This window comes from Macrosteles quadrilineatus, unplaced genomic scaffold, assembly GCF_028750875.1.
Source record: "Macrosteles quadrilineatus isolate MER2022 unplaced genomic scaffold, UCM_ALF_1.0 Scaffold_5__1_contigs__length_97177068, whole genome shotgun sequence".
NCBI classification, from domain to species: domain Eukaryota; kingdom Metazoa; phylum Arthropoda; class Insecta; order Hemiptera; family Cicadellidae; genus Macrosteles; species Macrosteles quadrilineatus.
Genome location: NW_026542598.1, coordinates 37,650,016 through 37,710,963, shown reverse-complemented (window position 1 = coordinate 37,710,963; position 60,948 = coordinate 37,650,016). Strand labels below are relative to the sequence as shown.

The window sequence follows — 60,948 nt, the reverse complement described above, 5'->3', positions numbered from 1 at the left end:
AAAGGCCTAAGCAAGCATGTCAGCTATATTATTATAGATCCATTCAAAATTTTACAACTTAAACCATTATTATCTTTGAAACGGTTAGGTTTATGAAAATAATCACAAGAATAAAATCGTCTTAAAATTACATTTTCTACCAGAATACATCATAAAATACAGGGTGTTCCATAAGAAAAATCAAAGTTGGCGGCCATATTGGAAAAATGGCGGCTAAAATAATTTTTTTGACTTGACTACAATTTTTTAAATAAAAAATCCAAGGCACTTACCATTTAACTTTTTTTGATATCTCTTATGGTTTTCGAATAAAACGGCTGGCACACTTATATCAATCACCGTATTGTACACTTTCCTCAGGGACGTATTTAGGTATCTGCCGCCTCTAGGCAACAAAGTTTGCCGCCCCCCCTCCCCGCTCCAACACCCACTTTTCAGCGCACACCCCGACCTCCCCAATGGCCAATACATGCCCTGCCAGCTGATTTTGTAGAAAAATAATCGGTAATATTGCATGCTGCATCAACAAATTTAATAACTTTTTCACCACACTATGATGTTTTTAGCTGTTTTACATGCGTTAATTGGTGGCTGAAAGTTGCGTTTTGCCGGCCATGCCAGCTGTCATCGTCATTTGGGGACCGAGCAGGTTCTTACGCAAAATTAAGGAACGCGGCAGCGTTCCGCCCCGCCAAGTCCCCCAGCGGTACACAGCTGCTGCAGTGTATATATACATGACGTGACAAAGTGGCTTTTTCACTCGTCTATAGCTCTGAAGAAACAAAAGCTATTAAAATAATTGTCCATCTATTGGATAGGGGCACTCATTCTCAACAAAATAAAAAAAAGAATTTAAAAAACGGTTGTGTTTGAGCCAAGAAAAACTAGTTTGAAAATTCACAAATTTTCCGTGTTCTCCTTCTCCTCCTCCTTCTCCTTGAATGTTGACGGACCTACAGCCCAAACCACTGGCTCAATTTTAATGTTCTTTATGTTGTTTGAAAGCCCTTAACGTGTAGATGTGCCTTTTGAGGGTCTCAAGTCGGTGAGTTGACCCATAAACCCTTGGCAAGCCCCCAAAGTACGATTTTGGCCCATTTAAATAACATGGGATTAAAATCAAAACAAAAGAAGGACCAGCTGCGATTAAATCTCAGTTAATTTCAATGTTAGAGAAATTCATAGGAACAGCTGAAAAATTATTTGAAGGCCGAACTATATAAAACTACTTAGAGCAGTGATATTCCCCGATACTTTCCATTGAAAAATGCAGTGTACCGATGGTACACTGGTACAGCAGCTCGTCATTTTTAACAGTTTAATACTACTTATCAAAACATATGAAACCTAGGAACTTGAAACTTAGTACTAGGACTTAGGTTTGTTTTATGTTTTGATACACTAAAACAATCGGGAAATTCACTCTACGTATGTTAAACAAGCAATCCAAAAGTGATATGTAAATTTAGGATAAATGAGTTTTTCAATATTTGATTGTCTTGTGCTATTTCTAACAATCCTAATCTGTTGGCTTACATTTTTACTTATCTAATAAGGGCTCAATTTACACTAGTCTTTAGATATACCTACGGGTTTAATTATCAGAACACTTATGTAACACCAACGCATTTTATGTTGTTCAAGATGACCATTGATGAAATTTGAAACTGATATTTTAACTGTTAATTTTCTACAAAAATAAATAAAATCTAACAAAAAACCACAAAGTGGTATCACTTTCCCCGCCAAGTCAGCAATCCAAAAAAGATAATAAATCATTACTTTTTCCGCCAAGAAAAACAATGTAATGTATGTAAGTTTGGCAACTTGGCGGCAGACTTTTGCTCGATCACTTTAAAAAAATACCATAAAAATAGTTTCATTGAGCAAGTATCTCTCCCATTAGTACATTGCTAGGTGAGAGCTTATTTTACAAAATTTGACCTTATTTGTGCCACATTTCATAAAATCATAATAGTGATGGTTTTATTTACTGATTACCTCGAAATTATTATACTTAGTTGGACTAATTAATTAGAGAAATTGATTTATGAAATTATCCACGAACGTAACTTTAATGAAAAAAACCAAGCAAATGTCTGCTAGCCGCCAAGTTGCCAAACTTACATACATTACATTGTTTTTCTTGGCGGAAAAAGTAATGATTTATTATATTTTTTGGATTGCTGACTTGGCGAGGAAAGTGTTACCACTTTGTGGTTTTTTGTTAGATTTTATTAGGGCCGCAAAATCAGCTGACCGCTTACTTTCCTAAAACATGAATGCATATTAAATACACAATCAGTATCCATAGCATTGCAATAGAATTGTTTTATTTTCACCGCTGCCTAGCAACTATTTATTTTAATTTTTGCTGATTCCTCAAATTATTTCTTCACATAACCTTAAAGTTGTAGTTGTGTTGCCTATCAGTGTGCATCATTATTGTGGTGAATACTGCATAGTGCTAATAAGGTATAGTGTGGTGAAAAATAGCGTTTGTACCACGGACCGAAATGGTTTTGCAGCTCTTGGTCGTTTTAAGTCGACTTCGTCTCGAACTTAAAAACTATCTCGAGCCGGCGAAACCTCATTTTCGGCCCTAGGTACGAAATATACTATTTCATTTCGACCCCTTTTAACGGACGTTTTTGCGCCGTTTTTATGCAAAACATTCTGACTGGGATAGGCCTACACGGAATGCAACTTTTTTTATCAAAACAGCATTTTTACAATCCCATTTTGCGGCTTGAAACGGCACATAAATTGTCTGTATACAATGGTTCTTATAACGCATTTCATTGAACACTTTTAGTGAGATCCACTTGAGAGACGCGCTATTGGCTTTGATTTGAAATGAAAGAAATATGTTAACTTATATTATTTTTTAATTTACAAAAAACACATGAATCGCAAAGAAAAAATTACGTACTTTTACAGAAAGAATATACAGTTTTAAACTAGTTAAGTTTGGTACAGTAGTAAGTAATTTGTTCACACTTTCCTTCTTGATTTTAACCTAGCAAGAAACTTGTAGCTAGCGCTGTCGCTGCGTAGTGGTGTATGAAGTAAACAAAGGGGAGTGTTTTCTACGTTTGTCACTAGGCCTACATAGCGGCCGGCACGGCGACCCGCTCCCCCGGCGAACGTGTCCGCCAGACCAATAGGGCAGCACGGACAACTCTACACAGCTGTGTAATAAACTATTGACGTTTGTTTGACTTTAATGCGTTCTGAAATAGTTTTATACTTAATCAAAATATTTGAAATGGCTGTTTTGCCGTTCCCAGAATTTTTTGCTAAAATTTTTTTTAGATTAAAATCTCTTTAATTTTATTTTTTTACCCTCAAAATTTTGCCGCCCCTAAAATTTGCCGCCCTAGGCGGGCGCCTAGTCCGCCTATTCGGAAATATGTCCCTGACTTTCCTTTCCTTTTATATTTAATTTTTTTGTGTTCTTTAATGTTGTCTTTAGCAATGTAATGCTGACAAATGACAAAAGATTCAGATCATGGGGTTTAGAATAACATGTGGTATTGTTTCTACTCGATGCAACCCGACCCTCAGTTTTTGACGATCCTATTGTCAAAAAGACCTAGCAGGCTAGGAGACTGGCTAATAAATAATTCCAATTTACTGTTTAACATTACGTATCTGCAGACGAGACTTATCTACTTTAGGTCGGGTCAAAGATGTTGACCATCAATTTTCAATATTTTTATCTTTTCTATTCTATATAACACTTAACTGGTAGTAATAATAAAACAACTTTATAATACAATAATTTAATGAAAACCTCACATAAGTTTAAATCCTAATATAACGTATAACTGTAGAACAAATAATACAGAACTATTTTAAATAAAATAATGGAAATAATTAACATCTCTGAATGAGTTAGAAATTCACAAACAATCAATGCCGGAAAACTTAAATCACTCAACAATCTACTTTTAAGCAGAACACTTTGTATTATACAGGGCTTTGTACCTTCAAGAAAATAAATTTGCTTGCATTTGTGAAATTGCAAGGTCAAAACTATCCTGACTATTAGAAAATATACATTTTTGTAGAATAATAAGTAAATAAATGCAAGGAAAACAGAAAAAAACGTCATGCAAAACCCCATTTTGCTTGAAATTAAAGTAATGCTCATGGTGTCCTCACTGTTTTTAACTATTAAATCAACAACTTTTGAAGTGTAACCAAAAATTTCATAAAATGTTGCACTTGGTGCTTAACTTGTGATTCAAACCACAACAGATTTAGCTGTCGAGCAACTTTCTTACATAATACATTGTTTCTTATCAATAACATCTTAGATTATAACATAAAGGATATTTTATACAAGAGAGAGGTTAAGTTTTTATGCGTTATCAGAGCTAGTCTTGATTCCAGCCATTTCCTTAATATCCTTGATCAGTCTTCTGCAATGGTCTGTGACATCAGGCTTCTTAGCGGAAACCACAGACATTCTCAACCTTGTTTCGTCCTGCAAAATCAAATTTTGGTCAAGTTGTGAACAACGAATGTGAAATATGAACACAGCTGTCGCAGCAAACTTGTTCAACTGATTTACTGAGTGTGTATACAAAAAAGTGTATAAATGAAATGTACATTTAGATCAACGCCAAAACAATTATTTGTGATTGGTACTTAATGTTTGCTGCAAAAAAAGACACAATTGTTATTTTACTTAATTTTTTTAAAGTCTACGATGAAATTAATGAAATAGACAAGTTTTTCTAAAGCATGATTCTTTGTCGCGATAACTTGGCATTTGGCACTCCAACATCCCGAAAATTTAGCAGTGTTCCGAGTTGTTAAAACCCCTTCAACCCTAAAGATCCAAATCTTACCAAACCAAAATTATTATAAAGCGCATACAAATGAATACTAATTCTATGAATATTTGATTTTACAAGTTAAATGACATACGTTAGGTATATTGACAAATTCCAAAGATAATATTTTATTACCACCAAAGTATTTCTCATTTCTTTTACTTCATTCATGTGCCCACTGAATAATTATTTTCAATTCAAACCATTCTCTTGCGTAACATAAATAAATCGACTCACAGCTTTAAGCTTCATTTGAATTTTATTTTTCATTTCAAGATGGTAAAATACACTTCTGAACACACACTTTTATCGCTTAATTACTTGGCTCGATTCAAACCTTAACTATAATATTTAACAATTGTTACCTTTGTTAGAGAGGGGAACTGAACTTACATTATATGTCTCCATCTTGGCTCGGAGGCGGAACAGATACTCCCGGAACATTACGGTTGACAACACTTCGTTGAGATTTCCCTCGTCCTGATACTTGGGTGCCACTTCATCAGGAGTTACTCCTAACAGTTCGATGGCTTGGTCTTGGAAAACATTGACCCATTGAGACCCAGTCCAGTCAGCAATCTGAGCCTGTAATCAACACGACCTTGAAGAATTCCATTGACCTTTGGGTACTGCAGTGGTGATTCTATATGGACCAGCTGTAGCTTATTTTGTATTCAAAAACAACATAGGTGAATGAGCCTTTACAGATAGTGCTTGTTTTATTTTCTCTTCGTTTTTGTTAATTGTGATAATGGATGTGACAAAAGAGTAGGGATGGATTGGTCCCAAAATTTGGGGAAATTTTCATGGAAAAAAATATTCCCAAAAATATGGACGGGATTTAATCTGATCATCGGCGATTTTGTCGCTTCGTGATTGACGATTACGCTGCTATCGCGAGCAAGATGTTCACGATTGTTCCACCAACGCAGAAGGCGATGTCATTTCGACGATCACACCGAGACCGCAGGTCATTTCGACCATCGCGCCGTGGCCACGAGTCACAAGTTTCTATACCTGTAAATGTTTACCCATTTTTTGGTTTTCTAGATTAGTGCCACAAATAGCAAAAATTTATTTTGTTTGTCTATTTTAGTAACTGCAATACTCAAGACTTTTAAAACAAACCCTTTTTATGCACAGGAAAAATCCCGTCCTGTCCTGAAAATTGGGAAGGAAATAAAAATCTTGTCCTGTCCCAAAATAAAAATTCAATACCGTCTATGCCTACAAAGAGATGCTATGGCTCACAACAATTCGACCTATCAGCTTGACTAGAGTAAAAAAATTGGCGTGACAGAAATCTGTTATTTATATCAGCACACTTTGACGAAGGCTCAATTCACGGTTATTTTTATTCTAAAACTGGCTAAAAATTTCCCATGGGAATGGAATGTCTAGTTCTGTCGATAATTCATAGACGAGGTTTCCCTCTTTCTGCTACTGACACTAAAAAGAATAAGAGTAAGAATATTTATTTTTTTTCAGTAATACAAGTATTACAGTAATTAAATTACAAGATAATATACAATACAATACCCCCGCCGCAGCAAACCTGCAGACTTAGCGAATTTCCATTTGCCTGATTGGATTTAAACTAAAATGTCTCCTTAAAAATATCACATTTATTCCCTATTTAAACAGAATTAGTTTAATGAGTACTTAGGTTTGCTGCAACAGGGAGGGTAAAAAAGTTTTTTATGTAAAATATTAAAAGGTACTGCGGTTTAGTAAGAAATTAATGTATTTTCGAAATTTGATCAAAATATGTCCATAAACAAGCAAACTACAACAGTTGACTTATTCTCCATAAGAATAACATGGGAATTTTAAAATTACAATTTTTTTGAATTTTCTCCGTAACAATTAGGCGCATAATAACGCTTCAATATACTAAATTATTTGTTTTTTTAAGCTCTACAAAATGGTTTGAAAAGAAATTGTGAAATTTTGTGTTTTTAGGGTCAAAAATGGGAAAAACCTATTTTTACCCCATAAAACCCCCGTTCCCATAGTCCGATCATGCTGGTTCGCGAACTCATTCAAGTTTATCCCACCTTACACCTTCAAACCAAATTTTATCAAAATCGGACAAAAATTACTCAAGTTATCGTGCGGATGGACACACACATATATATATATATATATATCTCTATATATAGATATATAAAAATTTGAACGAATGGTGTTTTTGGCCTCTGGGGACATCAAAATGAAAAAGTAAATCGGTCCCGGGCTTAGGTCTTACCATGAGACCTACGGTAATAGCTACTTCCCTATAGGGAAATTCGCTAATACATGCAAAAAATACCCCCGCCGCAGCAAACCTGCCAACTAAGCGAATTTCCATTTGTCTAAATTGATTTTCAGTTAAATATATTTTAATAACATTAGGTTTAACGAGTACCTAGGTTTGCTGCTACAAGGAAACTAATAAAGTGTGTTTTTGAGTAAAATTTTGATAGCTTAGTACAAAATAAATAAATTTGTCAAGTTTGATCAAAATATATCCATAAACAAGCAAACTACAACATTTGACAATATTCTCCATAAGAATAACATGGGAATTTTAAATTTACAATTTTTTTAATTTTCTCCATTACTAATAATCGAACAAAAATACTTTTATATACTAAATTATTTGTTTTTTTAAGCTCTTTAAAAAGGTTTAAAGAGAAATCTGGAAATTTTGTGTTTTGAGGGTCAAAAGTGAGAAAAACCAATTTTTACCCCATAAAACCCCCCGTAAAGCCCCATTCCCATGGTCCGATCGTGATGGTTCGCGAACTCATTCAAGTTTATCCCGCTTTACACCTTTAAACCAAATTTCATCAAAATCGGACAAAAATTACTCAAGTTATCGCGTTCACGGACGTATATATATATATATATCTATATATATATATATATATATATATACATATATAAAAATTTGAACGAATGGTGTTTTTGGCCTCTGGGGACATCAAAATGAAAAAGTAAATCGGTCCCGGTTCTAGGTCTTACCGTGCCACCTACGGTAATAGCTACTTCCCTATAGGGAAATTCGCTAATAAATATATATGTAATATTCTTTTAAACTAGTGTCCCACATGTCAGACTGACTAAGAGGAATAAAAAACTGGCTTAGTCACAACAATATTAACATAGTAAAAAACCCTAAACATTATACCTAGATAAAAATTGTGTTTTTGTGCAAGTAATTGGGAGAAAATGTAGGGCCCCCGAGTCTAAGCCTGTTTGGGGGTTCCTTCATTATAAAAATACCCCCGCCGCAGCAAACCTGCCGACTAAGCGAATTTCCATTTGTCTGAATTGATTTTCAGTTAAATATATTTTAATAACATTAGGTTTAACAAGTACCTAGGTTTGCTGCTACAAGGAAACTAATAAAGTGTGTTTTTGAGTAAAATATTTATAGCTTAGTACAAAATAAATAAATTTGCCAAGTTTGATCAAAATATATTCATAAACAAGCAAACTACAACATTTGACAATATTCTCCATAAGAATAACATGGGAATTTTAAATTTACAATTTTTTTTAATTTTCTCCGTTACTAATAATCGAACAAAAATACTTTTATATACTAAATTATTTGTTTTTTTAAGCTCTTTAAAAAGGTCTAAAGAGAAATTGGGAAATTTTGTGTTTTGAGGGTCAAAAGTGAGAAAAACCAATTTTTACCCCATAAAACCCCCCGTAAAGCCCCGTTCCCATGGTCCGATCGTGCTGGTTCGCGAACTCATTCAAGTTTATCCCGCTTTACACCTTTAAACCAAATTTCATCCAAATCGGACAAAGATTACTCAAGTTATCGCGTTCACGGACGTATATATATATATATATACTTTTGTACCCACCCGGAGAGGCAGTCACCGCGCTGGTAATTTACTCGGTGTGGCAGTCACCCGCCCGAAAGCCAGTCAGCTCTCCCAAAAGCCAGTCAGGTATGGCTTCCCGTGCACTTTATACGTTTGAAAACAGCTAAACCGGTGCTGCTGCCTGTGTCAATAAGCGTAACTGCAATACCAATGCGAAGACTGTCTCATCGTGTGTTCTATCGTGGAGTAGTGTAGCCAGTACGGCACCCTCCTCGCCTACTTTGTAGTGGTAACACCCAGCGGTCAGTAACCTTCGTTTACTCCTTGTTACTATTTATGTTGGGATAGTGATTAACTACGTGTTAATGTTTAAACATGTTCATATTCCAAATAAAGATGATGCACCTCTAATAAGGAACTACGAATATTAATTAATTTTAATTATAAATGGTTGAATCTTAAAAACCTACCCGGTCATCACCCGGGGGGTCTGGGGGGCATGGAATACCCCCCAGGACCGAAGGGGGGGAAAATTTTTTGTATTTTATGGTGCTAAATTGCAGTTTACAACACCTCTGGAGGCTCCAAAGTAGAGAATAATATTGGTGTATTACTACTAAAAATTCGTTTTTTACTGTTCTGAAATCCAAACAAGTTGCCTAAACTACTATTAATCTGCGTGACGTAATTTTAATAAAATTAATCAAGCTAACAAAACTACACTCAAATTATAGAATAAAGCATACTAGTGGTCGTCCAGTGATCGAAAACTCGACCAAAAATATGTAATGTACACGCAATGACTATTGGATACTGAAGTAGACACTATATGTACCAGCTGCTGTCATTTTTTTAATTATAAAACATTGTACAGAAGACCCTATATTATAATCGGCACTGTACCACTCCGGCACTCCAGTAATCCGGCGTCTTTTGGCGGGAGGTCTACCGCGGTCGCGGCAAAATTTTGATTATCTCCCGCGGCCGTGTAGATATCATCATTCTCTCCCGCGGTCATGAAAACGTCATCGTCGTCTTGCGCGATCGCGGCAATATCATGAACATCTCCCGCGGTCATGTAGACATTATCGCTGTCTTCCGCGGTCGTGGCAAAATATTGTATCATCTCCCGCGGCCATGTAAACAGCATTGTCTACTCCCGCGGTCACGGAAACGCCATCGTCGTCTTGTGTGATCGTGGCAAAATCATGAACATCTCCTGCGGTCATGTAGACATTATCGTGGTCTTTCACGGTCGCGGCAAAGATTTTATCATTTCCCGCGGCCATGTAAACATCATTGTCTACTCCCGCAGTCACAGAAACGTCATCGTCGACTTGCGCGGTCGCGTCAAAATCACGAACATCTCCCGCGGACGTGTACACGTTATCATCGTCTCCCGCGGTCACACGTCATCGTCGTCATGAACGATCGTGGCAAAATAATGATCATCTTTCGTGGCCGTCCACATTATCATCGTTTCCCTCGATTACGGAAACGTCATCGTCGTCATGCCCGATCGCGGCAATAGCGGTTTCCGATCGCGCGATCTTCGGAGACGTGTTTTAATTGCATTTTTAAGTGTTTTTATTGATAACATTCCAGTAATCCGGCAAATTTATATAATAACAACACGTATTGTGTAGAGTGTTTACACACTCATTTGACTGTTTCTAGAACGCGCGTTGCAAACGCTCCCGTGTGCCGTGTGTACAGGGTAACTAAAACCGGCCCCCTTGGGCCCCCTCCCTGGATACGCCACTGATTGACGTACAATATTTACAGTGTGTCCACGGACCGGGAAGATCGGGAATTATACGGATTTTCTTTATCTCGGGAAATATACGTGAATCTTCTCCGAGATACGGAAACAGTTTTTTTACGTTATTGCGTAACGCGAAGGAGGAACTATTACATGTGGCAACGATATTATTCTATCTGATAAGAATAACTACAAAACTACACTCGATAGATAAAAGATGTTTATAATAATTTTAATTTTACAAACAAACCATTATAGGAATTCTATTTTGGGACGGATGAAAGATAAGGAAGCAACAAAAAGTGGTCACGAGTGCTAATACAGGGGGGAGGGGTACACCATGACAAACGCCAGAAACGATTATTTGTTTACTTATCAGATTCCTTATCAAATCTCTCTCTCTCTCTCTCTTTCTCTCCCTCCCTCTCTCTCACTCCCCCCCTCTCTCTCTCTCTCTCTAATGATGTACAGTTTGTGGACTTTACTATTTAAGTTTCCCTGAAATTATTTCAGTTCAATCCTATACCTATCCTTATGGTTTCCTTTCTATTTTTTTTTTTTTTTTTTTTTTTTTTTTTTTTTTTTATAAATAGTAAAGCTGGCTAAACTATATTTTATTTTGTTTTCTTGAAACCAAACACTCTTTACCATCCGGTATTCTGCAGAGTAAAATGTTTGACACTTTGTTTATAAAAATTGAACGGCCTCACAATTTCGTGTTTTATTTTTTTTAAGTAATAGTAACTTGGATATTTATAAATACCAATAAGTGCTGCAAGCTGTAATGAATGCTTCTGTTTAATATCAAAATAAGTTATGAATTGATTTTTGATAATACATCGGCCATTGAATACCAACTATAATGTGATGGGGTTTTCTATTTGTAGCTTAAACTTGCAAATATATTAGAACCTCGCTCAACTGGGATCGGATCAACATGATGCCTATATATTATTTAACCTCAGAAATCCCAAGAAAATGTTTTATGAATTGTGTTTTTCAGTCTAATATTTCGATATGAACTATATATCTATTTACGGAAATTTTTATCTGCAGTAGGTTCCCATTATTGAAACATTACAGTTCATTTGACAAAAATAAGATGGAAGCAAAACGGAGAAATATCGATCAGTCGCTTCAATGTCAAGCTATACGCTCGCACCTACAGACTGACAATCGTCTGCTCCTGTCTGCTGTCACAACACTACATTTTGTGGTTGGGTCTTTGGGTGATTAGTAACCATGACAACTTGTGGATGGAAAGAAACCAAAGAAAGAATAGAACAAAGAGAAATAATAAAAGGGGTTTTACATCATTGTTATCTTTATCTTATATTTATCACTGTTGTTATTACCAGAAAGACTTAAAGTACAGTACTATGATTTTATAGTGTTTTATGAGTTATTTAATATTTTTATCACCATACTTCTGTTCTGAAACATCATGTAGTCGTAGCCTATGATGACTACGGTATCAGTAGTCTACTAGTCTAGATTTCCTTTTGTTTTGTTCTTTACGTGTTTTATTGCCGTACAGTAAGCAAGTTTTGTTTTGTTTGAGTAAGCACACGGTGTAGTTTTTATTACTGAACCAAGGTTAATGACATAACATATCATGGTTGCACAATACCTATTGTATTTTGACTATGTAAAATGCAAATTTATAATCGCGTTAACGTCCATTTTTACAGAGTGTCCCGGAACGGCATTGTTCCTGAGTAAGCACATATATAAATATCATATTTAAATTTTCCAGAAGTCTGTAGTTACTTACACAGCTAAAGATTTTTGGGCCTAAATGATTTGAAACCTGTACATAACATATTTTTGGTCGAGTTTTCGACCACTAGTTAAATATAACAGTATTATAACAATCTTTATAGTAAGCAATATAAGCTTGAATCGGACTTATCTGCCTTCAGCTAATATAGTACGTTAGAGAGTATGCCCATGCTGAAGTTTTCTTATACTTGAAGAATGACTTAATTTAGTACTAAGAAATAAATCACACATCTTTCATACACTGTACTATGCTGTTTTAATGCTTTGTAGCGGACATATTTTGATCCAGTGGTGGGTGTTTGGTGTTTTGAATACGAATACTGAATGGCTCGTTTTAAGATCGTGTCATTACAAATCTTATCATTTTAAAATTTTCTTACACGAGAAATGCATTTTCCATTTTTAAATTTCTCAGGTACACATTTTATGAAATAACATTATTGCATTGTTTGACAATAATATTGTACTTAGGAACTGAAATAAAATTCAGGAGGTCAGTTATCAAACATACAATAGCCTTAAATAACGTTAAGTATTACTAATTAACGTTAATCAAAACCAGTAGTCAATATTTAGGTTTGTTGCACTAGATTTAGACACTTTACTTTATTTTGGTAAATTTTAATTACGTTACTGATCAAAAACGCAAACTGCGGACTTGCATTTGCTATTTTATATTCAGGTCGGATTTATTTAAAACTAAACAAATACAAACTCATTCGTGGTCCAAAAATCCCCCTCTTCCAAGTAAAGCTATAACGGCACATTACAAAACGAGAAAGTTGAAATTCTCAGAACTCATCTGAATGTTTGTCTACCTCTTGGCGCATCCCTTGCAGTGATTCAATGGTGTCAGATTCCAACCAGCTTGTCGTGTGTCGAGTGCTCGAAACTGTGCAAATTTGACTAGTAGAGTAGCAGTCATCTTTTATAGAAATAAAATTACAGTTTTGTCTGTCCATTGCGTAGAATCATGCAGTTTTTTGGTTATTTTTACGTTTCATAGCCTAAGAAAGCCGAAACGAGTATCATCTCAATTTCTGTCTGTCTGTCTTTCTGTCATTCTGTATGTACCGACAAAATGTAAATTTACGCTGCCTACTCTGAGAAAACTAGATTACGGTATGCTATAGTATGAACATCTACCATATCCATAATAATGTTCTACCGCTGCATCTAAACAGCAGAAAAAAGTAAATCACCAAAGATTCGCACAATACGACAAATTATTTATAAAAAAAAAAAAAAACATAAGCATAACTGTAAACAATCCTATTTTGTCACTTCCAATTGTGTATCAAAGGTTTTTGTTGCGGCTTGGTTCAAATTAGCTGTTGTCGTAAATGAAAAAAAATAATAGTGCTGTACTGTATTGGTAAACCCTATAAATCCTTAATGCTTTTGAATATCATAAAACCAACTTGTGTAATTGAAACAACAGGTAAAATTCTTTAATTGATTTCAAATATGAATACTGATAAGGTTAACATGGGAATTCCCAGGGCCACTAGGGTGGAGCCCGAAAGGATCTGAGCCCGAAAGGATCTTTGAGATAAGAGTATGTCTATATGTTAATCTGGAATGTGAGCTATCTTCATATCGAATTCCAGCTCAATCTGACCAGTAATTAATGCGTAATTGAACTTCAAACAAACAAACAAACTCACACAAACTTTCACATTTATAATATTAGTAAGGTTAGTAAGATAGGATGTATTAATTAAATGTTGATTACTAGCTGTGTGCCCGTTCTACGCACGGGGATCTTATAGTGGTCAGTTATATAAAGAACAGCAGATGGTTTGCGTATTTTCAGATATACTGGCCAGACTATTATATAGAAACAAATACAGTATCTGACAGTTTCAAGTAAAAAAAATGCGTAATAAGACTCTATGTGGGGTACACTTTTGTATCTGATGGCACAAACAACTAAATGATTATTCGATTGTTTAATTCGATATATCGTTTGGTTAGTTAGGCTAGGTTAACCTTACCTAACTAACCAAACGACATAAAGTTAAAATACTATACCTCAACCTCGCCATTTAACATTCAGGTTGGAAATTTCACTATCAAAGGTGCTCTTTTCCTGTCTGTACGGAACACTGAGTAATATGCGCTACCAACTTATAAATAATTGTTTAGGCCTACGAACCCAAGAGATGGGCAATTGGTCTATTGGCTGTATGGTCCAGCGAGCAGCACATAGCGTTGAGAAGACATATTGGAAAAGCGATTTGAGCATAATCCGTAAACCTCTGTTACAATCACCCACTGCAGTTGTCACTGTACATTTTACACAACCACCATTCAAGTGCCGTCAATGAGTTGAAACCTTTTGTGTAAGCTATTGGTAACGCTTATTTACAAAATATAAGTTTCCCAGCCATACAGAACACTGATTCAAGGTCTTTTCCCCGGTTATCAAAACTCAATAAAAATGTTATACACAAAGAAGCTCTTTTTTCATTTGCAGTTACCCTACACATTATTGCACTTGCGATTAATTAAATCCGTTATGTAAGGAAACACGGTTTTAATCCAACTTGGTTTGGATTTGCTTTTGAAACGTGATCGGAAATGATTGCGGTATTTGTAAACAACATTCAATGTAAACATATCAGTGACAGCTATAGAAAAATAATCTTGATCCGAACAGCTGTTCGCTATTTCATAGATGATTATGTGATAAACATTGTGAGAAAACTTGACAAAAATCACACAAAATTGGGTTTTTAAACGTCCGTAAGTTTTTTTACAAATTAGTAAGGCCATATTTTAATAGCTAAAGACACTTTTGCCAATCCAGTGAACACATTTAAATGATTTGGATTTTGATAGGTACTCTTGTTTTTCAGGAGAAGGCCGTGTAAAATGGCTTTTGGTCCGTGACAGACAGACAGAAATTGAGATGAGACTTGTTTCGGATTCTTGAATGTATAAAACGTATAAGTACAGACAAAACTCTAATTTTATTTATATAGATTTGTACCTCTGGTGATTTTTATTAAAAGTTTATTGAAGTAAATAAAGAACAATTTACAAACCATCCGACCAGTGTTTTTATTTAAAAACTACGTAGGCCTATTTGATTGGCTTTGTTTTCTGAACTAAAATATAAATTTTCTGATCTATTTTGTGTTCCTGGTTTCGAAACACAATTTGGCAAAACAATTATTTATTCATTAAACAACTTGATCGAAAAATAATTTCTTAACATTGGAGGACAATTTTAATCATAAAAAACTTTTGAATTCTAATAAACCTAGCTGCTGTACCCGTGTTTTGCATCGGAGAGGATTTTGAAGAGAAAAAGTTTGATACACGTCATATATATATCAAATCCCACTCCAAACACGTCATGTTAATACGTTTACTTCCTTAAATTAAGAAAGTCACAATCTCCAATTAACAGGCTCGTAGCAAAAATTAAAAGTTTCACAATTCGAATAGTTTCTACCTTTTGGACCGTAAAATCAAACCACTGCACTTACAGCTGACTTCGTTTAACATTCTGTTATCTATATTCTTCAAAAATGTAAACATTGTGAATCTTTGAAATCCCATTGGGCGTAACTCAAAGAAAACACGTTAAAAGTAATCGGTATATGTGTCAACCAGGTACAGGGCTACCTCTTGAATTTATATAGATAATAAATCGAAAAATAAAGAAAATATAAGTTGATTGATTATTGTCCGTTATAAGATAAACAATCACGAAACATGATTTGATTAAGTAACCACACATCACTGAGTCGATAAATTCATTCTCATGTAAAAATCGCTTCGATTGTGGCTATATATAATAGGGAAATAACATTTCACTGTACAACGAGCCCAGTAAGCTCGAGAACCAGCAATAAGTTGGAAATAACCGGCCGAACCTTTAACCATCCACTGGCTCGCTAGTCGCTACCCCAGGTCGGTCGGTAGCCCAACAATGGAACCCGTTAGGTTCGCCCCTGCCTCTCGCCACAAGAGAGACAAGAATTTTGCTTGTTCCCCCCGCCATCGATTGTTTGAGGCGGGAAAACTATCTATGTGCTACGGCCCACGCAACACAGGATATTGTTTCGTATTATAACTGTGAACGTTAGCTTTTATGCACTCCCTTGGAGAATAATTCAAAACTGCAAAGAACATTTTATAATCCCACAGTATACTAGATATTTAAACTATAAATACTTTGGTTGTTTGAAAAAATATTTTTGGACGATAAATTTTGCAAGAAATTAGAAATTATCCAATATGTCCGCTTGCCTCCAAGGACTCAACAATAGGCCTACTTGTGCGACTATAAAGCAATAACTCCCCCCCCCCCCCCCTTGCGCTTGCTAATTAGCTCGGTACATATTTGTATCCACAGTTGGCGGGACAATAGCCATTACGATGACCAAAGATTACATTGGCATTTAGGTATTTAACCTGTAGAATAGTAATTTTTAAGTAATCTGGAAGACAACTAATTGAAATGAAGTGCGAAAGATTGGTTATGAGAGTGCTCAATGCTTGAAGCATTATCCGTTTGTTTGAGGTGCGGATTTTCAAGCTTGTAGAACAAATAAATATTATACAAAGTAGAATGGCAGGGGTGAAATTGACTGAAGTGACAGGATACCCGGTGGATTTTCAGTGACTGGATTCCAGTGGTATGCGGTAAAATATATAGTGACTGGCTTAGCAGCACAAATTTTACGTGACTGGCTTTCCCGTGCAAATGCGGTGGTGACTGCATTAGCATAGCAGTTTTTACGTAATTTTATTTTAGTATTTTTAAGAAAAAAAGAGATATATACATTCAGAAATGTCTAGGCTTAAGATATTTACCAATATATATTATATATATATCATAGTTTTGAAATATATTGGGGGGTGCAACTGACTGACTTCCAGTGTATATTTCATGTGACTGACTTCCCGGGCGCGGCCGTGTATATATATATATACATATATAAAAATTTGAACGAATAGTGTTTTTGGCCTCTGGGGACATCAAAATTAAAAAGTAAATCGGTCCCGGGTCTAGGTCTTACCGTGCCACCTACGGTAATAGCTACTTCCCTATAGGGAAATTCGCTAAAACCAAAAAATTAAAGAAAGACAGAGAAATGACTTAATTTGAAAGCTTTTGTTTTAACTTCAAATTTTTGTAACACAATATTCTTATTGACTTTTAAGGGACACAAAAACAATAATGAATATAAAGAAGATTAAAACAAACCATAGTAAGAGTCACAACCATTATCTTAAGGATAACACAAAGTTTTAAATGCACAAACAAAAAATAATTTTGCTTTTCTACATGATGTGGAAATTTGTCAACCTATACCTCTTTTTATAAAATTTTATTGATAATTATTAATTAAATGTTTTTTTCTCACCGAAAACAAAAATCTCCATTTGTAGGTGTCAAACTCTTTGTTGCATTTCTCGCAGCGGTAGTAGCCATTGTTCTGGTCAATCACCTGCGGAAAAAGGTTAATCAGATGAAAAAACAATTAGGTTTTACAAGTAAGTGCAACTCCTACAGATTAGGTTGACACATTATTGGCCAAATGTCTGCCAAAACATGTCTGTAACTGTTTTTAGTAAAAAGCTCCATAAATGGCTTTTAAACAACCCTTTTTATAATGTTAGTGAATTTTTTTATACTTGCCCACATGAGACTGATTTTATGTAATTTAACTAAATGTTGTGTATGCATGGTATTGTAAATGTTTTTTCTATGTAGGCCTACATGTCAGATGTGTTTTTAAATTTTACATTTTCTTATTGTTAGACCGTGAGAAGTCTTGTAAATAAAATGTGAGGATGTCTATTGCTAATTTGTAATGTGCTGAATGACGGAATAAATGCCTTATTAATGCCTTATTGAAAGATTTAGGCCTACCACAAATGGATGCTGATTGTAAAAGTTAACTTAAGAGTCCTTGGAGCCTAGACTTTTTAATAAAACAATTAAAAAAACCATAAAGAAAATTTCTAATCTCACAGTTAACCAGATATATAAACTAAAATCACTCTGGTGTTTGAAAACATATTTTGAGATGGTAGATAACTCTTCAGCAGTAGTTTGAAATTAATGAAAGTAACATTGCTTTTATGGCAGGCAAATCCAAGAAGGCCGTCAGTTTCCATAGACTCCCTTGGAGAACAATTTAAAACTACAGAGAACATTTCTAATCCCACAGTTTACTAGATATTTAAATTATAATCAATGTGTTTGAAAAATATTTTTGGGCAATAAATAATTCTTCAGCAGCTGTTTGAAGTTATCCTAGATGGCCACTAGCCTCCAAGAACTCTTAAGATACTTATGAGCTCACTCTATTAACTATTGGTTAGAAATTAATAAAAAAAAACATTGGAGTAATATAATCACTGGAAAAGGCCATAATATGGCTCACTGAATATTAATTTGAGTGATCATGACGTTTTAGTTAAAGATGGCTTTAGGCCAGGGTTTGGAGTTTGTCATGGATAGGTTTAAGAGTAGGTTTTTACCTTTCTGACAAAAAATATATGAAAACGAACAATTAAACATAAAATTTTCTGTGCAATTGCACCTTCTTCAGTAGTTCTTTGTCTAGTAGGTTGTTCTAGCAAAGAAACAGCTTTGTTGAGTTCTTTGTTCAAAAACAAAGACAACAATGTGCAAGGGGTGGGGGGTTGTTATTCCACACTCACGACACTGGCTGAATTTGGTGGTCCCATTAAAAAATCACATCAATTCACAGACTTTTCTAAGTCAGCGAAATTCCCAAAACCCGGTTTCCCATATGAACATTCTGATTTAGGTTAGGTTTATGAATTTTAGGTTAAGTTGAATAGTTAGGTTAGGTTTATATATTTGTATTTTGACCTAAAAACAAATGGCTGAGAATATATCAGTAAACGAATGTAACATACCTTTTTCTGACAGTTCTCTGAAGGGCACGCCTTGTACATGCAGTTTTGTCCGCGTACATGTAAAACTGTGGCCAGTACAGTCAGGTAGTCAGGCTTGTCTCCTCCACCCAACTGAGCATCCTTGGCCTCCTTAAACAACATCCACTTGCCTGACGAACCTCCTGCAAACCACCATTCAACACAAACGATTCACTTCAGGTCGTAAAGTTGAGCACAAGGGCCTGGGTTTCAAAGTTTTTGCTAGAAGAGCAGGCAACCAGAATAGTTCACTTTGGCATTGAACCCCAACAAATTGTCAACTGTAACAAACGCTCGAGTATTTTCATCTACGGAACTTCCTGGCAACCATTGGACCTCGTCCTCTCTTCCTTCTTTGAAGATTATGTCAGTTACAGTGAAATATTCTTACTTCATTTATTTTATTTCAAAGACTAAGTCCAATTTCTACAAGTTTCCTTAGTAATCTAACTCCAGTGATACAGTATTAAGAATGATAATTTGTCAATAGCATCAAAAGTAGAGAATAACAATATTTATCAATAACAAAATACCAACATGAAAATATAAATCAATATATCAATAACAATAATATCACAACAACTAACAACAGTATAATATTTAGCTTATAGTTTTTTGTGTTTCATTTGACAAAATGGACTCTTGCCGATTCAGGTAATCCTGCTATTCTAATTAAAATCCTTGAAATTCCCAAACTTAATTTTACTTACGTAGTTTGTTAGCTGAGTGGCAATGGTACTTGAAAAAAAAGAGGAATGAGGGAAATGCTCCCAACATTGAGAGCTTTGGACCTTTCGTCACAAGTGATTTAATAGTTGTTTACGCAAAGCCAGGAAAGATAGTGTTAACGACACAAGTAGAAAATTTAAGGTACGAGCCTTGGCCTGTACCTTAAAATTCCTACGAGTGTCGTTAACAATTTACGCAATTTAAATATTTACGCGAGTTGTGTACACTACTTTACCTACGATCGGTTTTTAATTACTAATAATCACTACTCAAAACTTCTAAGAGAGGTTATGTTTTCGTTTATAAACTCTCATTCTCATTGAAAGTGATGCAACGAACCATTGTACCAAACACTAATTGCACCACTCAACAATTAAATTGGCCTGAACACCAAACACTAATTGCACCACTCAACAACTAAATTGGCCTGAACAGCTGATTAGCTGATGTTCGAAGTATTACAATTTTACTTCTTCTCTCTCAATCCTTGAACCTCATTGGTCTGTTACCCGTGTTGTTATGTAAAACAATGCTGTTATGAGAAACTTTTCAATTCTAAGAACTGAACTGAAACGGCTACATTTAAAAACAGTCGTAGGTAAAATAAACTAAAACAATTGATTGTTTACATGACTACACAAAATAAAAGCAACTCTGAGACAATTTTACACTAAGCATTTTTAAAAGAGGTTGGCGACCTCTTTTAACCTTGCATTTGCCCGTCCACAGACTACAGATCTGTGCATGGAATGTATCCAGCAAAGCAAGAGGTGAGCCGGTACAGTACGAAGGTGAACTGTACTGATAAATTTTAGTGGCAGTGACCAGGATCCGAACCCACGACATCGCTGCCTTGGGCCCGAAGTCCGTGACGCTACCAACTAAGCCACCGACTCACCCAAGAATGATATTTAAGATATTTAAACTCAAAGCTCGTCACTCAAGTAACCTACCATCGCCACCCTGTCGTCTTGATATGTTGGTGAAAGTTGCCTCTTTGTCTTGACAGAAGTTTTCGAACCAGTGCTGCAATTTATGGCTTTCGTCAATGTCCGGGTTGACTTGCATGTTTGACGAGCCGATCAGTGAAATGCTCTTGTTGCCCAAGTACTCGCTGACCCGTCCGCCCTTGATGGCGACCACGCGGTTGGTTGAGGCGTCAAACTCCTCGGCTTGTGTACCCCACAGTGTGACTGACACCTGTATGTGAAACCTGCGTTAGAAACACTGGACTGGCGTAATATCAAAAGATTAATTAGGTTAATTTAATTAGGTTAGTTTGTTAAAGAGGTTAGCAGCCTTTTCCTTGCATTTGCTTGTCCACATAAGGGTGAGCCAGTACAGTACAAGGGTTTCCGATAAAGTGGTGAGCACCAGGAACGTGAACCCATGACATCCAAAGATACGTGGCGTTACCAACTGAGCCACCAACTCACTAAGATTGTATTTAACTGTGAATTACTAGGCAGTTGACAAGAGTTTTTAATCATCAGTTTAAAATGGCCTAACAGTTTAACTTTTTTCTCAAGAGCAATCCTTATATATAATACGTGAAGGCGATTTCTACCAAACACTACTCCTTGTTTGAAGTTTATTGTTGGTGATGGTGAGTTAATGTTGTTCAAAGGTTTATTGCGGACATTTTCCATCACGAATATAAAAAACAATACACTTATGTATTGTTGGTGTATTGTTTTTTACATTCGTGATGGAACATGTCCGCAATAAACCTTTGAACAACACTACTCCTCTGTTAATAATGGACGGATTTTTACAAACGACGTGTCAAAATAAAGTATATTTTGTATAGACCCCTTTCACCAATTCCTGTAATAAAAGTCCTCGGGCTTTGCCCCACAGGCCATCAGAATTTAAATATTTAATTAGAAACTTTGTCCCCACTAATTTGAGAGAACGGCTGGGCGTAGAAACTTGGTAGAGGTGTCCAAAGAAAGGTCTTTGTCTGTAGATGAGTTATCAAAAGAAAAACTAAGCAAAATCCCTTAGGACTCTGCCCCAGAAGCCTTTAAAGATCCCTCCACAGAGTTGTTTACATTTTGGTCATGTGAATAATACTTTTTAATAAAACAGCTGTTCATTTTTAAATTGTTTTTCAAACAACACACATTTATTGGGAGTTACTGAATTCTACCAAATAAGTATTTGCAACGTTATTTTCTGATTTTAAAACTGATTTTCTCCTTTATCATGTCTTGCATGTCTTGTTTGTCTTGTTGTTGTTGTCATGTTTTGCATTAACGTTCCATTACGAAATCAGTGGAAAATCCTTTTATCACAGCAATTCTTAAGTTATTAAAATATTCTTATATCTATTTTGTACGGGTTGGTGTCTGCCTTTTTCACAACTTTTGCCTACATTTTATCATATTATTCTACACGTATATAAAATATTTGTGAAGAAATATCTGCTCTTATCGTGATTAATAAAATCCAAACATAGAAACCTTGCCTAAAATGGTACCCGTCTTGACTAATTATTTGCACCTGCCTATATTACGGACTTTGGCACACTGGGTTGGTAACATTATTGAAAATAACACGACATTTTGGCTGTAAAATATGGTACAAAGAGAAAATACTATTTAAGCAGCTACTGTCATGACTGTAGCATGACTGAGCAGCTACTGTCAGAAAGGTCATATTCCTTTTAAACTAGATCACATAATCCTTTATAAGATACGTTGATTAACAATACAATAGGCCTAACCTCAATATATACGTAACAGCCAATTTGCAGTATTTTTGCTTTTTTGAAATATCCCATTGCTATGTCATTTGCATTATTTGTTGCCAATGAAGCTGCAAGACCATATGAACTAGGAGGCCCCTAACAGTTCAAGAATAAAAGCAAACTTCACTTCAAGTATTCCACTACACCTAACTGTAGAGATTATATATATTGACAACTTTATGTTATTGATCAGGCTGAGACAACTAACTGACATCCCCCATGTCAAGGAATTCCAGCTTTAACAGAGACCCCACAATCAATTTCTCAAAACTATGCTAGAGGGTTATTCATTGGCACAGAAGTATGATATAAACTGAAGCGACGTGACGAAGGAAAAATCAAACTTACACTGTAACGGATATACCTCCCTTTGAAATTAGAATATGTCTTCCCAAAAAATATTTTCTTTTCAAATAAAATCATATTACACTGATGCAATCACGGAAGTGTTTAACTACAAAATATCCATCAATACGATTTTAATACTATTTAAAGGTCCTTCCAAAGGAAGAGATGCCATTTAACATACTAATAATAACTCCTATGACGTACGGTATGGGGAATATTTTATTCTTGTAAGACTAGATTACTTACGTCAATAGCTCATTGAATCGTGAATTTCACTTCATGTTTCAGTACATGTTTCGACACATTGTCATCATCAGCTGAGTACTAACTAGTGAAGTTTTTATTCACCATATGGTTTCGTCATTGTTCAATTAAATAAACACGTAACACAAATACGACACGACACGGAACATATACATTTACAACACGTAAAGCTAGACATGCAGGCCTGCTCGAACAAAACACACGGTCACGCGGCGGGTCGGGGACAGACTGACTATTTGTTTATCCAGGCTTATCATTGTTATCACGGAGGCAGTGGACAGCTGTTTCTTTGGTAGGAATGATAGAATTGAATTGCGGCGTGACCGTGTGTTTTGTTCGAGCAGGCCTGCATGTCTAGCTTTACGTGTTGTAAATGTATATGTTCCGTGTCGTGTCGTATTTGTGTTACGTGTTTATTTAATTGAACAATGACGAAACCATATGGTGAATAAAAACTTCACTAGTTAGTACTCAGCTGATGATGACAATGTGTCGAAACATATACTGAAACATGAAGTGAAATTCACGATTCAATGAGCTATTGACGTAAGTAATCTAGTCTTACAATAATATCTACAGCTCAGGGGCTTAACAATGAATTTAAATATTTTATTCATTGAATGATCAACCAAATTTGGCAACTAACGCAATTAATTAACATCATTATGCCTATTGTTTTTACATTTATTACACTTTAAACCATGCTAAATGCTCAAAATATGTATATCTCACCCAATTTATCGCAGTTAGATGAATTAACGTAAGCCTTGAAAGTAACCGTTGATTTTGACGGGTAAAATATATTCTTGGAATATACTTCTACACAAAAATTATATTTTTTGTCCTAGGACGCCAGGCATGAGCCTGGGATTGTTTTTCACATTGCTTCAGGCTAGATGTAGGGGTTGCGGCATTATCACTTAGATAAAATCCATTGGTGATTTGGCGAGATTTCAACCCGGGACCTCAGGGACTGAAGTTTCACGCTCTAACCACTAGACCAACTCGCTCCCAATGCAACAGTGATTGGAACAGACTAATTTTCCAGAAGCTTTGTTAGTGTATGTTCCACTACAAATATATTTAAATTTAGTGTTGTAAAAAAACAATGAAACGAGTACATCATAAACAGTGATAACCTATTTTTTAAGCATAGATGATTCATCCAGAAACCTTGTAGTTGTAACTGTTTCTAGCTCCAGATAGGACCATAACACTTTAAATCTAACTAAAAACAAACACAGTTCATCTCAACTTACAGCAGTAAAAGTGTGATCGACCAAAGTTATTTCTCGCTTCTTCAACTCCCTGTTTGTAGTTTTGGCGAACAAAGTTTGGACATCGTTGGCTGATTGGCACACTCCAACAATGTCTGAAAACATTCAATACTGACTAGTAAAATCTGTACGTACGATTCTATGTTCTGAAAACCTATGGACCTGATGAAACAAAATGTATGTACCTGCATTATCTTCCACTGCAACTTCTGTTAGGCATACTTTCTTTTTCTCTTCTACAAAATAATATGCTGCTGATTCCTAAGCTTTAACTATAGAGAATAATTCACTATGGGCAAGAATTTGTTAACCCAGAATTAGATAGGATTGAAAGATAACAAACGATAAGACTTATTCAATTGATTTAGGTAATGAAATGTCTGTTGTAAATTTTGCCTACTTCTGTTCTATAGCCTACATGAACTTAAAAGCTAAGCTAGATCCTCTTTAATCTAAAATTCAAAAGCCTGGCCTAGAGCCTTTCCTTGAACAAAACTTACCAACAATAGTGTCAACTGGCGTATCAGCCAACTTCTGGAGTGGGACAAAGTTGAACGTGACCTTGGGAATACTGTTGTCTTCGTCAACACATTCCACCACCTGGGTGTCGTGGGTGAAGGTCATCTCGTAGTCGTTGTTGATGTTCGTGAACTTCTTGTTGGCTGGTTTCAACTGACATCTACTAATCAAGTAGACTTTCCCGACCTAAAGATTTCAGTGGGGAAATTAGTTACAGCTGAATTAAATTTGGCTGATATTAGTAAACCTAATAATATTTTTAAAAGTTCATGCAAAACTATTGCTACTTTAACTAAAGTAGTTCTTACCTGATCTCTCTGACCAAATTTTGATCACAAATATCACAATGAAGTTTTCCAAAAGAGTAGGCATCATTTGATTTTTAGGTCAGGACATTTCTTTTATATTTATGGAATTTTGCATAAGTGTTAAACACATATACAAACTTCAAAAAATGTATCAAGGCAATGGTTATTTAAGATAAATCAAGCCTGTCTGGATGGTTGAAAGTAATACGTCTGGGCCTACATAAAAATACACCTTCCTAGAACCATAAAGACATTACAGTTTCCATAAACCATGGGTAGTCCTTAGTCAATGAATTGAATAGGCCTACCTGAATTTTTTCGTAGAAACTGTCACATTGGTCTTTGAACGCAGTGGCTCTGATTTCCCCCGATGAGTCTGCCAAATCCATGCTGAATAGTTTTCCTTCACCGCGAGCATTGGACCACTGTCTCACAGCTGACTTGGACGTTACTCTCGCCTTGATCACCCACTTGTTCTGGTAAGGAGTTAGACCTATGATCGGATGAGTTTTAACTCCATCACCGATAACAGGACTTGCAGGCACTTGAGATTGAGATCTGTTACCACCAATTCCTGTAAAAAAAATCATTTAGGCCTACTTTTGTTACAGAGATTTTAGCTATAGTTCGGCCGCTTAGAAAACGACCTGTGCGCTAATGCTAAACCAATGCTGGAGGAGTCGCTTTCTAAGCGGCCGAACTATAGTGAGTCATCAGCAATTTTTTTCATTCCGTTTTGGTTAGGTATTTGTTTAGTCGGTTGTCAGTTTTTTTGTTATTTTTCTTTTAAATTGATAGAATTACCCCCGACTTATAATATTTTAGCTTAAAACAGACTGATGATAATTTACTGTGTGTAGGATTAATGTGGGGGATAGTGGGTTTACATGCTATAACAGGTATTATTGCAGAACAACAAACTCTAAACAATAGAAATTACTTATTATTAATCTCTAACTAAACTAAAACATTCATTAAGTTACCAAGGTGTGTGACCTAGTCTATGTAGAGTTTAAACGTTTAGTGAGGTCGCCAGTAGAAAAGCAGTAATAACTTAAAGTTAGTTATTATGTATTTGGCTTATTGTGCATCATTATGACTATAATCTACGATTGTAGCACTTATGATCATCTCTGAAGTTGGCTACAACAACAACATTTTTTAAAACGTAAGCAATAGCGAGGACATCACTCCAACAATCGAGACAAATTCATTGAACATCGCCAGCAATTGCTCAGCCATCACCATCATACCACACAATCACATAAAATAATATTGATTTCTTATGTAATGTTGCATCTGTGTGAAAGTTATTAGGTAGAAAGTAGATTGAATGTGCTGGACTTACAAATCCAAATATTTGTTATCATTTTACAAACGAATATGTAGCCTGTAACAAATATTGTTATGTTAGGCTACTGTATAATGTTTATCAATATTCTATGTTGTAAAACTATGCAAGTCATTTCTTAAACATTCTTACCAAAAAAATGCATGCAACCATCAATTGTTGTTGGGTTGTCCATTTAGCCCAGTGGTCATAGTGCTAGACTTAAAATCAAAAGACCCCTGGTTCAATTCCAAACAAGATTGATTCTGAAGCTAGACTATTATAGCCTAACAATTATCAATCAATGATATAATATAACAAAAGGCAAACCTTAGGTAATGTCTAGAATATAAACTTTACTCTTGCAAAAAAATGTAACAAAATATGTCAATCACACACCATTGGCAGCAGGAGGCCTGTATTGAGGTGGTACCGGTTGAGTAGGCCGATCCTGTTCTTCCAAACGACCGTTCAACAGATCGTTTCTTGGGCCGTCACACGGCACAGGATTGCCGATCTTAAAACCAACCTCTTTGCCATCCTTCAAAACTGTTATGTCCAGCAGCACTATCACTCTCCTGAAAAATAAGAATCTTTAGCCACTTATATTTTCCTTACGTTACACTTGTACCCGTTAATCAAATCAGGATCCACAATCCTTTGATGTTTAACCTTACTTGGACGGGTTAATGCGATCTGGCATTCCTAGACGGAACTGTTTCATCCTGCGACATTGCTATTAGTTCGACATTAGGCCTATTCCAAGCCATTGCAAGACTAGTCAGTCAATAATTTGTTAAATGTCTATATCTGCAATTTTTATTGCATGGGGTTTCAGTTTTCTTGATTGCCTAATCTGCTTTGGATAACAATTGATAAACAAAAAGTGTGTTTTGAGGTTAAGTTTTGTGGTACCGGTAGGCCTAGATACCGTAAAATGCCACGACTGTTTCGTTTATCGAGTCAAATAGACCGGTATATAGATAATTGCAAATTGCCTCCCAACAGTCCCAACCTTCCGGAATTGAGGAAGATGAAGATAGTCATTTAAGACAACATAATAAGTAGGGATGGACGAGATTGGATTTTTAGCTCGAGACGAGACGAGACGAGATTTTTGATTTCTCATAAAATTTCAAGACGAGATCGAGATGGGATTTCCCTTCTCATACACAACGGGAAATGCACGTTCAACATTTTTACCTGATTTTGTAACATTGTTAGATGACTGTTTAAATACAAAAATAATGATATTAGGCAAGAATATTTACAATCTTTTATTAAAAAACATCAGCATAACATTTTTTTATTAATCACGCCTAACTTATGAAAAATGCCTACGATTAGGAAACATAGTGATATCAGTTAGGATAGAGTTCAACTTATCCTAAAATAAAATAAATCATAAAATAAAAGCAATATTAATTTTTATAAAATAGTTACTTGTTTTGACTTTTTATAGTAATAAAAAATTCCTCACACTGCTTACACTTAACAAAACTTCTCAAATGTTATTAAAGTAATATTTACATTTAAAGAATTAATTAAATAAGAACGCCTTCGCAAAGGAAACGCAACTACAACACGCTCCTGTATTGCGGGTATTGCATTGACTTTCTGCAGGCGTTTTTTTTTTTTTTTTTTTATTTTTTTTTTTTATTCTCGTCTTGATAAAAATCTCGGCCAAAAAGAAATCTCGTCTCGTGTAACGAGATTTAAAACTTCCCGAAAATTTCCCGAAATTTCGAGACTTGACTATCCCTAAAGTATAAGTAAGAAAGGTACATAATGAGGATGGTATGGTTGTTTTTGGAAAAGTAACTAAAAGAGCCCAAAGTAGGAATTCCTGTGTGTATCAGGTAGTGCAATTTCGGTACATGCCAATGGGTTAATAATTTGAAGTTTAATAAAAAGTAAGAAATGAAAAAAGGATTTGCATTTCTAGGAAGTTATTTATATCTTAGTAGGATTTGATACTTCTTTTGACTAGTACCGGTATTGATACAACTAGACATTCCATCCCCATGATAAAGTTGTCGCCAGTTTTTTAATCAAAATCGTCTTAGTTGATGTGAGCCACAGCTAGAATGCGCTAATCTGAAAAAAGCCTACTAATTTCTGTTAAATACAAGTAGGCCTAGGCTACTTTTTTACATGGTCAAACAACTTATTGTAAACTATAGCAACTGTTATGACCCATCAGCTATGTCAGCAACAAAATATAAGGTACGAAATAGGATTTTAGACACTAGCACATTCTGTGAATAAAAAATTGGAGACAGCTGGTCCTTAACCCTCCGAGTGTCCCTAGTTTTGGCCTTAATGTCTGCCTATTTTTTGCGCATTTGCAAGGTTTTATTAAAACGGATCTGAGAAGCTTAAAAACAACGTTAATTATACTGTTCTATATACCATTTTGTTTGGAAAATCATGGGCTTCAATATTATACATAAAACATAAGGAACATTTGTTTTAAAAAAATGTTTTAAAAAAAAAGTTTGCGCTCAATGAAATTGTATAAATTATAGGCCTATAAATATTTGATAATATAGCCACTTTGTTCTAAATTTTATGAGGATTACAAATATATAATAGTATAAGGAAGTAGATTTGCAAATAAATAAGTTATGGGCAAAAAACAGATTTCAGTACATAGCGTTTAGCTAAGAATGCATAGCCTAACCATAGCTAGGAATCTGGCTGATAATTTACATCAATATCACTACCTACTTCTTCAGGATCATCAACCAGCCCTTCAAAATCGCTTAAATCTTCTTATAATGCACCACGTATATCACTACTTTTGATTTTTTACACTAAAACAATGATAAACGTAATAAAACACATCAGTCATCGGTCCGAGGGTAACCTAGCTGTTTACAAATACGCACGTCAGCTGTCTGCTACAATTATGATCGACTCGAGAAAAAAAAACGCTTAGAGACAGACCTCCGGAGAAAGCTTAGAATCTGAGAAATAAAACGATACCTAACTCGATCCAGTTCAATCCGATTTTGTCAGTCATAGAGCCTTCGCCGTAAACAGTGTTAGTAAGTCGAAGCATCGACACAAAACACTACACAAAGTGTGTTATGTGTCGAAGCTTCGACAAGTAACACTCGGAGGGATATAGATGGGATGTTTACTTTAATAGGTGTATCCAAAAAGTTAGTCAATGATAAGACTTGGAGATTTGATTTAAAAGTAAGTAAGGCATAGGCTTACAATAAACATCTAGGCTTATTTTAATTTATTTGTGAATTAAAATGTTAAACAATTGACGAGAAACAAACAAAATTAATCAATAGAGAATATTCTAGTAAGTTTCAGGACATTACGATGAAACAAAGTCACTAAAAATCGTAACAAGAATCATCAAGAAACATGAAACCTAGACTGGAAATTAACGGGAACCAAGCCAATAAATTAAGCGATTCAAGTAGACAATCAATTTAAATAGTGGCTCGCACTTAATAAAATTTCAAACTGCGTAGCATAGTAAATATGTGTTACTCACTTCTGTCCTTGGTTCTTCTGGTTGCTAATCAGGCTGGTGAGATGACGGTTGAGTCTAACAATGGAGAACTCCACGAGCTCGTTGTTCTCCACCATGTGGTTGAGCTGTGTGGCCAGCATTGCGTAGCTGTTGAGGTAGACGCCGTCCGAGATAAGTATCCGGTAACGATCAGAATGACCAGCGCCAGTCAGTTTTCTATGACCCTTGAAAAGATAAGCAGTCTTGGTGTAAACGTACGACAATGGAAATATTTGTCTTGTATGCAAACATATACAATAAATATGACTTAAGATGTCTACATCAATATGTTATATTATAGGTTTGAAAAACGTTCTGGTGTGGACCATGATTAAGGGAAGCAGCCCAACCCCTCAAAATTTTGTGAATATACCACGGATCAAACTTATGTCCCTCGCACACAGATGAACCAGACACTAAACACAGACTAGCATTCAATTCAATTCAATTCAATTCAAAACCACTTTATTCATTTCCTGTACATAATACATTGAATAGTGTCAACAGTTGTTTAGGCCTAATAGTTATGAAATACATTTCTAACATAATAAAATAAAAACAAAATTTTACAAACTTAATTTTTTTTAAAGTCTAAACAAAAAATACATAAATTGAATTTGTTTTTGACTTCAAAGACTATTCAACTCTTCAAAAGAAAAAATAGCCTTGCTGATGAGAAATCTCTTTAATTTATTTTTAAATATTGTTTTGGAAGTCTCTGATTTAATTTCAATTGGGAGATTATTATAAAATTTTGATCCCGCATACATGGGTTTTTTCTCAAAAAGTTTTAGACTATGGTGGCCAATTGCAAGGTTTTCCCGATTTCTGGTGAAATAATTATGACTATCCCCAACTCGTTCCAAATCATGAAGTCTGTCCTTTACTGATAAAATTGTTTCATAAACGTACATTCCGTAAATTGTCATTATATTTTCCGATTTAAAATGTTCTTTATTAACAGAAGTTTCAAAATCTAAATTGCAGATAATTCTAATAGCTTTCATTTGCTTTTTTAGAATAGAATTCAAATTGTAATCACTAGTTGCACCATAAAGTGAAATCCCAAAAGATATACTTGAGTGGATATATGAAAAATATATAACTTTTAAAGTTTGTTTTTCACAAAAGGGTTTCAATCTAGATAAAGCAAATAATCCCGATGTGATTTTGGCAAGTAACTTTTCAACGTGACTGTTCCATTTCAGATTTTTATCAATTACCAATCCCAAGAATTTCATGTTGTCCATACTTAGAATTTCTGTGTTCTCGAGTCTGATGATTGGTTTATTTTGATCACCTAATTCTCGAGTTTGAAAACTAATGAAATTAGTCTTATCTGGATTAAGAAGCAAATTATTCGAATTAAAAAAATTATTTAAAACTGCTATATCGGAATTTGCCTTAAGTTCAATTTCATCATTTGATTTTGCAGTGATTTTCAAATTAGTATCATCGGCATATAGGCAAAGTTCACTCAATTCACTGAGTTGGGGAAAGTCTCTAAAGTAACAAATGAATAATAAAGGGCCTAAGATGGACCCCTGAGGCACTCCAAATTTCACATCTCTAATAGAGGATCGGTAATGAATTTTATAGTTTTTGTTGTTTTGGTGAATTAATTCTACAAACTGTTTTCTGTTGGAAAGGTAAGACTTCAGTAACTTTAATGCATTGTTCTTTATCCCTAATTTGCTTATCCCTTATTGCCCTTGATTGCTTATTTAATTAGCATCAACATTTTTGTGATGTAGTGTAAAACTTGTAGGCATTCTATGAAACAATTTTATGCTAACTTGTTCATCAGCATGTTTTAATTCATAAGCCGTTCCCTACCTACTATTAAAAATCGATCTACAGAATCAAAGACAAAGGTTTCAAGAAAAGTACACAAAAAAACACACATAAAATTAAGTTTAGCCATAGACTAGCCAACACAAGTAGACTTACCATCCCATTGTAAATTTTGAAACTCGTTTTTTGTGTCTAGTTCATGTCCGGTGACACTGGTGGCTAGTGTCGACAAAATTTTGTTTCTATTATTTCAGAATTAATTTAATGATTTGTGCTTTACTGTTTGGTTACAAACAGAGGATAAGTTGTTACAAACAGAGGATAAGTTATTAAATAGAGGATGAGTTATTGTTTAAGATTATATTGTTTTATTTGTTTAAACGGGGTTTAAAATAACTGAAATAGACTAACAAGAAATAAATTGTAAACAAAACTTGACCTTTACAGTGCACCGGACAGAACTAACAATGAAATTGGCTTCAGCTGTTCCATAAGGATAGGAAATCTAATAAGGGAGTATGTTTTATCTATGGTTTAGCCTAATTGACCAAACAAACCAGTTGCATGAAATAGAATAGGCCTAAGTTATTAATTTAAGGTTTCATTATTTTCTTGTTTCTGTTTATGTATAGGCCTAAGTTAGGCCTACTTACCAAGATCTGAAGAACTGGAGCGACAACTTCTCCTCCAGTGAGAATTGTCTGAAAAATAAAAAGAACCATTATGAAACCCATCTACAGCAATGCCTAGGCAGGGCAAAATAGACCACATAAACAAAATAGGCCAAGTTAATTCTTTAGGCTACCTACATATTTGTTTATCAATAAGCTATTTACTTACTATTTCCAGTATAAAATTAAAACTGGTGAAATGAGGTTCTTTTTACACATGAATTATTTGAGATGGGGACACCACCTAGGTAAGTTACGTATTTAAATATGAGTGAAGGATGAGTGGAGAATGTTGTAAGATGATCTGTGTATCTTTGTAAGGATCATTTATTTTAAGTCCAACGATCAGGAACAGCTGGGTCCTGTTTTGAACCATTAATACATAGGTACCGAGGTTTAAATTTCATCAATAGGGTGTAAAGTGACTCTTTTAGCTACGAGCTTGAGATCGGAAAATGAGCAAGGGTTGAAAAGACACTTTATACCTGTGTGATGAGAACAAAATATTTCAACGCAAGTTCCTGCAACATTACCGGTATTTAACAAACTAAGTTAGAACACAATAATCTTAATTTATTCTCTTAACGTAAAGTGAGCTAAGTTAATTAAAACATCGATAAACTTAACTACCATTGAGTTGGAAATCAGAGGTCTGCCGGTTAAACTTGCTTAACACAGTAAACTCCGGTAACTTTGGCCTACTGTTATTAATTACAATATGTTCATAGGCCCTAGTCCTAGGCCTAAATTAAGTTAGCCTATTTAAAAATCTTCTATACACTGTTTATATAGTTTGGTAAGTTAGGTATGGTTAACCTAACCTAACTAACCAAACGATATATCGAATTAAACAATCGAATATTCAATATTACTCATTATAGGTTGTTTGTGCCAACAGATATGGAAGTGTACGCACTTTAAATTCCTTTTAGAATCCTGGATGCAAGTTTTATGCAAAACCATTGGCCATCCCAGGAAACTAGGCTAGGACGTTAGGTAACCTCATGAGATCAAATTAGGGGCCTAACACCACTGACACCTGTTGTTTCGGGCATATTCCGTTACTTATTATCCCAATGGTCTCTTTTAACTTGATGAAATATGACAGATATAATTCTAATGATCGAACCTTAGGATATGATGGCAAACACCTAAGACCCTAACATAGGCCCCTTGATAGGTTAGGCCTATTATAATTCTATCTCATTAACAGTGTCATAGGCAAAAAATGAATAGAGATGTATTAGAATGTATAAGAAAAACGGCAAAACCACGTTAAACTACCTTATTCATTTATAACATAGCCTAGGCTAGACCTGCAGAAACTCACCATTATTGCTCCTTCACTAAGCTGTTCAGCCATTTTACTACCTATCTAAATTACAAATCTAATGGAGACTAACAAACCAGTTAACGACTAAGCTTAAAATACAGATGTCGATCATAAAATTGAAGTTGTCTTTCCTGAGATACAAAATTGCACAATAATTACACAACGAGGAAAACATAAAACATAAAACAGTTCTCTACTTTCTGCTATTCTATTCGCTCTGCTCTGCCGCCATCCGCACCAATTGGCAATTACTGTATAACAAAATGTAAGAAATCGGCGGGAATGGGGAATCATAGAGTAAACAGACAGGAACATGAACAACAGTTCGTGTAGGTATCACGGCCGCCTTAGGCGGCCGTGGTAGGTACTGTACGTAGAGAGAGAGAGAGAGAGAGAGATACTTTATTACATGAGCGTTAAGCTCAGCAATGGTGTCAAAATTACAATAAAACAATAAAACATTTATTTTTTACAAAAGTCAAAGTCTCTTCCACAGAGTGCAATGAACTCGTCGATGGTATAGACAGGGTTCTCGATCATCCAGTGTAGCATCCTCTTCTTAAGGGACATGGAGTTTCCATGAAAATAAACCCATAAAATCACGTTATCAATACTCTAATGAAGTAGTCATGAGTCTTTTCTTTGCATGTATATTATATTTGTATTAGATGTATGTGTATGTATATTTTTGCAGCATATTATCATAGATAAAACATACTATGTTTTATCTATGATATTATCCACTTTTGCGTGTCCATATCACGGCCGCATTTATAGCCCAGTCAATAAAGGGATTGTGTCGGAAGTAATTAGTGAAAGGCTAAGTTTTTGTCCATCGACTATTACCATTTTGAGAAGTGTTTAGCCAAATGTCCCCTCCCCTAACTCCCTTGCTCCCCCCCTGTGCCCCCCTAAACATATAAAATGTTTTCTCGATTGTTAAACGACATATTGAACTGCAATTAAATTTATTGTCTTTGATATAAAATTTCCTACAATACTGTTCAGTTAAATTTTGTCGTAGCTGTTATCGTTTGTTCGTTATTTGTATAAAAATATAAAGATTTATATATTTTTGAACATATAATTTTATTTTTGTCGCCTTTACTTTTTTCGCTGACGTTTCATGAGAATATGTTTGAAACAAAAGTTGTAGCTGCTTTCATTAGCTTTAAAATGATGTATAATAGTACTTACTTTAATGGAAATCCTGCGAGATTCAGCCGGTGTAATGCAGTATGCGTACTCAATCAGTGAGCTAAGTGGGGCTGGCGTGGCGTTGCAATATCATTGCTGTAATATGGAGAGTGTTTTTTTTTTTTACTTAAGGTACACTATTGCATTATCTCCATACCACCGCAGCAAACCTGCGTCTAAGCAAATTTTCATTTACCTGGCTGGATATTTACTAAAACATTACCTTAAAATCAACAAAATTATTTCCTGATCAGATTATTTTAATGAATACTTAGGTTTGAATGATAGCTTTTTATGAAATAAATAAATTCGATTAAAATATATCTATAAACAAGCAAACTAAAACAGCCTTTTTATTCTCCAAAACAATAAAATTGGAATTTTAAATTTTTATTTTTATTAATTATCTCCGTTACTGTTAGGCGTACAACGTTGCTCCAATATACACAATTATTTATTTTGAAGCTCTACAAAATGGTTTGGAATGAAATTGTAATGTTTTGTGGTTTTAGGGGGGAAATGGGAATAACCTACTTTTATCCCAGAAAACTCCCATAAACCCCTATTCCCATAGTCCGATCATGCTGGTTCGCAAACTCGTTAGAATAAACGTAAATTGATACGTTTGTATCAAATTTCATCAAAATCGGAGAATTTTTGCTTGATTTATCACGCTAACGGACTCATCATATATATGATATATATATGAGACTATATATATGATCTTACATTTTACATTTTATTTACGACTTTGAGCAGCGGAGGGTGTTTTCGGCCTCTGAGGGCCATAAAACGAAAAAGCAAATCGGGCCCGGGTTTAGGTCTTACCATGAGAGCTACGGTAATAGCTTATTCCCTATATGATAAATTGGCTAAAAAAATACAACCGAAAACAAATTCAACGTCCATAAACATTGCTACTACACAAAGCCAATCACTCCATTTTACACTCATCACTCATCCATCCATTATTTAGGTTTAAATACACAGTACGTGGTCCTGTCTCTATGTAAAGATTTAGTGATAAGAATAAACCAAAATAGATATAATAAAATAAAATCTATGAGTAGTTTTGGCTGGTTTTAAAATTTAAATTAAGATAAATAAAATCACTAGCAAAGACCTTTATCTCTTGGTTGTATCTTTTTGAAAAGCTTGAGTTTACTAAAAAATATTTGTGCAGCCTTTAAATAGCCTGGATTTCTATTTTTTTGTTAGTATTTTAAACAGAAAAATAGGGTACTTAGTGTTGATTACAGAATATTTAAATCATCTTACTTTTCTCTGATCAGAGCCAGTTCGGAGACTTCTCTTTTATCATTTTCCAGAAGGATGTAAAATTTAGATACAAAGTCTTTAAATGGACAAAAACATCTCCAAATTAATGCTAATTAAATTAAAATAAATATATTTGCAAACATTACGTTAAGTGATTGGCTATGTGTATTTAAAATGTAAAGAAGGTCAACAATGGAAAAATATTAATATTGAATAGGTATTTACAAATCTAATCTTAACTGGTATACAAACTATTGACGAAGGTTTCAAAATGATTCTAATTTAAAAACGAGAGCATTATTTGAAAATTCCTTCATAATACAACAGTTTCATTACTAATGCAAAACCTAAAAGTAAAATTTCATTTTGAACTACTATTAATTCAATTTTTGCCTGTTTTTTTAATAATATTTCAAGTTTTTCCTAAGAATTATTTGCACTTGTAAGAAATAGAAAAGCAAATACCTTACCTTGGCTAGATTAGTAATCAGTTCGGTCAAACGTTTTAGGAACTTTTGGTGGTATTGGTATCTTTGATACTGTTCAAGGGAAAGCTGACTTAAGTATTTTATGTTCGAGTCCTTAAATGGGAAATAAAAATGCATGATTAAAAATATTCAGCCTGAACCTTTCCTACACAGGGCAAAAAAGCCTTTGGTGGATTTAAGTTGATATTTTGGTCTACTAAATTAAAAAATTAACGCCAATGAATGGATGATAATGAATTTGCAACCAATGATTCATATTGGTTAGTTAAAAACCAGCATCTTAAGTAGCTGGGGTTTTTCATGGTTGTAAAAATTAAAAGTTAAAAACTGTTTAAAAAAACTTTGGAATAATTAATGAGCTTTGGAACTTTTTATTAATTGTTCTCTTCAGAGCAGAAAGTATAAAAGTGAAATTACCTTATTTTAAATAAATTGCAGAAAAACAACTACCGGTATAGACAATTTGAGTAGTCATCTTCCATCTAGGAGTTTTAAAACTGCACTAACTTAATTACAAAACAAGAAAGGAAAAAGTTAAGTTAAATGAAGTTAGTTAAGCTAACTTGTTAATTGTTTTAAGCTGGTAATAAATTAGTCAGAAAAAATTATCCTAGTAGAGTGATGTTTAGCCAATTAAACTCCTCAATAACTATCAAACTACTGAACAGACAAGAACCATGAATAATGAAGGATTAGGAAAATCCAACACTCAAAATAAAGCTTGGTATCTGAGTCGATGTAGCACTCCCCTGGTGATCAGAAGGTCACCAGTTCAATTCTGAGAAAAGCCAAAATGTTTCAATATGATTCAAAACTGAACCCATCTGTCCTTATTACTGGGGCTTTTAATAAACAATCTTGGCAAAAAAACAGCTGATCTTAGTCAGTAAAGCTGTATCCAACATTAACACTCATTGTTCAATCATCTTTGCATGAAAATACACATGGTGTGTTGGTACAATTTTAATCTACCATCTAAAAGCATTAGACTAACCTTGCTACTTATAGTTTGCCAAGACGAACATGTAGTTAGAGACCGAACATCAGATGGTTTGTTGAATTCCGAGCTACCAGAGGCAAGACTGTGTATCCCTTCGTCCTGCGATACCTCAGGACTACTATATATACAGTAGTAAACATTTAAATATAAATATCATCAAACTATAAAAAATATCAGTGGAAACCTTTGAGCGAAAATTTCATTTAATTGATGAAGTCTGTTGAAAAATTATATGATTCCAAAATAATTGGACCTATATTTTTTATAAATTTTCTCCAAATGGTAAGGGACTGGAATATAGTAGGCTACCTATATTTGTTAAAAATATTAGAAGATAAAAAAGTTTACTTATGTAAAAAATACAAAATGGCGGATATCTGGTTAACGAAAAAATGTTATTCTTGATTTTCTCTTTATTTTGACCTAAGGAAAGGTAAAATATGTCCCCACCTTTTTTGAACACCCTGTATATATTATAAGTCCGATTTCAATATTAAATTCATAGTAGTTTATTATTCTTAATATTAATTTGAATGTTGTCTGTAACTGTTTAAATATTTACTTACACAATAATTACTTTTTTAAACAACTCTATCAACATTCATACTCAGCAATGCTTACATCTTTCTTCTTTATTTGAAGTTTCTCATTTAAAAGTTTAGTATTACTGCTAAGAGGCAACATTTTTACAATAAACATTTAAGTATTGATTCATACAGCATAAATTTAACATTGTTTATAAATTAAAACAACACGTTTCAAAAGCTAGCCAGTGGGCTTATCTGTTAAAAGACAGCAAGAACAATTCAACGAAAATGTAATATCATTATTAACCTTTTATGGAAAAATTAATCAAAAAACAACAAAGACTTACATTTATGTAGCCCGGAGCAATCGTTGCGCTTTGGTTCGTGAAGAGACGGTTTGATGCTTAATATTGTTTCACTCTAAATGAAAGAATACACTTATTTATTTCAAGTTGTATCTCATACTGAATAATTTCTAATTGTAAAATAATTAAAACCCACTCAGGTGTGGAAGTTAATTTGGTTGTGTGCAGCATTTTAACATTTTAATAGCCAAAGTCGTAGCTAGGGGGTTAAAACCCCCTCCCCCGAAATCCCGAAATTTAGTAGTAAAAACTATTTCCGTGGCCTACAGTATTTTCGGAAATGTATAAATGCAATCGTCATAGTTTGGTTTTAAAAATGTTAACTTTTTCATGACAAATAGAAGGGGAAATGGGAGGATTTTGGACACAGTTTTAGACGTTAAACATGGATTTAGAAAGTCACCAAACTCCTTTTAGGAGGATATGGCCGTAGTTTTTAACATTATGTTTTCAAATTCATGAATGCAATTGTCATAGTTTGATTATTTAATTGTCTACTTGCTGACAATTAACATGATGACAAACAACAGGTGAAATGGGAGTTTTTGGAGAGTTGGACACAGGTTTTAGACGTTAAAAAATTCTTTAAGAAGTCAAAAACGGCTTTAAAAATATACAATTTTTGTCTGGAGGGAGAACATCCCCTTTGATACAACCGCCACTCACCAGAGCCCCTACGAAAGTTTGTCCTGGCTACAGCCTTGTAATAGATATACCACATTTAAGGGGGGTTTTGTTTCTTCAACAATGTCCGACTGTAAATATCATATCTTCGGTTAATGTAAGAACATAAAAGCCATACAACATTTTATGATTAGGATAACATATTTAATGCAATTCAACCGCCCTTAAAAGTACTTATATTTACAATTTTAGGTCCGCCCCCGTCACAAACATCGGGTCGAGCGAACATTTGTTAGTTATCCATTTATTAATTACTTAAATTATTTAAACCTGTTTCAATTGCTAGCCTATACAGTTATAGAACTATTTCAAGATTATATTATTTGAAATGCAAATTTTTAATTTAGTTTTATTACGTTTAACTTTCATTTCGACGTATCTAAATTTTGCATTAACACAAAACTTACCCGCTTTTTCACAAATCACATGTTTAGTTATTAGCTTATAGACACATTTGTGTGAAGAAAAGAAGAAAGTAGCCACTTTGTCAGGATGTAACTCATCGCTATTCATAGCACGATTTGTTAGTCTTTCCTGGCCGTGTTATATTTCTGCTTTATTTTCTCACAGTTTTATATATCATGTTAAGTATTACTTATAATTTCAAAGATTAATAAACATTGCACTATATAAATACCACAGCAATATCCCAAGTTAGGCCGAATGGTTACAGAATGAAATAACCTTACTTATCACAGATTAAATCATCATGTGTAGTTTTATATTTTGTCTATTTATAATTGAACAAGGTCATTAATTTTTTTTTTACAACTTCTTGAAGCATCGTACGTGATATTAAATTACACGAAAGTACAACAATACGTCAAACAACATTTGTAAGTTTACTCAAATTTAAAAGTGTTATTTTTCGTATTTTTGTACTGTCAGGAAAATTTTCTATACATGTTTGGAAAAGTCCTTCATTTATATAGGCCTACTCGAATAATTAAAAGTTAAACTTTTTCTTTACTGGACATTATAAAACATGATTCCAGCCACAATGAAAATTACTGAAAGACGCTCAAGGTGATAAATAAATCTCATGAAATAATTTAATTGTGTTTCTTTCTTGATTATTTTTCACAGCAAACTTTTATTGGTTGTACGAAAAGTTTCGCCCAGATGAAATTTATTGAATATTGCAAACTATTAAAAAGTAAATCAAATAATATTAAATATGTTACTATGTTGAAACTGAATCCAACGGTCTAAAATGCCAGGGGTAAAATAGATTTTTATTTTACAAATGATAGGTACGGTACAATAACTAATTTTTAACATTGTAAAATTGACTTATGGTTAAACTGGCTGGTTAACTGAGTGATTTAGTGCTCGACTAACAATCAAAAGGTCGCCGGTTCAATTCTGAGAAAAGTATGCAGCTTTTTGATGGTTCGAAACTGGACCCAGCTGTTCCTGATCATTGGGATTTAAATGAATGACCCTGGCTACTGAAACAGCTGATCTTAGTCACTAACAAAAGTACAATGACCATCTCACAACATTCTACACTCATCCTTCACTCATATTTGGGTTAAAATTAGGTGGTGCACCATCTCAATTAATTGGTAATTGATGGACACGAATCTTGCCTAACCTTTGAGGCCGTTCCTGAAACTATGCTTTGACAGGCTCAAGCAGCATGTGATTAAAGAGGTTTGTAGTCCTGGAGTCATTGACTGTATATTTATACCATAATAATATTCAATGTTATTAGCAAGTACCATTACGCATTTGTGAGTGATAAAACTCCCCTAAACGTGAAAGATTAACACAGATGTAACGAGTTATTTTTCCTAGGGGGGTATATTTTTGCTATTTGGCCGCGCACCGATTGTTGAGGTGAGCGAGCGGCGGCAGCGAGGCTAGCGAGCGCCCTTTGACCCGGCTTATCAGTGCCGATAAGCCTGGGATATCCTAGATCTTCAGGACAGTATAGGAAGGACATTCTAGTGGTGGATCTCGGACGGTCAAGAAGTGAGTGTTGGTGTCCTGTGCCTGTGGGGACAGCTGGCGTACGTTGGTGGTACAGAGAGGAGTGGTGTACGTGACAGTGGTGTCGGAGTATGCTGGTGGTGTGATCGCGCCGAGTGTTGGTGTAAGTTGGGTACTGACCCACTTGTGGTGAGTGGACGACTTGATATTATTCGTTTGATAATATTCATCTCTGATTTTATTGCGAGAGTTAGAGTTGTAACCGTGCTGGTCAAAGCCTGACGGTAGTTAGGATTTATATTAGTCAGGAATAATATTAAAGTGTATTCCTGACGGTTCTGGGCAGGTGCCAGAGCGCAAATAATATAATTTAATTGACTGTAGTAGATATTATTTTGCGTTGTACCTAGAGTTAGTTATATTACTAATAACTCTGAGGCCCGACAAACCTAGGCTGCACGATTTAGCGTGCGTAGTTGGAAACACGTGGCCAGTAGGCTAGTAGCTAATATTATTAGCCTATTAACAGAAGCCCAGCTAAGTAACATAAAGTTGGTAGTAGCAGTAGCAGTAGTAGGGTTGTTATTGTTTATTCATTTGATTATTTTAATTTAACCTAAACAGCTTGTTTGGTAGTCCAACACGTTATCTCGGTAGCTTGGGTAGCGGAGTACCGGCTATCAGATAATATATTTATCTAGTGTTTGGAACGTATTTAATATTTATTTATCTGCTACTAAGTAGCTCAATATTTTAATAGTGCAATTGCCATTTAATTTTGCTTGTTTGGCTTGGTATTTATTGAGACCAGCTACTAGTGGTGTAGTCACTCTACCTATAGTGTACTTGTATATTATTATGTGGTACGACTATTGAGTGAACTGTTTGATTCTTAGCTTGGGCATTAGAGTTGTGTATTGGATTATAGTGGCCTAGTAGACCCCGCCTGGTGATAACTCGCGTTGTGGTTTTTATTGGCAAGTCGTCGTGTAACTCACCGTGTTTTAGGCACTCTGGGCTTAACTATTGGATAGTTAGGACGAAGCCCGAGTTGCGTAGTCAGCAACGACCCCCCTAGGAGTGTGGAGAATCGGCGTAGGCCTGGTAGTGATTATTGCACGTTTGTTTTGGTGACTTGTTTTTGACTTGTTCACAGTGCCCGTGTATGAGCCAGTCCTATACCGGTTAGACCCGGCTTTTGGCCTGGTGGTTTCCCTGACCTTATCGCAGACCCTGGAATTTTACCCAGCCATTGTAGGCTGAGCTATCCCCGGCAAACGGTTGCGACTGGACTGCACCTGTAATATTTTTCCCAGTGCAGAAAATCGCGTCGCACATACATAGCTTGATAAATGTCATAACACATTATCTTTTGCATAGTTGGTAACACCAAATTGTACTTAGATAAAGACATAAATATTCCGCAGGTTAACCATTGAATAAGGAAAATTAAATCGAGTGTATTTTAGGGACTTTGTAATTGGGTAAAACGTCTCTCTTAGTGTTAAAATCGTTTGCATCTTTCCTTAGTGCATCTCTGATTTAAGACTTATTAAAAATGTCACGGCTCCAGCCTCGATAATTCAGGGGATTTAATCAGTGAGTGAATATAATGTGTTAAAAATACATACACTATGATCTGTATACAAACCCTGAGTTTATTTTACAGTATGCAGTCTTCAAAGAAGCACGAACGAAATATTTATGCTGAAGAAGACTTTACATTGTAATTCTCTGGACGAAACACTCAAGTGAAATTGCATTAGACAATGAGAACTTGTATTAGAGGAGCTGACGAATAGTGGCTAGAATAACAATGAGTTTGCAAAATAATACATGATCTTGTTTGCAAAGAGAGAGTGTGAATATATACTGCATTATTATTGTTGTTTTAGTACTGTTTGTAGTAAAAGTCAGTAGGCAACCACAATTAAAAAGTCAATCGCAATTCACAAAGTTTTAAATCACCTTTCAGTACGGATTAGGCTTACACGTTTTATATCAGCGAATTTTTCATATAGGGAATAAGCTATTACCGTAGGTCTCATGGTAAGACCTGGACCCGGGACTGATTTAATTTTTCGTTTTGAGGTCCCCAGGGGCCAAAAACACCATCCGTTAAAATTCATATGTATATATATATTTATATATGTGTCCGTTAGCACGATAACTCGAGCAAAAATTAATCCAATTTAGAATAAATTCGGTATAAACGTGTAAACCTACATTTATTCGAACGAGATCGCGAACCAGCATGATCGGACTATGGGAACAGGGGGGTTTTATGGGGGTAAAATGGGGTTTCTCATTTTCACGCTGAAAACATAAACTTTGCAATTTACTTCCAAACCATTTTGTAGAGCTCAGAAAAAATTACTTTAGTATATTGAAGCATTGTTGTATGCCTAACGGTTAAGGAAAAATTCCCAAAAAGTGTAAATTTCAAATAACCATGTTATTCTTATAGAGAATAAGTAAACTGCTATAGCTTGCTTGTCTTTGGACATATTTCAATGCAATTTTGAAATGTTGTTTACTTTATACTGAGCTATTAATATTTAAGAAAAAAAACCATATTTTCTTCCCTGTAGCAGCAAACCTAAGTGCTTATTAAAATTAATGATATTTAAATATGAGGGTATTTTACAATTTGTGGTAGGTGCAATTTCTGTTTATGCAATAGAACATATTTAAATTTGGTTTGTAGCTAAGTTTGTCACATTTGGTTTCCTTGATGAAATAGATGGGTAGCTGAGCTATTAGTACTCGCCTAAGAATAAGGATGTTCCCTGTTTGATCATTATAAATAAGTTGATGTTTGGTTGTTCAGAATTGACTCCAGACATCCTCCATCACTGTGGTTTTTATAACAAAGTCTAGGTAAATAACTGTATGAGTTACTAGTAACAAATTTAGATCTCACTCCTTTATACATTCAACCTTCGCTCATATTTAGGTAAAATCTTGCTCGATAATACAGTGAAATGAGAAATTCGGTGTACAAATACTTCTTAATAATCACTTTTACACCATAAAACCTCTTAATTGTTTATGCATAACGATTGTTTTCACTTTTCCATAAATCGGGTTCAAAAGAGATATACAACTTTTGACTGCTATTCGGTATTTGCAACCCCATTTAATTGGTTTTAAGTTTCGTAAATCTACTAAGAAAAAGCTAGTGTTTCATTGAAGAAAATGAGCAAATAAATAATACCTAAGAGACATTTATTAACTTGGTGGTCATTAGGAAACGAGAAAACATTTGATCATAAGTTTAGTAAAAAAAATACCCCCGCCGCAGCAAACCTGCCGACTAAGCGAATTTCCATTTGTCTGAATTGATTTTAAGTTAAATGTATTTTAATAACATTAGGTTTAACAAGTACCTAGGTTTGCTGCTACAAGGAAACTAATAAAGTGTGTTTTTGAGTAAAATATTGATAGCTTAGTACAAAATAAATAAATTTGCCAAGTTTGATCAAAATATATCCATAAACAAGCAAACTACAACATTTGACAATATTCTCCATAAGAATAACATGGGAATTTTAAATTTACAATTTTTTCTCCGTTAATAATAACCGAACAAAAATACTTTTATATACTAAATTATTTGTTTTTTAAGCTCTTTAAAAAGGTCTAAAGAGAAATTGAGAAATTTTGTGTTTTGAGGGTCAAAAGTGAGAAAACCCAATTTTTACCCCATAAAACCCCCCGTAAAGCCCCGTTCCCATGGTCCGATCATGCTGGTTTGCGAACTCATTCAAGTTTATCCCACTTTACACCTTTAAACCAAATTTCATCAAAATCGGACAAAAATTACTCAAGTTATCGCGTTCACGGACGTATATATATATATATATATATATATAAATCTATATATATATATATATATATATATATATATATACCTACATATATAAAAATTTGAACGAATGGTGTTTTTGGTCTCTGGGGACATCAAAATGAAAAAGTAAATCGGTCCCGGGTCTAGGTCTTACCGTGCCACCTACGGTAGGGAAATTCGCTAATAATTAATGTACAACAAATTATTTTATAAATTGGATTACATTTCATCAGTTCCAAAGAAGTTTTAAAAATCTCCAAATCTGTTACAAATATTCATATGAGCTCAAAAATTGTTTTCGTTTCGTAGTAGTTTGTATGTTTTAAGAGAGAATGTGGCATACCCAGGTCGGTTTCAAATCTCATTGTTATTCATAGCTCAATTTGTCAGTGTTCCTAAATGTCTGGTATAATTCAAAGTGTGTGAGTTTTCTCCTTTTATCCTCAGAACACTTTCCCTGTTATTTTATTGTTTGTACCTGTGTACTATACTTCGTTCTATTTAGTTAGGTGGTTTAGGGGAAGAAAACGACTCCCTCCACTTGACATTCAAAATAATAGCTCAACAGTTGATTAAGCAACATGTCGTTTAATAAAAAAAAAGTGGTGAGAGATCTTCCCCTCACAGCGTCTAAATATTGTGAACGAAGTATTGTGATGATCTGAAATCACACGGGAAAGTTTTACAAGTTTTATTTGGTTGTAGCAGTATTAAAACAATTATCCTAATATAATATACATTATCAAAGTGTACCAGAAAACTTGAAAAAAAATAGTCACAAAACAAAACCACTTTTATTAAAGAACGTTTGGTGTGAGGATTTTATTTTGTGAAAAAAAATATAAAATCTACAAAACGTGTCATGTAAATCCACAAGACTAATGCACATAATACATCAGTAGGAGTTTTGTCTGCAACACATTTGTCTTGCTTAAACAACGTCAAAATACAAATAATATCAGTTTCTTGTAATGGTAGTGGAAATAATTGGAGTTTTAAAGTTTTACAAAATGAATAGGTACCTAACGTGGATCGATGTAGTGTGGCAAAAGTTTGGTAAAAAGAGTGTTAGTTATTCATTTAAAATGTAATTTATTTCCTCATAGTTCTTAAGCCATTCCACAATTATTCAAGGCAAGACTTGATGCATTTTGTCATGAATACCAAGTAAGTTGTCAAATAAAGTTTTGTTTGTGTTGTGTCTCCTCAAAGGATATTGTCTCATACAGTTTCATCAGTCGAGTTAGCAATGTTAATCAACTAATGTAAACTTCTACAGGCAACAACGTGGGGTTACAAGTAAGGAGGGTTCATAGAGTTTTAGTTAACTCAGGGAATGTATAGGTTGCCCGTAGGTTTAAAATGAGTTAAATTAACCGTTCTTAATTAATACAGTGTGAGTTTGTTATTGGTGGAGTAGGTGTCGAGAGAATATTACAATAGAATGTGTTAATCTGAGAGAGGAAGAAGAACGGAGAGAGAAATGACTTTGATTAAACAAACCAAAATTTTGGTTAAGAAACAGTATGACGAATTGTTTTTTTCTTGCAGAGTTTTGTCAGTCAAACAATAAAAGGGTTGAAATGTCGAAGGAACATTATACTCCGTTCACAAAACTTAGGAGTTTTTAGAGGAAGAAGTCTATCCCCTCCACTTGATCCTACCTTTAAAACAGCTCAATAGCTGAGGTTTGTCAAAACGTAAATAAGGTACTGTACAACATATAGCGAATAAGTGGTGGTGGTACCTCCCCTCAAATCACCTACATTTTGTGAACAGACTATAGAGGTGTACTTTGGTGGGAATAGAGAAGAAGAATCACAAATGAAGAGTAGTAATGAGTTATATGTTGGTTAATAGTTGGTGTATATAGTGTGTTGGTATGTAAAAGACACAAAATGATAAAAAAAGTTTATGAAAACATAGAGAAAAGGACTGGAAGGATAGTACCCATTAAACTAAAATATGTTCGCCCAGATGGAAGTAATGAGCTTAACCAAAACATGTTTTCATCGTGTTAAGTCGAGCTTCTAGATTACCTGTTATCTTCCTTTACAGTTCTTCTTTTAAACTTCAAACAGTTCAGTAGGCTTGTATGGCGTAACTGACTCTATTTTATTTGTTCACCGTTAGCACCATTGGGTGACTATTTTTACCCAAATATGACTGAAGGATGAATGTAGAATGGTGTGAGATGATCTTAGCTTTGCTTACTGACCAAGATCAGCTGTTTCAAGCACCATTGGGTGCGTATTTTTACCCAAATATGAGTGAAGGATGAATACCTAAATGGTGTGAGATAATCTTTGTAGCTTTGCTTACTGACCAAGATCAGCTGTTTCAAGCACCATTGGGTGCGTATTTTTACCCAAATATGAGTGAAGGATGAATACCTAAATGTTGTGAGATAATCTTTGTAGCTTTGTTTACTAAAAAAAATCAGCTGTTTCATCAGTCTCGACCATTTATTTAAAGCCTAATCATTATTTACAGCTCGGTCAGGTTTCGAACTATCAAAAAGCAACTGCCTTTTCACAGGATACAACCATCGACCTTTTGATTGTTAGGCTTCTCAGCTACCGAGACTAGCATGACCCTTAGATATACTTCATAAGCTTATCGCTTATGTTGCTTGTCCTGTGCAGTCAACATTATTGCTGTATAATTCAAATTTCTTGCCTGGTAAAAGTTAGTTATATGTTTCATGTCTGATGGAAATTGTTTTTCCGGACAGATACCTCTTTTAGGGTAGACATGTTGTTTTCCTTAATGTAATGTGTTCCCTTTTGTTGCAGCCCCCCAACAACTTATACAATTAGTACAGCCTACAGTCTGTATGATAAAACCTGTCTTATGTCCCAACGTCTACTTGGGTAGCCTACTGGCAAATGATTAAAGACATTGGATAGTCCCAGGTAGACAAAGGCTCAGGAGACAGGTTAAATCATAAAGACTATAATTTTAAGCATATTTTGAATAGGACAGTTCAAAGACAAATAACTTAACGGATTCTGACCACACAATAAAGAAAAAGAATGATTGAGTATAAATGGTCTCCGTTTCTGACAGCTGAAATTGCTTTTGGTCAATCAGTCAGTTTTGAAATGTTTCATGGTCAAAACCATTTACTAATTGCTTTCATTAATGCCATGATAACATATTTTACAAATATGTACTTTAACCTACGCTATGATTTTGTGTTATGTGCTACTGAATATAGTGATTTTAGTATGTTCTTAGTAATCCTAAGTATGGGGGTGAAAATCCGTGACTTTGTGTAATTTAAGCGATTTTTATCATAAAATGAGAAGGGAGCGAGCTGGTCCAGTAGTAGCGCGGGGCTTCGGAGTCCGAGGTCCCGGGTTCAAATCCCGCCAATCCCAAATTGATATTTTTCATTTGATAATGCAGTGACCCTCTAGGACTAGCCTAAAGTAGTGATAACAGTTCTGGTCTATAATGTAGCGTCCTAGGATGTTTAGGCTGGACAAACATAAAATTAATGAGAGGCATCAGACATAGTAATAAATACCCCCGCCGCAGCAAACCTGCAGACTAAGCGAATTTCCATTAGCCTGATATAATTTCACATTAAAATGCCTCCTTAAAAATATCATATTTATTCCAAATTTAAAAAGAATTAGTTTAACGAGTACTTAGGTTTGCTGCAACAGGGAGGGTAAAAAGGTGGTTCTTTATGTTAATAGTTTAGTAAGAAACGAATGTATTTTCCAAATTCGATCAAAATATGTTCATAAACAAGTAAACTACAACAGTTGACTTATTCTCCATAAGAATAACATAGGGATTTTAAATTTACAATTTTTTGGAATTTTCTCTGTAACCATTAGGCGCACAATAACGCTTCAATATACTAAATTATTTGTTTTTTTAAGCTCTACAAAATGGTTTGGAAATAAATTGTAAAATTTTGTGTTTTTAGGGTCAAAAATGGGAAAAACCTATTTTTACCCCATAAAACACCCCATAAACCCCCGTTCCCATAGTTCGATCATGCTGGTTCGCGAACTCGTTCGAATAAATGTAGGTTTACACGTTTGTACCAAATTTCATCAAAATTGGATCATTTTTGCTCGAGTTATCGTGCTGACGGACACACACACACATATATATATAAATATATAAATAAATAAATATATATATATATATATATATATATGAATTTGAACGGATGGTGTTTTTGGCCTCTAGGGACCTCAAAACGAAAAAAATAAATCGGTCTCAGGTCTTACCATGAGTACTACGGTAATAGCTTATTCCCTATATGGGAAATTCGCTAAAACAAAACCACATTATAATCTTTATTTAAACTTAGATTTTCTATATGTTTAAAGGTAACGTACAACTTGGAAAAAATACAACACTTTGTACAACTTGTTGTGGGGGTTTTATTTTGTGAAAATGAATATATAATCCGCTAAACATTCCACGCTTTACTTATTTAAAGGCTATCTTTACTTGTACCAATACTGTTTATGGTAGGTCATGAGTATACCTTAATCTAGTTAGGTCCTACTAAAAGCGTTTAGTTTCCCTTCGAGAATGATGATTATGATAATTAGAGTGGCTAAGAGAGTGCTGATTGTTTTCTCAATTAGTAAAGCAGAATTGATTTCCTTCTTTAATGTTGATTGATATTTTCTTAAGTAACGAGGATCACAAGGAAAACATTTTCACCCTGTGAAAGGAACGATCACCAAACCACTTGGAAACTTTCCAGGACTTCGCACTCTGTTCCCAAGTTTAATATCTCTTTGATTCGACACAAGATGATTGTTTACAGATAATTATCGTGTATCTGATATCTGTTTTATCACAATATCAATAAATTACTTCATAGAATAAAAATGATTACAATTTAATTTATTTGGAGATGAAACATGTAGGTATATTTAAGGAATTTTATAATTTCGACAAACATCTATATGAATTCTTTGTACGGTTATAATGAATTCTGACGCAAGATTTTAAGAAAATATAACTTACTATAGGTCGGCCGCTTAGAAAACGACCTCCTCCGGCATTGGTTTTGCATTAGCGCGCAGGTCGTTTTCTAAGCGGCCGAACTATAGTTGATCGCTTCTGGGCGAAAATGCAGACAAGAATATTTAGGTTTATGTTTATGTACCAAATATACTATAAGAAACAGTTACAACGCACTTACCAGGGAAATATAGGTAAAGCTCAACCGTACTTATTTATTATTTAAATGAAGATCACTTAATGTATTCCCTGCATTTTATTTAGTGTATTGCATTTAAATATGCAACAGTCTAATTCATTGACATTTAAAAATTAGAAAGAAACATACCAATAATTAATATCACCTGTTTTAAATTGTATTTTCATATGTTTGGTTAGTAAACAAATCTAACTAAAATTCTTTAAAAATCCCGGACATGGACACCTTTAAGACGATCCTAGGGCTAAGCCCTGAAAGTTATCACGAAATTGATGGTGTATAAACCTACTCCGTGATGTACTACTACATGTATTTACCAAGTTTCGTGGCCATCGGTCCAGTGGTGTCTGAGTTTATCACTGCCAAATATATATACAAACCAACGTCCTCTTTTATACTTGTAGATTTGCCGAAGTCCATATACAGTCATATGGTTTGTCATATGCGAGGACTAATAAAAACACTGTTTTCACAAATAGTATCATTGACTAATTAGAAAGTATCCTTCCTTGGATATTTATAAACAAATTCAATAAAAGTCAGTAAAAAGATACACTGATTAATAGTAGTAATTAAAGAGCTAGCTGGTCTAGTGATAGTGTACAGTGCTTCGATCCCTAAGGCCCCGGGTTCATATCCCACCAAATCACCAATGGGTTGCAATGTTACATGTCAATATAGCATTAAGATATGACATGAATGTATATAAATTTAAATTATCACATTATAGTATAATTATGAATTGTAACTAAATTACCTTCAATATTTATTAATTACAGTATTACAGTATATAAATTAGTAAAGAAGAAAAACTGTATTAAAAAATAATATTCTAAAATGAAATGGTGTCTAGGAAGGAAATATTTCCTGTGTACTGTCCAGTGTCCAGGTGTAAAGTAGCATTATTGGAGGAAAAGCTGAAACAAAGGAAGTAAAATGTGCTTTTTGTGGAAGATCTAGATATAAATGGACGTGGGAGCCAAGTCTCCAGTGATTAAATAGTCAAAAGTCTAGAAAATTAATATTCAAAACATATAGAAATGTCGATAATAAAGAAACCTCAAGATGAAGATAAGTACTCAACAGAAATTAGTAATATCAAACGTAAACATTTAAAAACCAAAATTAATTTCTAACCACCATCTTTTATCCAATGTGAAAAATTCAATTTAATAATTTAATTTTAAGCTCTACAAAATGGTAAATGAGAAAAATAGCTGTTTTTATGGAAAAAATGGGAAAACGACAATTCTACCCCATAACCCCCTATAAAACCACGTTTCCACATCCCGATTATTCTGGTTCACGAATTCGTTCGAATAAACGTATTGTAAGTTTGCAGGTTTTTTAACTATGGTTTTTAAAATCAGATGAATTTTACTCGAGTTACCTAGCTAACGGACCCAAGTTTAGTGTATACATATTGATTTGAACGGGTTTCTTTTTGGCATCTGGGGACCTTAAAACGACAAAGTAAATTGGTCTCAGGTCAATATTTGAAACCTACGGTAGAAGCCTATCGAAGAGGACTTGGTCCTACAAAAGCCCAAGACCAGTTTCGGCTTTCTGGACTGAAATATCATTATTTACATTTTCACACTTCTGTGAAATTCGCTAAAAGATAATAGCACACGAACCATGAATTTGCTGTTGTTTGGGTTGCTGGTCTAACAATGTGTGTTGCATCATTTCCCAACTGTTCGTATTACGTAGATGAATATTGTCATAGCTTTATGTAACTCATTTGGTACGTTTTGAACCGTTACTGGTTCCAATCCCATTAACTGAATTCGAAGATACTAAATTCAAATCGTATAGCCTAAATTCAAGTGACTGTCAAGCTAAGAACTTCTAGCCTAATCTTTTTGACTCTCATTATTTAGTAGCCTACATTATAAATTAAGTTTATTAGCCTATCAGAATTTCATACCTGGCACGAACCAACCCCTAAATTAAGATCATTGCTCCCCAAATTGTTATCTAGCCCACCTATAAAACCTAGACCAAAATATAAGTTAACTGACATAGCCCATGAGATTATTGTGAAATAAGTTATATAACCGAAATATATCTTGTTGTAACTTTATTGGAATTTTGATTATCTATTTTTAAGTAAATTTATATTTATAAAATCGAGTAATAAAGTGGAGTAAGTTGCAGGGTTTTATTTAAGTTCTGATGTAGCCTGAAGTAATGTGATAAGCGATCCCGGTCTAATGTCCTAGGACAAAATACAGTAATAATTGATAAGCTACGTTTAATATCCTTGTATAATCCAATACACAAGGAGATCGAAAGAAAGTTATTTTAGGCTTTTTGCGTCTAGAATGTCTAGTTAAAGATAAACGTTTTAATCCACTAAAAATTGCAAAGTAACTTAACGTTATCTTTTTGTTGCGTGGTAAAGAGAATTACGTGAAGTGAAAAATGTGCAAAAACCAACAAAAGTGGACAGTTATGGAAAGGAGGAAAGTAAATAAAGAGAATCTAGCTGCTGACAAATAACCGGCTACAAGCCTGCCTTTGTGTTGGCAGATTTCTCTTCATTCGTTGTCACAATAAACTCGGCCACTCTTAAACTTTATAGCTTCATGTTCAAAACGACGAAGCCCGTGTCTATGTACGTAGTTTTTAATTCATATGTTAAATGCATTTGTTGAGAGATTTTCTTTAAAACTTAGAAAAAAAACACTTGTTATAAGTTTTCATTAAAGAAAGTTGACTTTAAGACTTGTATGGATTATTTGTACGTAATTTCGATGTGTATTGAAAATTAACAGGAAAAACGAACGTATATAGTTTTATTCATCATGCAACTGTATCTATGTATTATAAGCAATGTTTCTTTAAAACCTTTTTTCCCAGCTCGTATGCATCACAGGGAAAATCTATGCATACTGCTAGAAAGATATTTTCCTATAGATGTGCAGAGCCACTAATTAAAATAAATTAAATTAATTAAAATAGGCTAAAAAATAAGCACGAAAAATGAATTTGAAATTTCTAAAAAATTAGCATGGGCCTTATGAGTTGCCATGATGGTGACAAAATAACAACAGAATTTAAACAGAAAATCTAAACAAATTGAAGAAATTCCAATCACATTTTTTATTTACAGCGTTGGGTGAAAATAGAGAAGTCTGTACATTACGAGTTTTCGAACACTGGACGACCACTAGTTAGTATAAAAACAGACTTTGTGGTCCTTAACATTTTTATAATGTCAATATTTTTGGAGGTTTACAAATACAAGTTAAAACATAAAAATTATGTCTAGGTTTGCCTTTAGAACGTGTACATAGGAGATTTGACATCTAAGGATATTTTTCTGTGTATTGCTAATACATGCAGTCGACAAGTTGATAATGTAATAATTGTTGTTGCATATTGGATCACATTTATAAGGGGTTTTATGAGTTTCCTCAATGGTCTATATTTCTTTTCAGTATGACGTAATTGTTTCATACTGGAAGTTCACGAGAAACAGAAAGGCCATGTCAGTAAAAAGTTAAACTATCAGTTGATAAATAGCACTTTCAACCAACATCTTCGTACTGCATCTGTGTAAAAAATGAAAAGTGTAGTTCATTTAAAGTGTAGTTGGTTTATTAAATGCGTTTAGTTTTTGCATGTGATTATGTAAAAGGGGCCATTTTGTTTGAAACATATTCAATCACTCTTATTTGAATAACTAGCTGTTTGCCCGTTCTACGTACGGGAATCTAGTAGTAAGTTAAAACCTTATATTCAGAACAGGAGTTGGTTTGCATATTTAGTGTGCATTTTTCCAGATATGATGGCAAAACTATAACTGTTTAGGAATACATATAAACCTTCTCAAATACAATATCTGACAGTTTCGAAGCCAAAACGAATGCTTCGCAATTAAATGTCACCCGATCGTGTTAGTCCATATTTTATATCAAACGATAAAAGGAATTGCTTTACAGTATAGATCTATGAGACATAGCCCTAAGGTAGGCCTGTCATTTAAAGTTACTTTTCACACTGGTTAAAAGTAGTTAAAACACTACCTCAACCTCACTACTGCACACTTTATTCGGGTCGAAATTGTTATTAACAATGGTGCTCTTGTCTTTTCCACGAAAAATAAGGACATTAATGCGTTACCAACAGACATACACACACAAATACAGAATTGAGTCCAGACAGAAAACGCTAAAAATTATACAGTAAGACATCAATTAAATTGAATAAGCAATAAGGTGCAGTGTTTATAAATAAATTGTGAAAATGAAAATAGTGATGTGTTTGTATGTAAAAATTATTCTTACTGCTACCACCGGTTCTAAGGAAAAGTAGCAGTACCAAAAACCAACGTGTACATTTTTGAGAAAAGAACTGTAGTACTTACGACTAATTCAAACTGTCCTTCTAATCAAACTGTATTATAGGTGTTAATTAATCTGTTGGAAAATATATAAATAAATAAATACACAGGCCACAAAACATGTAACATGTAACATTAACAACGTAAAGCTTTAAAAACTTACTATGGTTTGCTAAAAAAACTTTCACTTGATGTGGTGCAGTACCGAAGTTAATAATCTCCTTTGGTTTTAATTTTTTTTAAGTTTTCGAAAATCAAAGTTATTTCCCACTAATAGCATTATTTGTAAGCAGCTTTTAATTTTAACATATTAATGGCAGTTTGAAGAAACCACCTTTATCCAAACAAAGGTTTCTCACTTAAAAAAATTACGTAATCTCTAAACGATAATCGGTAGGTACATATATCTAGCAATTATTCGGAGGAAATTTGACAAAAAATGTACAAATCTGTGGTTTTGTACGTTTGTAATTTTATTTCCTAAGTAGGAAAAGTACCGATATCGTTGTCGAAATGTAAGTAAGTAGAAACCAAAAGTGACACATTGGAAAAGCGAGTTTAGCTACATCTGTTAAGTTAAACCTCCGTTACGGTACGATCACAGCGAAATCAGACAGATCTTCTAAGATCGCAGCAACATCCACGATCACCCACTGCAGTTGTGTTTTTTTTACTTTGCACTTTACACAATTAACTGTCCTTGAAGCGCCGTCAATGACTGGAAACCTTTGTATTGGTGCCGATGATTAAAAAATGTAAGTTACCTTGCACTAATACAACACTGATTCACGGTATTTTCCCCGGTTATCAAAACTCAAGAACAATCGTTGCACTTGCGATTAATTAAACCGGTTAAGTAAGGCCAATGAATACACAAAGGCACAACGTTTTTAATCTCACTTGGTTTGGATGTGCTGACTAAACTTGATCGGAAATGGTTGCGGTATTTGTAAACAACTTTTAATGTAAACATATCAGTGACAGCTAGTAGTGTGAACTAATCCAAACAGCTGATCGTTAATCATAAAATATAATAGTAAACATTGGGAGAAAATTGGACAAAAATCGAACAAAATTGGGTTTTTGGTGGTTCGTTATTTTGTTTTCAAAGAAGCGAGGCCATGTTTTTATAGCCAAAGACACTCTCACCAATCCAGTAAATACAGAAAAACGATTAGAACCTTGATCGGTACTCTAGTTTTCTAGGAGTAGGCCGCGTAAAATGACATTTTGGCGTTACAGACGCAGTCACAGAATGGACAAACAGACAAACAAACAGACATACAGACAGAAATTGAGATAATACTCGTTTCGGCTTTCTTAGACTATGAAACGTAAAAATAACCAAAAACTGCATGATTCTAAGCAATGTACAGACAAAACTGTAATTTTATTTATATAGATGTAAAATGCCCTTACAATTATGCTGAAATTAAGAAGCACATTGCACCTTAAAATATATAATCATAAACCATTTGCTGGCCCAAATAAAAGGGCACACAAAGATTTGTTTGAGTGTGTTGGACATTTTAAAATGACTTTAAAAATGGCACTGTAGATACAAGAACAAATTAAGCCCGCGAAACTCAAAAGTCAAATATATCCATAAACAAACACAAGTAGACTTCTCATACGATTTTGAGAGCCTAACAATATTTATGTTCGTTTTTCGTGTCCAGTTTACGTTGGTTACATTGACCACTACTGTCAACGAAATTTTGTTTATTTTATTTTAGGGTTAATTTAATGATTTGTGCTTTACTGTTTGTGTATAACTAGGGGAGTTATTGTTTACGATTAAATCGTTTTACTGTATTTATTTTAACGAAATAATAAGAAACAAACTGTAACAAAACACGACCTCTACAGTGCACAGGACAGAATTAACAATAACATTTTCAGACAATAATAGGTTTTTTACATACCTCAGTCAAATAGTCCAAAAATGATATTGCTCAACAGCTTACATGTTTCGTTGCGAAGACAACATTATCAAAGCTTGCAACTCGTCAAAAACACATTTAAAACATGAACACGAACACATGGAACAGCGTGGAGTACAGCCACTCTGTAGAAAACAGCCTTAAAAAAGAACTAAATAGGCAAGGCATCGACTTAACGTTCCGAACCACCAACCGCACTAGGAACATCTTGCATAATAAAGGGTCTAGCAACAAATTAAATAACACCGGTGTTTACCAGATCAGTTGCCCAGATTGCCCATGCAAATATATAGGCCAGACGGGTCGGGCATTTGAAACCCGCTACATAGAACACATGCCAACTCCAAAAATGGTCACACAAAAATCAACCTTTGCACAACACCTGGTTGATTCAAATCACTCAATGAGTAGCATTGACGATGGTTTAAAAATTCAACATGTCTGTGGGAAAGGTAGCAAACTTGACACCTTGGAGGAGTTTGAGATTTATAAAATTTATAATGACGAACAGTGTAAGGACCACATCCTTAACGAAAAATTACAGTTCCAGTCTCACTCGATTTTTAATACAATATTAAACTCAGGAACAGTTGATCGAAGATCTGATAACATCAGTGATAACAGTAGAGGAGACGACGTGACGTGACCTCCAGTCTGCTACCAGCCCCGCGCCGCGCCGGACCAAATCAGTATTATGATAGCGCTATCTAAATGTCAATTGTGTATTCGTACCGTATTAATGTCTTCTGTGTTCGTGTTCGTGTTTTAAATGTGTTTTTGACTAGTTGCAAGCTTTGATAATGTTGTCTTCGCAACGAAACATGTAAGCTGTTGAGCAATATCATTTTTGGACTATTTGACTAAGGTATGTAAAAAACCTATTATTGTCTTAACAATTTAGTCCAGGGGCCGAAAACATGAATTTTAATAACATTTTCTTCATCACAATATACAACAATAACGTTTTATCATTGATAAAACATACGAGTATGTTTTATCTGTGGTTTTATCCATTGCCTAGCAAGCGATTAAAACATATGCGATGACGAAGTGTTGTTCGTAACATCGCAGATGCGTCAAACAATTTGATGACAAGTGTGAGGTGGTAAGTGACTGATCGACAAAATTTCAAATTGCAAAACTTTCTTCACACGTTTGGGTAACCAAAGTTTGGAGTGATATTAGAAAACTTTGGTAAACAATATATGGGAACTGCCATCGGCTATTAGACAATGATAAGACATTTATGGGTAATTTACTGTAAGATACATTGCATGGATGGTAATGGGGAAATTAATCCCAAGCGTAGTTAAGATTGTGGTTAAGATGTAATGTTTTGATTCAAGTTTATTATTATCACTGGATTATTCACCAGGACACCAGATTCCCTTCTCTTTCATGTTATTTGTTATATTTAATGTTTCCTTACTGATAGTACTTTTTTATTAACCATGTAACTTTAATTAATTATATCGACCCTAGAGAAGTTGAGTATTGCTAAAGATTATAAACTATAGTAATGTGCTTAAAAAAATCCAATGTAATCTTATAAAATAGTTTTCTTTTAGTAAAATTACTAGAAATTGCGGTTAAAAGACTTACGTTAAGGTTTGATGATAATATTTTTAAAGGTTTATAAAACAGCTTAACCTTCTTGAACATTAAGTTATTCTCTTTACAATTAAGCTGCCAAGAAATCCCATGGGAACATATTATTTGTACACAAAAAAAGTTATATTGGTTATAAGACAAAGTAAACAATTTTAAATTAAAATTAAAAACAGTATTAATCACCCATAAGTAAATGTTAATCTATTTCTTTATCCGTTATTGTATTTATTTTTACCAATCAGAGTTTATATATTTATACAATTTAACATTGTTAATCTTTTTTCAAATATTTATACATTGTTGTTATAGTTATTGGTAATTGTGTTATTTATGTTAGTTATAGTGCATGGCATGAAAGTGTAAGTAAAATTAAAGTGAAAAGACAAGAAGAAACCCACTAAAGTGCATGCCCTGCTTCAATTTAAATGGTGTAAGCTGTATTGAAGCAGGTGAATAAAATAAAATACCTAAAATAATACATTCATTTTTAAACCGAGAAAAAAAGTTGTACTAAGCCACTTTCCCCATTGGTAGCGTAGAAAACCCTCTGTTTGACCTTCGGGGATTTTATACTTACGATGGAGCAAAAAAAGGTTTTTTAGTCTTGAAAAACCAACAGAAACTAAGATTTTTGTCATAAAAAATATATTGGATCATTTAAAATTGCTTTACAAATATATTTAGAACAAATATTATATGAAAGGGTGTTAAAAATTTACCACCCATTCAACAATACCACCCTATTAAAACCACAAAATCTTTTTGAATTAAATAATACCCCCTAACGCTATCAATTTGAGGCACAAATAAAGTTGAAGTGTAAAACAAAATTTACTGAATTTTTTTAAAATTTTATTTGGTTTTACGGGACCAAAAGGTGTTAGATGACAAATAGGAGCAAACGTAACACTGTTGTTTATTATTTATTTAAATAAAATATATTTCATAACTCTAAATATAATTTATTAACTGAAAATAGTACCAAAGCAAAGTTACGGGTGCTATCAGGGTGATCACCAAACACAGAAAAGCTGGCTAAACTTGCGGCAATCTGTTCTAAAGTTTAATCTATCTCTGCTTTGACTCTGGCTAATTGTTTACAACTTCCGTCTTTATGTACAACAATGGTTCACCAAAAGAAAAATAATTTATTACTTAAGGAAGTATTTACAAAAGATTAAAGATTAAATTACAATTGGTCTTCTTTAAAATAAAATTTAAATTTTGTAAAAATTTACAAATTTGCGCTAAAAATAATACAATTTTAAATAAATCAGTGTATTTTATGGTTCATTATTGCAAAGCTTAACTATTTGATAACCATGTTGTCCATGGTTTTTTTCTACGCTTAGGGGCTTGACTATTTTAGGGGTTAGAAAGGTTAGGTTTGGTAGGATAGATAGGTTAGGTAAATGTAAATTGATAGTTAGTTGCTTGAAAAATCGGGAGTTTCCTTACCTAACAAAACGTAGTGTAGTCTAAACAGAATAGGAAAAATCTATAAACTAAAACTAAAATTGCGTAGGTAAAATTTGACTTGGTATTGAATATGATAGCGTAGGAAAGAAATTCACATAAATGACGTGTGCGCAGCGTCAAAACAAATAGATCGGGCTTATCCCAACTCCGCGCGGTGGTCACTTTGAGTACCTCACGGCATATGTCCAACTCCTATTAATACGTAAGTTAATACATAACCATTTACCTAACCCAACCTTACCAAACAAATCAAACCTAACCTGTAACATGAATAAATTAGTTATGAACAAAAAAAGTGGAACATTACTTTTGGTAGTTTGACCATACACTTTAAAAGTGACCACCGCGCGGAGTTGGACTTCGGGGGTCATAAAACTATTCCTCGTCCAAAATCTGACCACAACGCGGAGTTGGGTTATACCCAATAGACCAATCAACTGCATTCATTTAAAAAGTAATTTCTTTTTAAAACTTGAAACACGGTATGCTAATAAAAATACCCCCGCCGCAGAAAACCTGCAGACTAAGCGAATTTCCATTTCCCTGAATGGATTTACACTAAAATGTCTCCTTAAAAATATCACATTTATTCCCTATTTAAATAGAATCAGTTTAAAACATACTTAGGTTTGCTGCAACAGGGAGGGTAAAAGTGTTTTTTATGTAAAATGTTAATAGTTAGTAAGAAATAAAAACATTTTCCAAATTTGGGCAAAATATGTTTATAAAAAAGCAAACTACAACAGTTTACTTATTCTCCATAAGAATAACATGGGAATTTTAAATTTACAATTTTTTGGAATTTTCTCCGTAACCATTAGGCGCATTATAACGCTTCAATATACTAAATTATTTGTTTTTTAAGCTCTACAAAATAGTTTCGAAAGAAATTGCAAAATTTTATGTTTTTTGGGTCAAAAATGGGAAAAACCCATTTTTACCCCATAAAAGCCCCCATAAACGGGGGTTCCCATGGTCCGATCATGCTGGTTCGTGAACTCGTTGGAATAAACGTAGGTTTACACGTATGTACCA

At 34.2% G+C, this 60,948-nt stretch overlaps 1 protein-coding gene across 1 annotated transcript; it reads right to left on the bottom strand.

The window, feature by feature from the left end:
* Positions 1 to 3,769: 3,769 nt before the first annotated feature.
* LOC128995824 (replication protein A 70 kDa DNA-binding subunit-like) lies at positions 3,770 to 34,190 on the bottom strand. Its single transcript, XM_054420841.1, has 12 exons — positions 34,000 to 34,190; positions 32,652 to 32,699; positions 30,187 to 30,389; positions 27,069 to 27,247; positions 25,648 to 25,913; positions 25,013 to 25,217; positions 24,495 to 24,607; positions 20,825 to 21,071; positions 19,125 to 19,285; positions 17,597 to 17,680; positions 5,238 to 5,429; positions 3,770 to 4,492 (listed from the first exon to the last, which is right to left on the bottom strand). The coding sequence occupies exons 1-12, from the start codon at positions 34,030 to 34,032 to the stop codon at positions 4,367 to 4,369; spliced, it is 1,857 nt and encodes a 618-aa protein (XP_054276816.1). The 5' UTR covers positions 34,033 to 34,190; the 3' UTR covers positions 3,770 to 4,366.
* Positions 34,191 to 60,948: the final 26,758 nt, after the last annotated feature.

What these genes read in the sequence shown, in the direction of transcription:
- LOC128995824 (XM_054420841.1), bottom strand. Translation starts at nt 34,032, where the DNA reads ATGGCTGAACAGCTTAGTGAAGGAGCAATAATG. An exon ending in CAGGCCTCCTGCTGCCAATG is followed by an intron (nt 25,914 to 27,068) that starts GTGTGTGATTGA and finishes TTTTTTTTACAG; the next exon opens with GAATTGGTGGTAACAGATCT. An exon ending in CAGAGAACTGTCAGAAAAAG is followed by an intron (nt 17,681 to 19,124) that starts GTATGTTACATT and finishes CTTTTTCCGCAG; the next exon opens with GTGATTGACCAGAACAATGG.